This window comes from Panthera uncia, chromosome D2 (genome assembly GCF_023721935.1).
Source record: "Panthera uncia isolate 11264 chromosome D2, Puncia_PCG_1.0, whole genome shotgun sequence".
In the NCBI taxonomy this organism is placed as follows: domain Eukaryota; kingdom Metazoa; phylum Chordata; class Mammalia; order Carnivora; family Felidae; genus Panthera; species Panthera uncia.
The window spans coordinates 21,862,871-21,934,959 of record NC_064818.1 but is presented as its reverse complement, the minus strand read 5'-3'; positions in this window follow the sequence as shown (position 1 = coordinate 21,934,959).

Here is a 72,089-nt window from a genome sequence, read left to right as displayed (position 1 = left end):
TCTGTGATATATAAGTCTTATATGTTCCATGTAATGATTTCAAACATACAGAAAACTAAAAGGAAGAGGGTAAAAATCACAGAGAACCCCAATCCCCTAACTACAATGTTCATAATTAATAATTTGGAAGCCATTCATTTGTGAATATTTTATTTTGGGTAGAAATATGACAGAGAGATGATATCTGGATAGATAAACATAAATAAGACATCATATTAATTAAATCTTTAAAGATTCAAAACATCAGAAGAGTTCCAAAATTGTCACTTAATTTATTTTTTTAATTTTTAATGCTAATTTATTTTTGAGAGAGAGAGAGAGAGTGAGCAAGGATGGGGCTGAGAGAGAGGGAGACACAGAATCCCAAGCAGGCTCCAGGCTCTGAGATGTCAGCACAGAGCCTGACGCTGGGCTCCACCCACAAACAGAGATCATGACCTGAGCCAAAGTTGATACTTAACTAGCTGAGCCACCCAGGCACCCCATATTGTGGCTTAATTTAAATTTGTATGATGAACAACTTCAGGTCTAAATCTTGTCAGTATTACCTCTATGAAGGCATATATAACCTCATGTGCAAAATTGAAAAATGTTTGTATTTTAGGCCTTTTGTGAATTTGAAGTCTGGACCAAATGGTGCCCCTGTGGCAGACTCTGGAATTGGGACCTTATTTTATTCATCTTTTTGTGCCCCATGGAGACTCTCATGGTACATGTGGACTAATTTTTTGCTCTGTGAATGATCAATGGCATCAACAAATATCTTTTAATATCTCCTATACACAAGCCACTGCTAACCATGTGAGATATACACAAATGAATAAGACATTCCCCTTGCTTTTGAGGAAATATATAGCCATAGTCTTTCCAAAAAAAATGCCCTATGGCCTCCTTAAACTTTGCTACCTCCCACCTATCTCCATGCCTGTGAAGAGTTCCTTTTGGTTCTCTATGGGTTTTGTGTAGAACCTGAAGTCCCCGGGCCTTGCTCCCAACACACACTTTGAAATATGAGAGGGGATGCAAAAAAGAAAAGAGATCTGAGAAAACTGATTTAAAAGGAATGAACGTTGTTTGTTTTTTGAAAACATGTTTTGTAGGTTGATGGCTCTTGATCACTGTAGGATGGCCACTGTGGGATCCCTCAAACATTGCAAGAGCTCATCTTGGTCATATAATGACTTTGGCTATAATCTGCTGCCTTCTTTCAAAGGATGCCGCTATTCTGCAGAGGCTTGTGTCTGAACTCAGCCATATTTCTAGGCTCAAAGTGGTGGGACACCATTCATGTGAAAGCACCATGGGAGACTTACAAGCATCATGTGGACCTTCAGGATAATCTAAAGTATTCCGAGCAGATGTCCAAGGCAGAAGATGCTCATTTGGTACATGGGAGGGAGCAGCGAGATTTATTTTTAAACATTCATTGGCCTGAAAGGAAGAACACTTGGGGCCATCACATTCAGCAATCTCAATTACAGCAACACATCTTAGAAGGAAAACACGCTTGCTCTGTACTTGAAGATCAGATCACAATGTCTCCCTAACTCTGCAAATACTGTTCAAGAAGTTTAAAATTTCACGCAAGCGATATATGGCGTGAAAGCTTTAGAGAAAATGCTAGCTTGGAGAGCACGTCAGTCATTTTTAAGAGCAGATGTCCACCACTTCTCTCTTTGGAGGAAGCAGCCCAGTAAGCCGCATGCTGCTGAATCAGATGTGACAAAAAAGTTCAGTCAGCCCAGTTTATTTTGGCTTGAGAGTCAGCAGCCATGAGTGGGCAATGGCTAGTATTTCTGGGTCTGCTGCTGCTTCTACTTCAGAGACTGTTGAGTCAGACCTGACTGAACTCACAGCCGTCTCTGGTTCTACGGCACACATGTGCCTCTTCACAGCCTGAGTGCTGGTGATCTATAGCATCCAGGTAATTTGTGTTTTAAAATGGCACACCTACCTGCACAGATGTAAAATCGGCACCAAGCAAAATAAGCTTACCCTAGAATGTTGGTCTTCTGTGTTCCTCCATAGAAGACCAAACACCCAGGCGCTGATCTGTTTGTTATGCGGTACATGTCGTCTCTGGGGGTGACAGCAACATTCATCAAAGCTCCAGTCTTTCGAAAGGGATAGTGTTCAGGAAATATTTGAGCGGCTATCAGAGAATGCATCCTTGCCTTATGGCTTTTCTAAAATGGAATAAAAATCCTGTTTTCAATCAGAATCTTCCAAAGAATACAGACCTCATTTCTCCAACTTCTTGGAGAAGCCCAAGCAAACATCAACTATTAAAATTTCTACTTTTTAGCTTCAAGTGCCTCACTTAGTGTCATACTGTTGACTTCCTTTCAGATGTTGTCCACATGAGGATTTTACTCAAGGTAGATTAGATCTATAGATTCTGCTCTCTATTTGTACTTTGAGCTTGAAGGGATATTATATCACCTTACCTCTTTGAAAGTGAAGAAATAAAAGCAGGGTCATCTTAGACATACTCTATTGAACGGGAAGCTTGAGACCAAAATGACCTGCATAAAAAAGCAAAATGCAAGCAAAAACATGCAACAAAACCAAAAAATTAAACCTGTTTACTTCTCTGCCAATAACACATAATATCTCTAATACCCTTAAAATAATCTCACTTGCCCAACATTTTAGAGTTTACACAATGCTTTCACATCAGTTGTTTTAATCCCTCACAACTGCTCTAGAAACATTTTTTTTTGTATCTTGAGCAATGAGGAAATGAACAGAGTGGCCAAAACACTTGCAAAGGTCAGGTCTTTGGGTCTGAACAAGTTTTTGGGTCTGAACAGAGGTTCCGATTCCTGGGCAGGAATGCTTTGTGAAATGATTCTATTCCACAAGTAAGCAGCACTGAGCACAAACCAACTTAAAAATCTAAATAGATTTGCTTTTCCCATTGGTTTGAAATTTTCCAAACTTAGCTTTGACCAGCAAAATTGTCCTGTTGTCCCTGGAAGTAGGTCCAAAGCCACATCCATAAAATGACAACATCTGTTAGCATAATGAGAAAGGGATTAAATTACCACTCTACTTCCTTGGGCCCTGAACTGGTTTGTTCCCAGCAGCTTCCAACCTCAGTAGTATTAAAGTAATTTGACTGCCTCTTCCCCATGAGAGATTGGTATTGCGCACACTTGTTCAAAGAAAACTGTTGCTGTTGTTTCTGTGGTACTGGGATTAATTATGTCAGAGTGATTTCTTTTGTCTCCTTTTCCATATTTAATGGAGCTGGGAAATCTAAAACTCATTTATCCTCTTTCCCACACTGAAACCTTTCCACGTTTTCTAAAACAATTAAGATAATAAAAGAAAAACACAGTGACAGGGAAGATGTGGGGTTCTTTTACAGAAAGAAGACCTTTTGAGTTTCCATGACCCACTTCTCCCTCCCACCCCTCCTTCCCTTGCTCCCCTCCCCTCCCCTTCTTCCCCTACCCCTCACTTCCCTTCCAGGTTCTTCCTTTTCATAGAGGCACTTTAGGTCAGGAGAATGTGACTCTGCAGCAGGTAAAAGTGAAACTAAAACAGTAAGTCTTCCTTTCTCTTCCTCCTCTGACTTCTTCATCTGCATAAATTAAAACCCATTCTAAACTGTCTTCTTTCCTTTGGCATGAAAATAAGTTCTCCAAGCCTTCATTAAACGCCCAGTCACCTCATCCTGTTTTCAGCTTCCTTAACTTTTTGTCCCTCAACTTCTCCTGGATATCTATTGTCAGACTGGTATGATTTTTTTTTTCTGTGAAACCTGAATTGGTAACCTTGGAAAGTCTGAATTGCATCCAAAAGGAATTCATTACTGAGCGGGGGTGACTTTGACTTTCATGAAAATGAAGGCTCCGAAATCATCAGCTTTAGAAAATAATTCATTATACTTTTTTTTTTGGTGGTGGGGTGGATAAAGTACCTTTCATAAAAACACCTCTTGTATGAGTATCCTGTGTGACCTATCTCTTATGAAAGAAAATGTTAGGACAGTCAGCTATTTGGAAACATTGTATGTGCAAGCTTTTATGCTGACTTTCAGTGAGAACAAGATGAATCATGAATACTTAAAATTCCTTCCCCATAGTTCTGCTTGAATCCTAGTTGAATTGTTTCAGAGTATGCACCTGGGAGACACTGTATACAATATGGGGTTGGAAGTCAGAACTTCCAAAAATGGCCCAGCTTAGTGGTCAGTGGTAATGTAGCTCCCTGGAAATTTCATCTCAGAGCTCTCCTGTCTCATTATTTGGGCACATGCTTGCATGTCTCCCTTTCGTGCAAGGCAAAAGAATACTGACCACTAGCCTCGGAATGTTGAAGGTTAACAAAAGTGGTGATTTTCCCTTAATTTAGAAAAATTACATAAAAGAACTGAGGATGACATTTATGCATCTACCACCCAGATCAAAACAATTTTAATATTTTGCCACATTTGCTTTAGATTTTTTTCATATTACATACATAAATAAAGTGGGGATTAAGTAAAAATCCTTTTTTGTACTCCTACTCAATTATATTCTTCTTTCTCCCTCTCTAGAGGCAAACACTTCCATAAATTTGGGATATAATTTCCCAGTCCGTGTTTTTACATCTTTATTATTTAGCTTTAAACATTATGTAATATTTGAGGCAGACTATTCTAATTTCCTACTTAATCATTGTCACATTGCCTTCTAACATTCTATCAGAACCCTGGTCCTGTCCCAGGAAGGTGTTTTCACACCCCCTCCCAGCCTCTAGTGCAGCTAAAGACTGGAGGGATGAGTAGGGACAGATTTGACATAGTTTTGGTCAAGAAGCTTAATGCAGAAGTTTAGAAAGTGAGGCCTGTAAGAAAACCACTGTTTTCTTGGTGAAAGTGGGTATATTCAGATACAGATCTAAAGCATGGGTGCAATGTGTGACACGGAAGTTAACATCTTGTCATCTTGTCCATGGAAGAGCGGAAGATAGAATGGGCCATGAGCCGGGACCAAACAACCCTGGATATAGGCTTCAGCATCTCTGAAAATAATTTGTTGAGTCCTCTAGTAAAGGTGGACTAATTAAACTTATTTAGACATGTATATACCCTGTTCCCCTTCTGGACCAAGGCTGGTTAACTGTACAACTGTCCCATCCTTCACTTTGTGGGACTTGACTGGTGGCACCTTGGAGCCACTGGTATCTGGATCACCTTCAGATGAATTCTTACAGGACAAAATTATAAGCTGCTATTTTTGTTAAGCCACTGTCATTACATTTCTTTAAATACAGCCAAACACCACCTTAACTGGTAATGTATTATTTTGTTTTTAAAAATTTTATAGAAATGATATTAGCTTAACAACCTGTTTTTTTTTCACTCAAATTATGCTTGACTTCCAGCCACTTGATACATATTTGGTTCATTTACTTTTATGATTATTTTTTCCATCATCCATTTTTTTCAATGGGTATTTAGATTTTCTAACTTTTCACCATTACCAATGACATTGTTCTGCAAAGCCCTGTAGACTCACTCACGCAACAGTTTCTCTAGGATGTATGTTAGATGTAGACTCTGAGCATCTTATTGAGATTCTTAATTTGGGTCTAAGTGGCCTTTCGAAAATAGACCAGTTCATGAATTTAGCGGTAATTCAGGTGGGTAATGGCAGTCTCTGGGACTCTTTAAACTATATGATGTCACATTTCCTTATTTTTTTTACCATATTTTTTAAGCTTCTGACAAAAGTAGAAACCAAAATTTAAAAAAACATACAGAAACAGCAGTAACTGAGTAAAAAAGATTCTGATATCCATCAGCTCTATGCCAATTCCTTCTGTTATTCCCCTTTTGGACACAAAATTCTACCCTAGTATTTTTCAACCATGGCACTATTGACATTTGGGGCTAGATCATTCTTTTATTTTATTTTTTATTTTTTTAAAATTTACACCCAAATTAGTTAGCATATAGTGCAACAATGATTTCAGAAGTAGATTCCTTAGTGCCCCTTATCCATTTAGCCCATCCCTCCTCCCACAACCCCTCCAGCAACCGTCTGTTTGTTCTTCATATTTAAGAGTCTCTTATGTTTTGTCCCCTTCCCTGTTTTTATATTATTTTTGTTTCCCTTCCCTTATGTTCATCTGTTTTGTCTCTTAAAGTCCTCATATGAGTGAAGTCATATGATATTTGTCTTTCTCTGACTAGTTTCACTTAGCATAATACCCTCCAGTGCCATCCACGTAGTTGCACATGGCAAGATTTCATTCTTTTTGATTGCCGAGTAATACTCCATTGTGTGTGTGTGTGTGTGTGTGTGTGTGTGTGTGTATACCACATCTTTATGCATTCATCCGTCAATGGACATTTGGGCTCTTTCCATACTTTGGCTATTGTTGATAGTGCTGCTATAAACATGGGGGTGCATGTGTCCCTTCGAAATAGCACACCTTTATCCCGTGGATAAATGCCTAGTAGTGCAATTGCTGAGTCGTAGGGTAGTTCTATTTTTAGTTTTTTGAGGAACCTCCATTCTGTTTTCCAGAGTGGCTGCACCAGCTTGCATTCCCAGCAGCAATGCAAAAGAGATCCTCTTTCTCTGCACCCTTGTCAACATCTGTTGTTGCCTGAGTTGTTAATGTTAGCCATTCTGACAGGTGTAAGGTGGTATCTCATGGTGGTTTAGATTTGTATTTCCTTGATGATGAGTGATGTCGAGCATTTTTTCATGTGTCAGTTGGCCATCTGGATGTCTTCCTTGGAGAAGTGTCTATTCATGTCTTTCGCCTGTTTCTTCATTGGATTATTTGGTTTTTGGGTTTTGAGTTTGATAAGTTCTTTATAGATTTTGGATACTAACCTTTTATCTGATATGTCATTTGCAAATATCTTCTCCCATTCCATTGGTTGCCTTTTAGTTTTTGTGATTGTTTCCTTCACTGTGCAGAATCTTTTTATTTTGATGAGGTCCCAGTAGTTCATTTTTCCTTTTGTTTCCCTTGTTTCTGGAGACATGTTAAGAAGTTGCTGCGGCCAAGATCAAAGAGGTTTTGCCTGCTTTCTCCTCAAGGATTTTGGTGGCTTCCTGTCTTGCATTGAGGTCTTTCATCCATTTTGAGTTTATTTTTGTGTATGGTGTAAGAAAGTGGTCCAGGTTCATTCTTCTGCATGTCGCTGTCCAGTTTTCTCAGCACCACTTGCTGAAGAGACAGTCTTTATTCAATTGGATATTCTTTTCTGCTTTGTCAAAGATTAGTTGGCCATACATTTGTGGGTCCATTTCTGGGTTCTTGGGCTAGATCATTCTTCATTGCAGGGCCTGTTCTGTGCATTGTAAGATGTTTAGTAGCCTCCTTGGCCTCTCCTTATTAGATGCCATTAGCACACTCCTCCCCAGTTGTGACAACCAGAAATGACTCTAGATTGCCAAATGTCCTGGAGAAGCTGGGGAGGGGGTGGGGGGGGAAGGTGCAGAATCACCTAGTGGAGAACTACAGCTCTGCAGCAGCTAATTCCTGTGGTATTTAGGCTGAATATGAGCAAAGAATCCCACAGAGACAATGGCAGACCACGCATTTAAAAAAAAATTTAACATTTATTTATTTTTAAGAGATAGAGAGCAACAGAGAATAAGAGGTGAGGGTAGAAAGAGAGGGAGACACAAAACCCAAAGAATCCAAAGCAGGCTCCAGGCTCTGAGCTGTGAGCACAGAGCCAATGTGGGGCTCAAACCCATGAACTGTGAGATCATAATCTGAGCCGAAGTCAGATGCTCAACTGACTGAGCCACCCAGGCACCCCATCCATGCATTTTTTTTAATAGTCATTTTAAGCCCAATTAAGAGTCTACTATAACACCAGTTTCGGTAAACCTATATTTCCATCCCCTAAGTTGGGGAAATTAATGTTGGATAATTATAAAACCTTTTTAAAATAAATGTATAAGGAATAATAATAATATAATTACATTTTACTGTGCAGAGAATTTTCCTAAATTTGTTATATATGCCTGCTTATTTAATCTTCACAATACACTTGTGATATAGGTACTATTTTATACCCATTTGACAGATAAGAAAACTGAGGTGCACGAAGGTTAAAATTTGTTCAAGGTACATGTAATTACCACCATGTTATAGATGAATAAATTGAACAGGGATTAAGAAAGTTAACAAGGATCTCACAGTATTAAACTTGGAGGTGATGTTCAATTGTGGCTTAAGATTGTTATACCCATGAACATCATACAAATTAAAGCTATTTATTGTCAAAGCTACTTAACATTAAGGATATTGATCCCTTAAGAGGAATTTAGTTACCACTTTTGCAAATTTAGAAAAATTAGATTTTGTAATTTGTCATTAGAAGATTGTATTTATGTCTAAGTTTTAACAATTCAATTTTTCCCCTTTCTTTTTCTTCCCTTACCTCCCACATTTTTCCAGTAAGGATGTGGGTAAGGCAGCTAACCTGATGTAGAAAGCTAACATAATAAAACATCCTGGGAGCTTCAAGTGGATTCAGAAATGATAACACAACATGTCCTAGAAGGACCCATCCATGCTAGGCCTGAACATGAGAAATTGACTCCTTCTCAAAAGAAACCTGGTCAGTTACACAGTTGCAAGAGCCCATTAGAGAAAAATAAACCCATTATTCAGAAGTACACTGCTCTGGGTGCTAAGATCAGACAGCACCTTCAACACCATTCAAACAATCTCATCCAGTGATGAGTTTCCTAAGTCTGGGTAAGCCCAGTTCAGGAAAAAAATGGTTGTCAATTATGACCTGTCTTTTTTATTTTATTTTATTTTATTTTATTTTATTTTATTTTAATTTTATTTTTTAATTATTTTTTAATTTACATCAAGTTAGCATACAGTGCAAGAATGATTTCAGGGATAGATTCCTTGATGCCTCTTACCCATTTAGCCCATCCCCCTTCCCACAACTCCTCCAGTAACCATCTGTTTGTTCTCCATATTTAAGAGTCTCATGTTTTGTCCCCTTCCCTATTTTAATATTATTTTTTCTTCTCTTCCCTTGTGTTCATCTTATGAACTGTCCTTCTTATGCTGACTGTAATTTGAGTCTCTCATGAACACTTCTAAAGTCATTACAATATCAAATTTTATAAGAATTTTATACATTATCCTGACCTTCTTGTATTTTTTCCCTGATTCTCTGGAATCTTCATTAATCTCCATATGACACTCCTGTTTTAAGTGTTTAGACAAATATACTAATTTTTAAAAGTACTTTCTTTTTTCAGTTTTGAAAATTCCTGATTGTGCCTGTTCTCCTGAAACTACTATATTGAGCCATCGTAGGGTCACTGTGGTTTGTGCTACTAACTTAATAGCGATTTATGTAACTTTATTTCCCAAGCCTGCTCAGTTGCTTCTATTCTGTAAGGCTCAGGGCACTTTATAAATTAATAATTTTTAAAAAGCCTACAATAATAGTTGCAAAACCAGCAAAACCCACAGTGGGCAGATTTCACTTTCTGTTCCAAATTGCTACCTTAGGTCTATTAACAACCAGAACAATGGTGAGGGTTATTATGGTTTTTCTTGCGTTATATCTTTAAAAGAAGATTCGGCAGAATAGGTCGAGGTGAAAATGGCTGAAACTTCTAGTTCCTGGCGTAATTTGGAGAGTACTAATATTTATTAGTAGTCATATTAATAATAATATTATTATTATAATTACAAATAGTGAAAGTAGGGATGCATAAATAAAGTCTGCCCCAGGGGCAGCCCGGAGCTATATTCCAGCAAGTTCCTGTGCTTCAGTATTATGAGAATTTTTATCCATCATCAATAAAAAATGAGCATAGCAGTTATTATGGCAGCTTCCACAGTCAAGACTGTTTCTCCTATTACACCTCTTAGTAAAAGGGTGATACACTCTCCATTATACGATGTCAATTCATCCACCTTTCCGACATTAAAGTGTAACGTACAATCTTTACATGGATTCTTCCCTACTAAAGTCACATTTCAATGAACTTGGGGCAAGGACACAATGGGGCTAAATTAACTGTGGGCAGAAAGTAAAGTAAATTACATTTTTTTTATAAACCAGTAACAGTGCTGAGCTACCTCCATTCCTTTTTCAGGAAGGAATGAAGTTGATACAAATTTGACAAAATAAATATTTTACAGAGCAGGCCTATGCTCACCAGTGGTGGAATTCTGCCAGATCAATGCCCCTGATGTCCTACTGGGCACAATCTCTGGAACTACATATGAAACAAATACTTCTCTAACCCCAAACTCTCCAGTACCGTGGATATGAATAAACCATCTGGGCAGACTCACTGGCTGCTGCAGCCATCTTTCTAGCAACATGGTAACTGGGGTTGGGTTCTCAGAATATCAAAGTCCCCATCTCTATATGCTGATTTTTTTCCTTCCCCTAAGCCCCGTTAATTTTATTTTATCTTTTTATTTAACCTAACTACTCTTGCTTACAGTTATCAAAGGGCTACAAAAGCTTCACAGGTAACTCACTAGAGCATATGTGTGGGGAAATTTGGGAAGCCCAAGATATGGAGCAGAAGACCCCAGTCAAGTCCAGCCTCTGCCCCTCCTTACATGTCTTACTTTGGGAAGATGTCTTTCGTGTTTTTTAGTAGATTGTTTTAAGGTTATCTGACCAGCTCCAAATGATTCCCACGTCTCTGGGAAGCCACGCTTGTCTGCATACTCCTTGGATTTTATCCATCAGTCTCCTCACCACCCCTCCCCCCGACCTCCAAGCAGAGTTGATGAAAGGTAAGCTGTGAAAAACATCTTTCTGCCATGTGAACAAAGGAGCAAGAAAGCTAACCTGCAGGAATAAAATAATGTGGTGGAAAGGATGAAAGAGCATATAAGGAAAGGAAGACTGAATTTTGATACTTCTTAACCCAACCTAGGGAAGGAGAAAAAGTAATCTTGACAACATTCTTGTCCCACAGCCTCCATTTAGACAGACGTGGCTGCACACCTACCCTCTGGTTCTGTGAGACACCATGGGTCTTAGTGCTGGAGTTCCTTGTATCGTTTGTCTAGACTTTGTGGGTCTTTGTTACCTGCGACTGCGAGAGTCCTAAAACACTCTTTGAAGTCTTAGTTTTTCTTTTTCTACCACAAAACTAAAAATTCCTGACCCACTATCATCAAGGGTTTGTGGAAACATAAAGTGAGCTCACAACAATATTTTGTTATTAACCATTCACAAGCTAATTCATTTGGCCAACAAATGTTTACAGGCCTCCACTATGTGCCTGACACTGCCCTAGACATAAGGGTAGAGCACTGAGCCATAAAATAAAATAAAATAAAATAAAATAAAATAAAATAAAACATTGCCAAATGGAATTCATGTTCTGGCAGAGGGAAATAGAATGTAAAAATTTAAAAAGCAAGTAAATACATTGTATGACAGATAATAAAAGGAAGTTTAAAAAAAGTACTGTAAAGCTGGCAGGGAATGATAGACGTGAAGGTTGTTATTTTAGGTAGATTGGTTAGAGAAAGCTTCAATAAGGCAATAACATCTGAGGCATGAAGCAAATAAGGGTGTGAGATAGGGAGCCATCTGGAGAACAGCACTGCAGGAGAGGGAAGAGAAATGCAAAAGCCCAGAGCGAGGTATAGACCTGCTTGAGGGAAAGAAAGAAGACCAGAGTGACACAGTAGAAGTTGTTGGGATCCTGGAGTAGCTGCCATGGTATGGTAAAGTCTTCTAATTTTACTCCTACTGAGGTGGAAAGCTATTAGAGGCTTTTGAAGGGAGACTTGACATGGTTTGACTTCCATTTTTTAAAGTGTATTTATTTTGAGAGAAAGAGGGTGCGAGCATGCACACACATGAGCAGGGGAAGAGCAAGGAGAGAGAGGGAGAGAGAGAAAGCCAAACTGTCAGCACAGAGCCCCACACGGGCCTCAAACTCAGGAACTGTGAGATCATCACCAGAGCCAAAATCAAGAGTCGAGAGCTTAACTCCCTGAGCCAACCAGGAGCCCCTTGACTTCTGTTTTTTTTTTGTTTTTTTTTTTTTTAATGTTTATTCACTTTTGAGATACAGAGCGACAACAAGAGCAGAGAAGGGACATAGAGAGAGGGAGACACAGAATCTAAAGCAGGCTCCAGGCTCTGAGCTGTCAGCACAGAGCCTGACACAGGGCTGGAACCCACGAACCGTGAGATCACAATCTGAGCTGAAGTTGGATGCTTAACTGACTGAGCCACCCAGGTGCCCCAGCCCCTTGCCTTCCACTTTGAAAGGATTCTTGAGATACTGCACTAAAAGCAGACAGTCAAGGGGAAGGTAAAGCAAGGAAATCTACCTGGAAGTCACCACAGTGGCCCAGGGGAGTGATTTGGGTGGCTTGGAAAAGAATGGTGGCTACAGAGGAATAATGAAGCCCCACATTTTCATTTAATTTGAAGGCAGAAGCTACAGGGCTTGCTGATCATTTCAAAATTTGAGAAAAGATGGGGTTAAAGAAAGGGCAAAGATTTTGGCCAAATAGACAGATGGAACCATTGTTGATGAGATGGGGAGATTACAGTATCAGAAGCTATTGAAGTGAGGAAAAAAGAGTTTCATTTTGGATATGGTAAAATTTAAACAATGATTAGATAAGCAAGTAAAAAAGTGAAGTAAGAAGTAAGGACTTGGATATGAGAGTTTGGAGAGACTTCTAGACTGGAGAACTGGTTTCTAGTCCTGCCTCCTCTGTCTCCCAACTCCTGTTCACCTCCGGAGGAGCCTCCCCCTTGGGCCTGCTAAAATATTGATGCTTTCAGTTGGAGGATTAAGAATTAAGATTACAGATGGCATGATACTTTAAGATCAAAGTGTTTGGAAGGGTAGTGAGAGAATTTCTAAAAGCCCCAATTGACTTTCTTGGCTTTGTATAATTAATTTGGGTCAACATATCTTTTATCTTGGAACAAAATACTATCAGCAGCAAAACATTTTATATCTATAACTATGTTTATTGGAAACACTTGGATCTTCTGAGTCAGAAAACAAATATAGAGATCATTGAGGTAATAATTAACAAATTATTCTTTGATGCATGAATTGTTGGACGAGCATATCAGTCATTGAACATTTATGCTGAGAACAGCCTAACAGGGCTAAGAGTATAAAACTCAGTCCCTGCTGTAAAGGGGCTTGGAGCAGAGAGCCTGAAATCTGGCATATCCAAGGGGTTGGTGAAGGCTTGCTTAGGGAGTCTGAGAGGACAAGTGGGAGTTCACCAGGCCAAGAGACAAGAAGGCCAATTCTGAGATTTCTAGCAGGAAGATCTAACAGGAATGATCTTCTTGTTAGATGGAAAAAGAAGAAACAACAATGGCCAGCAACATGAGATTAAGTGTTGTTAGAATATAAATTTCAAGACAGGGAGTCATGAGAGTTTCAGTGGGAAGGATAGGCTAGAGCCCAGTTATGGGGTCTCGACATGTGACTAATTCTTTTCTTGCAAAGAAGCCATTCTTCCCCAGGCCAACTCAAATTCTTCATTTTTGGAAGGAGGCAGGGGTGGCTAGATCATGTCAAACAACTAAAAACTAAATAATGGACTTTATACAACTTTAAAATTTTCTTCTTTTACATTTTCCTGATGCCTGGAGAGAAATGATGCAAAAGGCAGGAAAATAAATATTATGGAAATTAATTAATTAGGATATTGCTTGTTATATTTAAAAATTATGAGAAATAATGATCCATGCTACAAGCATCTTTGCAATGATTATTAGAGATTACAATCAAGAAGCATAAATATTAAGTCAATGACCTCTGGGGTCCCTTATAACAGTTGCAAAATTCCAATATTATGACCTTGCTTTTTTTCTCGTGTCTGAGGAATTGCCAGAGGGGAAGTATCTCTAAAGGAGGAATTAAGACCTCAGTCTCAGCTTGTGTTGCAACATCTCTTTGTTCTTAGAGCTTGCTTTGGAGCAAACAGTGGGTTTCTCAGAAATGATTTCAAATTTCATGAAAGTACATTATAGGAACTCAGGAGATTAGTCAGACAAAGTCTTATAAGACATGCAAATTACATAAAAATATTAATTTAAGTAATACAACAAATTAAGCTTACTTGCTATCAGTGTATAAGGATAGACATATATGCAAATATATAAACTATACCTCTTTAGTGCTTTGTATGATGTGTCTGATTCTATGACTAAATATATATCCACTAGTACACATATTTTTGATCTGGTACATTTCTATTTTAAAAATCGTTCCCCAAATCCTATAATTACCGAGATTGCTGACTAGTGCTATTTGAAAACTCTTTGTAGTCCAGGTTACTTATCATCATGTTGGATAAAAATAGGCAAATGACATCTGTTCCCTTTTAAGAAATAGAGTTCCTGGTTTCATGGAACCTAATTAACTGGTTAGAGTAGCCATCCATAAAAACGGGAGCTAGCACTTCAGGGCCCATTAGCATCGCCCCATGAAGCTGTTCTCCTTAGCTGGCTGATTTTTCTCTTTCCAAGCTTAAGGATCCTGACCCTGAATATGTGGTAGGTCCTATTCAAGTTTCCTTTCACTTTTAATCCTGCAAGTGGTTAGAGTAGGTTGCTAATGAGGTTAAATAATGGACTGAAGTCCTAGGCAGATTTGTCGTTGTTGTTGTTCCATGAGTTCATACCTTGACTTGGTTAGTTCCATCAAAATTAAGATAAGGGTCAGATGTAGTTTATATCTCTAAGTTCTTTTCTAAAGAACACATTCTAATTTAAAAACAGATATTCAGACACTGAATTTTAAACTTGTTTCATAGAATACCAATTTTCAAAAAAGTATTCCTTGAAAAACAAAGGAAGGGAAGCTTCTAGATTAACACTGCATGTTGCATGTTGACTTTACATGTCAAGGTCAACACTTGAAAGATTGCATGGATGGCTCACTCAAGAAAACTTCTCAGCATTAGCACATTAAAGGTTCTGAGATTTCTAGCAAACAAACCTGCTTCCCCTTGTTTAACCAGAATAGTCAAGCTTATCTGATAAAGGAAGGTTTGTTTTATTCTGATAAATATATATTGCTATTCCATGGAATTCCACATTTTTAGAAATAAGAAATATTAAATCAGGTTTTGGGGGCCACAGTGTTCAAACTGTATTCATTTTATATATCTACAACAAATCCCATTTGGCAGATAACTTGAGGGTCACAGATGTTATTCCAAGACTGGCTTACTGAACTTGCAGAACTGTAAGTGGCAATAAGGTTTCCTTATTTCCATTCTAAATCATCTCATTGTTACCAATAATTCTTGGTTATTTGCTCGAAGATATTCTTCACTACTTTTTCTGGAGGCACAACATACTTTCCACCAAATTTGGAATAGGTGATTTATGATTCTTGATCTAATAACAAAATTTCAAACACAACCAAAATGGAGCAAAGTTTACATTTTTACCACATGTAGATTTCTAAAATCTTAATAACAAGAGGTAAAATATAACAGTAGGCATTACAAATGTCATAATGAGCGCCTTGCCAAGATAAATCCTCATAGAGACAACAACAACAAAAAAGAATAAAGAAACAAATTGGTAAGCAAAACTGAATCCATGAGTCCAGATTCAGGTTGTACATAGAAGTTACTGAAAGCTAAACTTTGAGTTCTAAATATTCATACCCAAATTGAAAATGGGGACCTTGCTCATCAAAAAATAAAGCTGGCGGGGGCTAGGAGGACAACTAATTGTGACTTATACCTGGAAATACCGTGTATAGGAATGAGGGGGAAGGTGATGACACAATCTCAAATGAAAGAATAATTCCTATTTTCCCAGAGCAAGAATCTATAAAACATAAATATACATAAATGAAATAAGCCCAAGGGGAGATGAAACAGACTGAAGCACAGACTGGAAATAAAAAATATTGTCATTAAAATCAAAGGCTAAAACAACACCCATGAGGTGAACCAATTCTAAAGATGAAGCAACACTGTAGAGAAGGAGAGAATTAATGAATTTGACAATTATACTGAGAATTCACTGAGAATATATCACAAAGAGCAAAACAAACTTCTAAAGGATAAGGGAAAGCAGGTAAGAGATGTGGATAGCTGATTTGAGAGACTCCAGACTATGAGAACAGAAGGAATGGGGGGAAAACAATATCTGAACAGATATAACTGTGAATTTTCCAAAAGGGAAGAAAGAAAAGTATGTTTGTGGCAAACTGCTGAGTTCTGAGAAGTGTGCAAGAGAAACATAAAGCTAGTACTAAAATATTCAGGATATTAAAACTAATCCTAAAAGCTGGAGGCAAAACATCTGCAGAAAAAATGGCACTTAAATGTTCAGATTTCTGTTTAGCAATAAGAAACCCCAGAAGACAGTGGAGTTATATACTGAAGTCACTGAGACCTAGAATTTTATACCTAGTTAAACTATGAGTGAAAACAAAATGAAAACATTTTCAAGCATAAAAACCCTAAGATTGTTAACTGCTACAGATAATCTGCTGAAAAAAATTAAAGACTGTCATCAAGCAGAGACGCAAACTCAACAATTGATAAAATGTTGCTAAATTTGTTTATTGACTCCAAAAACACAGCTTTATTCAGTTTTGAAAATTTTAAATGTAAATCTACTGAAAATAATGAAACAGTAGGTTGAAATGATTAATGCACAGTTGTAGTATGATAAGTCCTGTGTTGTGTATGAGAAAAGGGAAGAAATGTCACAGAGTTGAAGCGTATGTTAAAAATAAAATTCACTGTATATATTTTTAAAAATTCCAGACACCTAGTAAAATAATAATTAATTAGAGCATCCAAGACTGTGCAGGAAAATAAAAAAAAAACTATTAAAAAATGTTAATTCAAAAGAAAACAGTAGAAAAAAGAAACAAAACAGGAATGTAAACAGAAAATGCAAAATAAAATAATAGAAATAAGACTAAGTAAAGCATGATAAATTTAACATTTAACAAGCTAACAATTACCAAAAGTCTGTGATTTACTAAATTAAATTTAGAAAACAAAATCCATCTAAGACAAAACTACCTTGAGAAATTGAAGAAGCTAGTATATAATATAGTATATAATATAAAAGCCTTATGCTTTTGGCACTTATTAATCTTGACATGTATAGCCCTAGATCATTCATTTAAACTTCCGTGCTTACTGTTTGCAGACTGTTGCCTGATATTAATAATAACTGTAATAACTAACAATTTACTGACCCATTTTCTTTTTGAAAGCTTTTAAGATTATTTCCAATGTTATTGCTCTTAGAAACAATGGTACTATTTATACATTTCATCTGACCATTTTGTGCATGTTTGCAAGTTTTTGTTTCTAGATAATATGTATAAAGGAAGAATGTGGCATCATTAGCTGGGAGGAATGTGGCATCATTAGCTGTATGCTTCTTTACTGTTTTGGATGTAACCCAACGGCTAAACAAAGTGTTTTCGAGTTGTAGCAATTTATACTCCCACTCAGGACCGAAATTCTAAACTTTGTAAGCTTCTTTCTGCTTTTGTCAATGCTAATGTTGTCAGATTTCTTAAATTTATCCACTCTGGATGTAAAAGTGTTCTTCATTTTTGTTTGGTATTGTGAGGTTTAATATCTATTACTGCGTTTATAGGTTTTCTCTTAAGTGCATTGCCTGCTCATGTTATTTTCCCATTTTTCTATGGAACTATTTCAAAGTTGAATGGTTCCTTATTTATTAGACCGATATTAATTGACTATAATGTGGATAAATAATTTAATTTATTTCCTAGTATTTTATTTAGGAACTTTGTATCTGTGTTCCTAAGTTCACTGTCTTTTTCTGCCCTTGCCTGGTTTTGATTTCAAGGTTATAACTTGTCTAATAAAATGAGTTGGTGACTGACTTTCCCTCTTTTTCTATTTTGTCAAATAATTTGTATTTGTTAGTTTTTTGAAGGTTGGAAAATTCGCCTTGAGAATAGTCAGGTTCTGGAGTTTTTTTGTGTGTTTTGTTGGATGAAAAGAAAACAGAAACAAAGACAATAATTTTGACTATAAGTTAAATTTATTTAAAAGCCACTGGTTTATTACACTTTTCTATTGTTTTTTAAAAAACTGTAAAATATTTTTCTAGAAATATTTATATTTAAGCAAAGTTTTCAAAATTTTATATTTTTATATATTATATATTTATAGTATTCTCTTATGGTTTTAAAAATTGGTACAATATCTGTGGTTGTGTCCCTTACTTCGTAATATTTTACTTTTTTTGGTTTTTTTGATGACTTTTGTTGGAAGTGTGACTCTTTTATTAGCTCGTTAAAAATACTATTTTTAGTTTTGTTAATCCTCTCTTTTGTTTATTTGACGCATTTTACATTCATTTTTTATCTTATTTTTGAAATTATCTTCTCTCTACTTAAGAGTCTGTTCTTTGTTACTTTCTTAGCTCCCTGTGTTGAAAAAGACACTCATTTCCAAATATTCTTGTTTTCTTAATAAAAGCATCTAATGCTATAAATTTATTCTAATTGCAATCTTAGTTAGATACTATATACATTTTTATTATTTAATACTCTTTATTTTTCAACTCTAAATATTTTCAAATTTCTATTAGAAATTTAAAGTGCCTTCATGACTTTTTTTAAAGTTATTTATTTATTTTGAAAGAGTGAGAGAGACAGCATGCATGCACCCGTGCATGAGGGGGGGCGGGCAGAGAAAGAGAGAGATAAAGAATCCTAAGCAGTCTCTGTGTTGTCAGTACAGAGCCCAATGTGGGGCTCAATCTCACGAACTGCGAGATCATGACCTGAGCTGAAACCAAGAGTCTGGCACTCAACTGACTGAGCCACCCAGGCACCCCAAGAAGTGTCTTCATGAATTTTTAACACTTGTAATTTTAATCAACTTGTCATTGAACTATTAATTTAATTTAATTTTCATCAGAGAGTGTGAAATGCATGAGATGAATTTTAATAGATGTTTCTTATATACTTGAAATGAAAGTATATTTTCTGTTTTTTTGATATAAAGTTTTCCCTCTCTGTGTGTCTCTGTCTCTCTTCTTCCCTCCCTCCCTGCCTGCCTGCCTTCCTCACCCCCTCCACTTTGTATTTGTGAGTGTTTCATTCAAAATGTCTATATCCTAACTACTCTACTTTGTGCTGATTGGTCTATGGAATTTCTTACAGACTTGAGTTAAAACATCCCATATGATTGCTAGTTTGTGAAATTTAGCTTTAAATTCTGTCAGTTTTTGCTTTATGTTGGTAAACATTACATTTTTAGTTTCACACACACTCGTGATTCTTATGTATTTTTTGTGAATTCTTCTCCTTTTATTATTTTCTGTTCCCATTCAGTTCTTCTTGCCTTATTCTGTTTTATCTGATATTACTAATTCCCTGACAGTTTTCTTTTGGGTTAGCATTTATATGGCATCTTTATAAATATGAACTTATATAGAATAATATAAATTTGACACAAACAGAAAAATAGCATACATTGTTTACAGATCCATACATATGTAGAAATAGGCAAAAATAGTCATAGAGAATGCCCCTGATGATAATGGCAAACTAGCAATTTGGATAAATACACCTGTATGTGTGTATGTATATATGTATATATGTACTTCGGAAGAGGCGGGTGGGAATTTGCGGGTCAAAGAAAAAATAAAAAGGAAAAGTAGAATATATTAATATATTTTGAATTAATGGCAATAAAGACTACATATCAAAACTTGTTTGCTGCAACTAAAGTCAGGTCAGAGGGACATTTTTAGCATTAAATTTGTATGTCAGAAAAGAAGAAAAGCTGGACATCTGTGAACGAAACACTCATCTCAAGAAGTTGCAAAAAGTAAATTCAACTCAGAGAAGTGCAAGAAAGGGAATAATAATGGTAAAAGCAGAAACTTTTATGAGACTGGAAGAAAGAAATGCATTTTTCAATTAATTATTTGATGCCAAAATAACTGATAAAAAAAACAACTAAGATATCAAAAGAGAAAACCTACTTGCCAGTTTTACTTATGATAGATGCAAACGAAATCTAGCAACACCTAAACAAAGTAGTACATCATAAAGAAGCTGACATAGCCCATGAATGCAAAGTTGTTTAATATGAGAGCATTAGAAGTGAAGTCACCACACACACAGCATAAATAAGAACATATTATGAGCATCTTGATGCAAAGAATTTATTTGATAGCATTTATTATCTGTGGTAGGCTGAAAAATGCCCCTCCAAAGATGTACATGCCTTATTCCCAGAACCTATGAATATGATACCTTGCGTGATAAAAGGGACTTTGCACATGTGATTAATCTAAGGATCCTGATATGGGCATATTATCTTGGATTACCCTGGTTGGGCCAATGTAATCACAAAAGCCCTTATAAGAAGTAGGTAGGAAGGTCAGTGTCAGAGGAGATATTGCAACAAAAAGTAGTTTTGGAATGAGGCAAGGCCATGAAGCAAGGAATGAAGATGGCCTGTTGAAACCAGAAAAGGTGAGGAAACATAATCTCCCAGAGCCTTGAAAAGGAGAACAGCTCTGCTGACCCATTTGGGGCTTCTAACTTCTGGGTCTGTGAGAAATAAATCTGTACTAGACTAAGCCACTAATTTTGTGGCAATTCGTTACAACAGTAATAGGAAAGTAATATATTATCATTTATGATTTTTTTATAAACTTAGTAATTAGGAAAAGAAAGGAATTAGCTTAATCTTAAAAGCATATCTACAAAACAATATAGTACATACCTCATCTTTAAAAGTGGCTTGTTGAAAGCGTTCTCCCTGAAATCAGACAAGAGACAAGGATGCCATATATCACTTTTTTTAATTTGAACTTGGGAAGCCCTACCTAATGCTATAAGGGAAAAAATGATAAAAAGAGTTCTAAATAAATATGTGAAACCACCATTATTTGCAGATTTAATGATTTTGTATATTAAAATCCAAAAGAATCCATAATAAATGCTAGAATAAAATAAAGTGAATTCAGCAAATTAGGAGAAAACAGTTCTCCTTAAAGATTTGGCTAACTCCAAAGTCATTACAGAAAAGTAAAAAATTAGTCTGGAACATCTTGTTACGTCGAAAAATAAAGAAGACTTCCAAAAGTGAAAGAGACATGTCAAAATGATACAGAGCCAACTTGATGAGGCTTCCTACTGGCCATTCCAGGGGCAAGTTTAGCCTCAAAATGAATAATGACAGTAATTATTACTGGATAAAATAATAATCCATGAGTTCATGCTGAAAGTAAGTAAACAATCACATAAAGGAGAATTGAAAGCTCTTTTTTTATAGTAAAGTGATTATACACTAATTCACACAAGAATCATTATTGAGTATTGAAGCCTCTGGATGAATGTTTAAAGAGGAATAGGATATTTATTTAATTTCAAAGCCTTTCTCTTTGGTTGACTTAATTAAAAATGGGAATAAATGGTAAAGAGAAATAAATGGTAGCTATAAATTGGAACAAATCATGGGGCACTACCTTAATCAAATGATCAAATTAAACATCACTAAAATGGGAAAAAGTTAAATATGTGTCTTCTGATGTATTGAGAAGGAGAGGTTAGATAGGTGATAGGTAGCTAGGTAGGTAGGTAGACAGACAGACAGACAGATAGATAGATAGATGATAGGTTGATAGAACACACATGAATACATATGTCTGTGTGTGTGTGTGTGTGTGTGTGTGTGTCTGGAACGTACTAAAAATTGGTAAATCTGGCTGAGAAGTAAATGGAAATTATCTGTACTAACTTAATAAATATGTAAAATATCTGTACACAGAAAATTTAGAAAATTTTAGAAAAAGACCTAACTACATCAAAAAGTATATCATAATTATGAATTAGAATATTCAATGTCATAAAAATTTAAGTTATCCTCAGTATACCAATTTGTTCTAAGCAATTCCAAATGAAATTCCTAGCAGATTTGTGTGTGTGTGTATGGAAATTTATAGGGATGGTTTAAAATGTATATACAAATTCAAGTGCCAAAAATAAACAATCCTCTCATGAAGCCTAAGTTCCCTCATCTTTTTGTCTTGTACAAGAAGAAAAATGTGAGGGAAATTATGCCATCAGGTATCAAAGCTATAAGACTACAAAGTGTAAGCTACAGTAGCTAATTAAACAATGTAGTTTTAACACAAAGATGGGCAAATAGTTCAGAATGAAGAAAACAAATCTTCTCATCTATGATTTATGATAAACACACACTGAAGAGAACTGGGTAAATATTGCCCTTTTCAGTAAGTGTTCCTGAGTCAACTGGATAGCCATGTGGGGGAAAATGAAACTATCCCCCCACCTCACATCATACACAAAAATCACTTATAAGTAGGTTGAAGATCTTAATGGGAAAGGAAAAAAACAATGAAGAGTTTAGAAAAAAAACATGAGGGAATATCTTCATGACTTTGGGGTGGGGAAATATTTCTTTAGTAATATAAAGAAGCCATATCCATAAAGGAAAACATATAAATTGCACACACTAAAATTAAGAGCTTTTATTTATCAAATAGAAATGTATATGAGTGCAAAGGCAAGTTAGGGAATATATTTCTAATATATATCATTTGTCAGAGGGTTGATGTACATAATAAAGAATTTCTACAAACCAGTAAGAGAAAAAAGAGACAAACTAATCAAATATCTGACAATACACTTGAATAGACACTTCACCTGAATGAGGAAAATGTGTAAATGTAGAACCTCATTAGTCAACAGGAAAATGCAAATAAAATCACAGTAACACTTTATTTTCATCAAAATGGCTAAATGAAAAGACTCATAATGCCAAGTACTGCCAAGGATGTAGAACAATCGCAACTGCTAGATTTGTGATTGTTAGAATCACTTTGGAAACTGACATTATTTATTGAATTCACAGTATCTTATGTTGATGTATACTCAACAGAGATCTATGGAGAAGAATGCTTGTAGCAGAATTATTAATATTTGGAGACTAGGTACAATGCAAAATGGTATCAGCAATGGAGTGATCCAATCAATTCCAGTATCTTGATACACTGATACAATATATTGATACAAAAAATTCAAAGCAACAAAAATGATTAAAGCCACATGCAACAAGATGAATCTCACAAACATCATTTTGAGCAAAAGAAACCAAATACAAGATGTTATACGGTTTGATAATAAGTTCAAAAAGAGGCAGAACTGATCGATCGTGGCAGAAGACAAAATACTTTTTAAGGAGAAGAGAAGGGGACAGTGGTTATTAAGAGGCGCAAATGTCGGTAGGGGGGGTGGGTACTTTGGGAGCTAATGTTCTATTTTCTAAACTGGATAGTGTTCACATGAGCCTCTTCACTTTGTGAAAATTAATTGAGCTGTACACTTGACATTTATACACTTCTTTAACATATATTTAAAATTCAACTAACAAGGAAATTTGTTTAGTGCATGGGGATAACAAATATCAAAATCTTAGTAATGGTTACTTCTGGAGAAAGAGGGAGATAACAGATTTGGGAGGAGTTGGTAGGGGCAGGAGAGAGTTCAACTCTCTGTCCTGTTTCATTTTAAAAGAATATAATGCAAATATAGCAAAAGATATAATTAAGCTGAGGGCTTGTTACGTAGGTGTCCGTTATAGTACCATTAATCTGTATATATACACTTCTGTGAATTTAAAATCTTTCACACACACACACACACACACACACACACACACAAAACGATCAGTGAGGTTATCCTAAATAGTATGTTCATCAATGCAAGAATTACTTCCAGGATTATGCCATCATGATCCCCAAATTGTTCTCAGAGACTAGAATTGGGGCATCTAAAGATGTTGAAGACTGTATTTATTACATGTCACAGAACGCACTTCATTAAGCCTGGGAGAAACTTCTCCCTGACCTAAGTCCTGGGAAAATTTAGGCTTCCCTTGCCTTAAGGGAAATAATAGACATTTTGAATTCTCATATAATTGCTCTTATTTTTATTTTTGCATTATTAATTAGATTTCAGAGCCAAATTTGTGATTATTTCCTTATAGTATGAATTTTTAATACTAATCTAAATCTTAGTTACTTTTGTTTATTTTAGTGTTAATTACTGTTTGCCCCTATTTTTATTTTATTTAATCTTCAATATACTTCTTAAAATCTTCTAGAAATATGACTGGTTAAAAATTTTTAAACACATGATGATTTGCTTCTTTTCTTTAGATGTTTATTTATTTTTGAGAAAGAGAGAGAGAGAGAGAGAGAGAGAGTTTGTGTGAGCAGGGTAGGAGCAGGGATAGAGGGGGATAGAGGACAGAGGATCTGAAGCAGGCTGTGCTCTGACAGCAGTGAGCCTGATGTGGGGCTTGAACTCACAAACCATGAGATCATGATCTGAGCCAAAGCTGGCAGACTTTAGTCACTGACTGAACCACCCAGGCGCCCCTAAACACATGATGATTTGACCCAGTGATTTTTTTAAACGTCCTTTCAATTATTTATCTTCTATGTTTGTAAACATGAAGAAATTTGCATGACAGAACAGGTTAAAGAGTAAAAAGCAGGGGCGCCTGGGTGGCGCAGTCGGTTAAGCGTCCGACTTCAGCCAGGTCACGATCTCGCGGTCCGTGAGTTCGAGCCCCACGTCAGGCTCTGGGCTGATGGCTCGGAGCCTGGAGCCTGTTTCCGATTCTGTGTTTCCCTCTCTCTCTGCCCCTCCCCCGTTCATGCTCTGTCTCTCTCTGTCCCAAAAAAAATAAATTAAAAAAAAAAAAAAAAAGAGTAAAAAGCAATGAGCTATTCTGTTCTCTGTAGGGAAAAGTGAAATCTTGGTGACTTTTACTAGGATAAGCACCTTTATGAAGACTTTATAGGATCCTCAAACCCTTCTGCATGGAGAAAATTCACACATTTACATATAGTTGATAAGGAAGGCAAAACTAGCTTTCTGACTTTCTTAAATATCTGGTATTGATGTCATGTTTGCCATTTTGTTACATTTGTGTTATCTTTTATTTTGTTAATTATTTTATTTCATTATTATTGTATAACATGGATTTATTGCAACTAATTTATAAGTGATAGACATGCTGATTTCTCCAGTTTCCCTATATTTCTTTCACTGTACACACACACACACACACACACACACACACACACTTCTTTCACATAACCATGGATGATTTGTAAATTACTTCTCACCTCGTTTTCCATTTCAGTCTCATTAAAATTTCCAGGGTCTGCTCTAGAGTTCAAGCTTTCTCAAAGATCAATGCAAACTTCACTTACCATTGGGTTTTGTTGATCCATCCTTCAAGAAGCTAATTTAAATTTCTCCTCGCCAGGTAATATGGTAAGTCACTACTCTATGTCAATATTTGCTTTAAGTTCTTTTCCACTTGATGGAGTTCATGAGATGTGTAAAGCATTTACTTGGCTCTTCAAGAGTAGGTTATATATGTATGTAAAAACAGAAAGGAAATGAGTGTAAACTTTTCCAAAAGGCCTTTCTGAAATGAATGATCATTTTATTATTTTCTCAGATAAAATTAACTCAGTCACTTGAAAGAAATACAACACTCATATTTAATGCAAAGTATTGAGATGAGAGAATGAAATATATCTGTATTTATAATTCATCATAACATTTTACATTCAATTTTCACTTTGCCAAAATGCATCCATCACTGCATTTTAGAAAAATAGAGGGATTCTTAATACTTCATGAATAAAAGTCTTAAGGGAAAGAATTCCCTCTGGAAGCAGTTTTATTTCAATACAAGTTGTACCTTCAATACTTTGATGCAGACAAAAATCTCAAAGAAAAAGTTTAAACGTTGCAATGTCCTCTTACTATTTATAAGAAAAGTAATTCCCTATACTTAGAAACACAGCTCCAATAGTCACCTCCCACCTCTGAGCCCATCAACTTTAGGCCCTGGCTATAGGATGACAGGAGTTGACCAGTGAAAGGATAACATTTCTGAGGGTTCATTTTACTCTCGAGTCACTTTTGCATGAAATGATAGCATGCCTTTCAGGGATTGGCCTCAATGCATCTCTTTGTAAATTACTTACTATATATCAGTCTTGATTCAGTAGACTATAAAATATAGGGGTTTTTTTATTGGCAAGAACTTAGGGAATTTTTACAATGGAAAATAATGCTCCCCTGCAGGAAAACTTAAAAGAATTAAGAGTTATGAGGCTACAAGGAGAAAGTGACCAGGTCTTCCCTTGCAAAGCCTGCCCTATCTTCTATCCAGATCTCCCATGTACGACCTTCTAAAGCTCCTACCGAAAGAAAGAAGATTGAAGCGGTAAAAATAATTTTAACTCAAACTTCTTTGATTCAATTCACATAATTAACAATGGCTCAAGGTTTCTTTTTCCCTTAAAAGCACATTTTCCTAATTGCCTGATTTTCTAATAGGAATTGGAAACTTCCATTTGAATCCTCTCAACCTGATTTCATCTACGTCCTATGTTGGAGACTAGAAAACTGGATTGCATATTAAACTTACCCTGCTTTTTATTAAACTCGTCTCAAAGCACAGAGCTCAAGTAATTTACACCAGAAACACCAAGGGTGGAGATGCCCCAGCTGCTGGTGAAGATGCATGAACAGATTCCACCACCAACTGTACATTTTGGAAAATAAAACTTTATTAAATCAAAAAAAATAATAAAAAAATAAACTTACCCTGCTTTTAAGCTTCTTGAATTAATATCTATTGGATATTAGATTCCTTTAGCAGCTAAGAACCCATGGTGATGACAGTACATAATGCTCTGATATGATCAAACAAAATCAGTCTCCCTGCTTAACTATTCTAAAGCATTTATCTGTGAAATAATATTGTGTATCTGGAGCATAATTCTGGTTTTTAAAATGCTATTACTGTGTTTAATTTTGTGGTCATTTAAAGGGTCACAGTGAAAAAATGGACTCACCCTTTATGGAAACTGTGGCATAAGCTCAGATAGACACACACACACGCACGCACACAAATGCAGAGAGGTTCAACAAAGAGCCATTTAGGGCAAATGAGCTCTTAATAAGGTATAAATATGAATCCAGTCTGAAAATAAAAAAAAATGGTAATGTGGTTCATAGAGGAAAATCTTCACCTTTGGAAAAAGATCATCATGAAAGAATCACACTGCTAACCAAAGTATTTGGCCTCCTCTGTTTTCCTTTTTTGTTTTTTCTCTTACCATGAAGGGGAAGAAATTGAGCAGAAACCAGGAAAAGAAGTAAATAAGACCAGAGGGGACCTAAAAAGTTGAGAGCAAAATGAAGAAAATAAGAATCCTTAAAACCAGATAATGAGACAAAAAGTTAAAGGAAATATGATAGCTACTCAATATCTTCATTCTATCAAGATAAATTTCAGACAATAAATTGCCTGGAGCTGTGAATACAATGTGTGGCTTTAAAGAAGATAAAAAAACTTTTCATTTCATAAATGAAAAAAAAAGCTGAATTTAGTAAAAAGGCACCAATCATGGAAAGATGTTCAGCAAATCCAATCCTGTTATTAGAAGAGAGAATGAGGATCAAAGAAACTCAATGATGTACCCAAGTTTACACAGCTTATTAATGATGGGGCTGGGACTAGAACTCATACCTCCTAGAATTTCCATTGGCACCTCAATACCCCCCAATACTTAAAAAGTTGTGCACCTTTAACTTTGCTCTTAATCTGCATTCATTCTATAGTTAGGTATTTAGCATTTTCTCTGTGCCAGGAATTAGGTTCAGTGAGTGTTTGCACTCATGGAGCTTATAGTCTTTGAAGAAAACCGACATCAAACCACGTTTCTTTACAAAATGAGTTACATCTAGAATGAATGCTACAAAGAGTGGATGATAAAGAAACATTTTGGAAGTATCAGCTACTTACCTACTGCTCTGCTGCGATTTTCCTCATTAAGGCCACTAGGACACATTTCTTTCCTCATTTTACCTGAACTCTCTTCAACTTTTGATGTCACTGATGGTTTCTTCCTCTTGAAGCTCCCTCTTCTCTTGACACAATCATTTTTTTTCCTGGCATTTTATCTACCTTCCAAGCAAAGTAATACAAGGGTTTGGGGATCCAAGCCAAGCTAGAGAGTTACTGCAGGACAGGCTTATGGCTGCAAACCTTGGATAAGACAGGAACTCAAGCACAGCTTTGGGGCTGAGGCTTCAGTGGAGTCAAATGTATGGTAGTAAAAGTTACTGGGAGCACGCTGAAGGAGTCGTCAAGAATGAAGCCATGGGAAGAATAAATAACCTAGAGAACATGAGCGTGGGGCATGTGGACCCAGTGAACATGTCCCCAAACATCTTTATTTTTCAGAAATGTCTAAATATACATATAATTTTTTCTTATAGTACATGAATTCCTAAAACAAAAGTGAATTAAAAAACAATAAATTAAGGAATATGATTTTCATTACATAGAATGCTTGAGACATGAAGAGGATAAATTAATGTTTAAAATATTAAATTGATATGTTTTCATGTCCCCCTTAATCATTTTTGCCCTGGGTCTTCTGCCACTATGGCTCTAAGAAAGAGCAAGATGTGATGCATTCAAAGTCCCTGCCAGTCAAAATGCTTCCAGTTACAGGAGAAGAGAAGAAGATGGAAAAGAAAGGATAACAAGTCTGAGGGGAATGTCCTGTTCTCTTCAGAAATGAAACACGCTACCAGATGAGAAGAGCAGAAACACCCACGTAGGATGTGTGTGTGTGTGTGTGTAGGGCTGATGGAGGAGAGTAAAAGGACAAAAACAATACCTGTTAAAATTCTCAGAGAGATGGAGAAAGAAAATTCAAGTAGATGTTTCATTTTTCTAGCACTCCCAACAAGGCTCCAGAGTGCCAAAATCACATTATTACAGTACTGTCATTAACATGAGGGATGAGCCTCAGAGTGTCCTGCTGGTTTCCTCTCTCTACATGTTGTACAAGAGAAGTTCAGAAATCTGAGTACTTTTCCCAATCTAGAAGGCTGAGATGCAAGCTTGCAGGCCTGCCTGGGAGCTTCTGTAATAATAGGCAAAGTGTCTCCAGTGTGGAAACTAAAGGTGAGATCAAAGACAATGGTAGAAAGTGACCTGTAGGCCAGCAAGAGTGGAAGTAGTTAAATAGAGAATTACCACATGACTCTGCATTTCCATTCCCAAGTGTAGACCAAAAAGAATTAAAAACAAGTCTTCAAATAGGAACTTGTACATAATTATTTATTGCAGCTCTATTCACAATTTTCAAAAAGGTAAAAACAACCCACATTTCCAGTAAGAGAGAAGTGGATGAACAAAAAGTGTTATATCCATAAAATGGAATAGTATTCAGCCATAAGAAAGGAATAAAGTACTGGTACATGCAACTACAAAGATGAACTATAAAAACATTATGATAAGTGAAATAAGCCAGACATAAAAATCCATATCTTGTATGATTTTATTCATATGAAATATCCAGAACAGACAAATTCAGAGACACAGAAAATACATTAGTGACTGTCAGAGGGTGTGGGGGAGAAGGAATGGTTATTAAGTACATGGTTTCCTTTTGGGGTGGTGAAAAGCTTCCAGAACTAGAGAGTGGTGATGGTTGCACAGCATAATAAATGTATTTACTGTCACTTGATTGTATACTTTGGAAATTGGTACATTTTATGATATGTGCATTTTACCACAAGATAATAATAGTAATAGTAACTGTTATAGTAATGATAATGATGATAATAATAATAATAAGAATAGTAATAATAATAGAAGTAGAAGTAGGGCCTTGGCAGCAGGGAGAGATGGCTTATTCCCCTGTGGAACGCTCAACAGGCTTTATCCATGCCAAAGGAGCAGAATATGAATTTCACTGAGTAAGATCTTCAGTATTGGGTACCAGAGCTAGATATCCACAATTGGTCAATGGAGATCCAGAGTATTAGGACCCTGGACCCAAACTATTCCACTGTCAGGATAGAAAAGTAACCCTTGAAGCCAGGAGCAGCCTTGGGGAATGGGATGAAAGAGGCAAATTAGATTGGAATTGAACTTTGAGTTGCCTTAACAATTTCTGAAATGGGACCGTTGAAACCAAAAAGAATGATTTGAAACTGGAAAGGTGTGAGATACTGTAGTTGGCAAGTTTAGAAGTGTTTTTTCCCCTTCCATCAGCAGGAATGGGTATCTCAGAGTGAGATGGAAATAGTTATAGAAAATAAAAGGACCACTTTTTTGGCGCATAGTATAGGATGTATATTTTAGGTTTTAATGAGATGGAAATCAATGTACAATACAGGTGTGCTTATAACCCATTTCTCTGTTTGAGTGATGTTATGCTGTGTTCATCTTAACAGTGATGAGGAACGTGACAGAAATGTTAGAAGTGCTGTATCAGTGGCAGTGTTTACGGCGACAGAAGATTCTACTCTTGAGCAAAAATGTGTATGAAGCTAACACTCCATGATGTTTAGGTGTAATAGCTTTACACATATATAATGAAAAAAGCCACGGTTACTGTGAAATTCCTACAGGATAAAGACGTGTTGTAGAGAGTCTGAAACTTGTGCACATTTAATCTCCGCATTCCCGCTGAAACAACTGTTTTTATAATGAACTTTTTGGTGACGTGAGATTTCCAATGGCACAATTACAATGTCATAGCACAGAGGTGGCGCTAGGATTTCTCAAAACAGTTTGATTACTATTTTTAATATTTTTCCATTCGATTATTTGAGAGAGAGAGAGACAGAGAGAGAGAGAGAGAGAGAGAGAGAGAGAGAGTGAGTGGCGGATGAGGGCAGAGGGAGAGAGAGAGAATCCCAAGCAGGTTCCAAGCTCAGCTTGGAGCCTGAAGCAGGGCTCCATCCCATGATCCTGGGCCCATGAGATTAGTCAAAGCCAAGAGTTGGACGCCCAGCCAACTAAGTCACACAGGCACCCCTGATTACTAGTTTGAAGAATTGGGATCTTTTACATATATGTGTACAGATTTTGTGTTTTTCTTTAAAATTTCGCAGACCTTGGGTTGGTGCATGGAAACAATCAGAACTGAATCTCCAGCTCAATGGAATCTTTAGCCTTCCCTTTTGTCTCCACAACAGCAGTGCCACTTCACTCATTTTAGATATCTTGATCCATGGGCACTGGTGTTCACCCTGTGCTACAGCCAAGTGTGTGTTATTATGTCCCAGGACAGAGATCGCACTGGTGAATCATACTGTTTGGCTTAAGTGGCAAAATCCCAGAAATTGTCATCTCTGGATATGACAAACCACCAACTCCCTAGCTCAACAGGACTGAAGTCATAGTAAGGATGCCATCACCCTGAAAACAGAATTGTTTACTAACCAAGAGAGCATTATGTAAATTAGATTGTAAAGTGCAAAGTGGTATACATATATAAGGCATTATTACAGTGTTGTTATTAACAAGTATTCTGGAGTTTTGCCAAAGAATCTGGACTATTTGATGTTGATTACTTTGGTACAGCAAATATAGCCCCAGAGACCTTAGATTAGCTACAAGCCATACTGGGAAAACTGAAAAAGACTAAGACATGCATTTTAAAGATAGCATTTGAAGTCTCTACATTTGTGTTAGAGAGTATACAGCCTTCCTAGCACACAGGTCACTAAAAGCATTAATTTGGAAATATAGGTTTTTTTAATCTTAGTGTATGGATCTGTCTTCTTAATGGCCATAGGTACTTTTAGGAAAACAATGTTTTCAGTCCTTCTGGCCTCTCTGTTGATTTTGTGGCTTAAATGAACTCTCATTTTCATACATAAAGTAAAAGTGAAACAGAGGGATTAAGCAACTGGTTGAAGTTTACACAGTGACTCAATGAAGAGAAAAGAGGAACTGTGTCTCTTGATTCCCACACCAGTTTTACATTGTGACCTAATTCTTCCCAGGTACCAAGACCCAGCTAAATAAGTTTTCGTTTCTCATTTTATAGAAATTGATTAAATAATGGCTCAATATTGTCACTGAACTTTTATTATTTTAATTGCATCGCTATCAATAGTTATGTAGAGATTCATAAAAGATTGTTCTTGATGTGTGGAAGAATCGATTTTCTTTCAGACAAACGATCACTTAGAATTTTGAGTATGGAAATCTTTTAGAACTGTACTTTGATTTCTTTAATAGGATTTGGTTAATCTCTTGATGAATAGTAATACACAGTCCTTTATACATGGCTTTCTGTTGAATAGTTGACTTTGTTATCCTCTCTTACAACATGTTTTCTCTGGTGCTGTTAATACGTACAAGTGTGGAGCAGGCTGAAGATCTCTCTCACTGGCCTGCTGACTGAAAAGTATGAGGACAAATAAAATGAAAACAAAACCATTTGCTATTTGGTGTAAGATAAACTCACCCTAGGAGATCAAAAAAGACAATTTACAAGATTAACTTGAAAAATCTACTTTCGTGGACATTTTCGGCCAGGGATAGGCTAAGCAATCATTCATCATCCCTGTGTCCTGTAGGTTTTACTGATTTCTGGTAAAAAAAAAAACAAAAACAAAAATGTGACAGTGGGAAACAGTAATTGAGACAATGGTAAAAACTGAAATTTGGAACTGTGGCTTGTCTTTGTTTCAGCTGAGACACAGCTGAGGTTTTCTGCTAAGTGTAGTGGAAAATAAAGGAGAAGGAATTATTGCCAAAAAAGTAAATGCAGTGATGGCTGAATATATATATTAAATTATTTTCCAAGGAGCTTTTGTGTGAGAGCCTGTCTGAGAGTGCACTTCAATGCATTTACATCTTGGAATTTTAAAGGGTCTGTCTATCAGTGTGCTTTCTGAATGGGTTTTCAATTGCACAAATGGTCTCTATCACATGAAAAGCAATACTGTTTTTTGAAAGGCAATGTACTTATTGTGCTACACACATGGGACTATCAGTGCCTATTGGCTACCAACAATTACCTTTGAAATGAAAAATATTGTTTGTATCAAAGAACTGTTTGAGTCAAAAGAAAAAGCTTTGCAGCCTGCCAATCATCCCCATATCCTGAGGATTATATTGTTGGGAGTTTTATACAATTTACATGCAGAACCTGAAAATGACTCCAGTGAGTTATATAACCCCATGGGGTGTTTTCACTCTGGTTAGGTTGCATTTCCTGACACTGCTGACATCAGATTCTTTTTGTGCAACTAGGAACCAATGTCCTTCTATTTTTAGATATCTTTAGTCTGTCCATCAGTGATTACTTGGAATGCCTTTTTCCTCCAGAAATTTCAGAAAATCACCTTTATCAGGGGATTAAGGAAAACAGTTATTATAAATGTCTCCCCAGATTACTGGTTTGGAAAAGCAACAAATAGAATAGTTAGTGTCATCTGGGTTACCAGAATAAGTTACCAGAGCTACTAAATTCCAGTAACTAAAACAAGTTCAGGGATATTTGTAAATCAGTATTTTAGAATTATTTTTCTAACCACAGTTTTTGAAAAAGCTTTATCATTCATTTTTTAGATCATGGAGCAGAGCCAGGCTATCATTCCAAAATTCATTCCTTGCTCAAAAAAATGCATCTATAATTTCTTTATAGTGTGTGGATGCCATGGCAGGAAACTGCTCTGGAGACAGAAGACATGCCAATGTGATTAAACAACCCATATGTCTGCCTAATGCATGAGAGTGAGTTATTGTAAAGCTTGATATAAACAGATATGTTATATGATAAATATATAATAGGATATTTAGTGAAGGTTTAAGTATTACCAGACACTCATGGGGTCTCCTAGGCATATTTCCAAAGGAACTCTAGTCTTAGCTTTGTCTGAAATTAATTCTGATTATTAGCAGAAAGAAAATTTTTATTTTAATCAAAAACATACAGCCTTTATATTTCAAAAACTGAGAAGCAAAAAGAGTTAAAGGGAAAAGAATTAGGCAGATGCAGAGAATATCCTTGCTCTCATTTATAAAGTAAAACATATTGGAGCTACAAATGTTCACTAGCACACCATTAGTAATATTGGGTGTGTGTGAGTGTGTGCATGTGTGTGGGTGTGTACAGTCCATGTGTGTGTATAGTGCATGTATGTGTGCACATGCATGTCTGTGTGTGTGTGTGCACATGCATGTGTGTGGATGTACTTATTTATCTTTTGTATATATATGCATGACTACAAGTACATATATCATACAAGTACAAGTAATCATACATTTTATATATATATATATATATATATATATACACATATATATACATATATATAATAGTAGGTTTGTAGTAGAGAGATAGTAGATACCTATTTGACATGTCATGTTATTATTTCATCATATTCCCAAATTATCGAGAGACCACAGTTCAACAATAAAAATCCCCAAAACTGTTTAGTCCTTGGGAACCTGCTTTTACTTTCACATAAATCCCAAGCCACAGACATTGGTCAAGTCAAATCAATGAACACTCACTGGCCTATTGAGTGTTTAGGCTTTTGCTGTGCACTATGACTAACAGAAACACAAAAAGACATTAAAATGAGAAAATTCAACCCATTCATTTAATTTTTCAGTATAACAGAGAAAGATTCCCATTATTTGTAGTTTGCAGTGGAACGCATAGGCACCAGTGAGAGAGAAGCGTAATTTGAGAGCCATTGTGGTAAGCAATGAATTTTGTGGATTCTTAAGTGATAAAATTATAAAGCAAATCTTTTTTGACAGCAAGTGCATATGGATGCTGCAGACCATGGATGGTAGCTAGATAAAAGACCAGGTGGCTTGGAGGTAAGTGTGGGTCAAGGTCCGAATCAGAATTGGTCAGGAGAGTAGGAGTTAGGAAGAAGTAGGTTAACTCTGAATCAGCATGAACATAACAGGAGCAGAGTCTGTACTACCCTCTCTTCTTACTGGATTTTGTTTACCCATTTATCTACTTATGACCTTCCTGATTTCTGAAAAAAAAAATAAGGTGTTACAAAAGTAATGAGGTGAAGACAATTTCTGAGAAAGAGAAAGACTGGGAACATTTAAACTCTGTTCAAGGTAATGAACGGCAGGGAAATTTGGCATCTGGTCAGGATATTGGTAACCAAGTAGATGACAAGAGTGGGGGGAACAGAGATGGAACGGAAAAGTCAGGGAGATTAAACCTGGCTCTTAGAAACCCATGTAAGGAGGTGGACCCAGTGTGAACAGAAAGAAGACTGGACTATAAGAATGTTACAACTCTCACTTCCATCTCTTCTTAGAAAGAAGTCTGAAGCTGAAGCAATGCGATGGTTCATTCCAGAACATTTGATATGATTCTTGCTATGTCATGGACAAACCCTCCAGCCTGTTGGCATCACAGGCAAGACACATAGCTGTACGTGGATGAAGTGGGGAAGAAGAAGGATACAGGGGATTTCCTAGGAAGAAGATAGGTGGGAACAGGAAGAGATTGATGGCAAGGATACAGGAACAAACTGATGACAGTGTAAACCAAAGGGTGAGGAGTGAGAATGGGGTGGAAAGGAAAAGGAAATCTAAATGAGAACATGATATAGATGCTGAAATAGAGTTCAATTAATCTAGAAAAGGTCAAGAAGCAAACGCATGCTCCATTTGATCTTTTGCTTACTTTAACACCCTTGACTTTTATTGTTATACAGGTTGCCCTAGAACTAATTGTTCTGTTCCTTTCTCTTCTATTATTTTGTCCCCTGTCCTATTGTTGCTTAGGATCTTTTGTGACAGTCTTGGAGCCATTTGGGAATCTTAACATCTCAATACCCAAGTTGAAGTGTCTGTATATCACAACTATTAGGATTATATTACAAAATGATAGTTTTCAAGATCCTAAACATGAATCAATGTCTTGTAATTCTTTACATGAGATGACATTAATACATATATATGTGCATGTGTGTGTATGTGTGTGTATATATATATACAATATATATGTCATCTCATGTAAAGGATTTTATATATATATATATATATATATATATATATACATATATATATAATTTCTCCATTCTCCATCTGTGTTTCTTCTTCATGGTAGTGCATAGGCTCAAGAAATAGAATTTCTTTTGCTATATGTACAGCATTATTTGAATGAAACCAGAAAATCTTGAGGCTAATTAAAGGAAATACAAGCTTTTTTATGTTTTCAGTCACCTCAAAAATTTAAATTGAAGATATTCTGTCACCCTCTCCCACCACTGCTCTCTCTTTTTTCCAGCATTTATTAATTTCTTATAGTGTTCCAGGTCCTCTGTGGGGTATAGGGTGAGTTTTACTAAAAATACCTAGTATCTTCAACCGTAAGTGATATCAAAAGACAAGTACTGCTGTGGTGGGGAGTTGGGGAGGAGAAAGCATCAAGATAGACTGTCTCCAAAAAAATGTTGTTTAAGCTAAAAGTAGCAGACAATAATTTAACAAAGTTGGTGTGTTGGGAGGGAGAGAAGTCCAGAAGACCATGCCAGGGAAAAGAAACATGCAGATGTGTGAAAGCAAATTTTTAAAGAATGGAAAGAGGTTCAAATAGAACCAGCCTGTTGACTGTGATTGTTAAGGGAACTGGCAAGAAATGAGACTGGAGAGGTAAGTGAGGGCCAGCATTATACGGGAAATGTGAAGACGGTTTGATCTCCAAAAGTATGTTAATATAATACATAATATTTAACAATAAAAGAGAAAGTTCAGTATGTTCCTATCAATAGATGCAGAAAAAGGTATTTGATACAAGTTAAAACTCATTCAGGAAAATTTCTCAGCGAACTAGGTTCAGAACAACACTTCCTTAATTTCACATTGGGTTTCTCTCAATAAACCTAAAGCAACATCTTATGTGGTGCTAAAACATAAGAAGCATCTTCTTTAAAGTCAGAAACAGGGGTGCCTGGATGGCTCAGGCAGTTAAGTGTCTGACTTCGGTGCAGGTCATGATCTCATGGTTCGTGGGTTTAAGTCTTATATTGGGCTGTGTGCTGACAGCTCAGAGGCTGGAGCCTGCTTTAGATTCTGTGTCTCCTTTTCTCTCTGCCCCTCCCCTTCTCATGCTCTCTCTCTCTCCCCCCCACTCTCAAAAATAAATTAAAAACATTAAGAAAATAAAATAAAGTCAGAAACAATGTGCTATCTACTTCCCCCATTCTTTTACGTGATAATGGCAGTCAAAGCCAAGCAATTCAAATTACAAAATAAGAAAGAAATAGGGTATGAGAATTGGAAAAATAGTATAGGTGATGCTTTGCCTGCAAAATTTTCTTTGCAGCTACTAAACAATTGATTGGATTGTGAAGGGCTAATCCAACTTTTCTTTCTATTGAGATGCTAATCAAAGCAAATATGTCAACCCAGAAAACACCCCAGTTGATAATACAGCTTAAATGTGGTAATAGCCTTGTGTATGTGAATTACTAACCAAAGTAAATGGTCTGTTTGTCTTTCTTCAGTATTTTTTAGTATCTAATCTGTCTTCAATTTTTTTCTTGCCAGTTGCATTTCAGCTGTTACTTGATGTGTGCATGCAAACTGTAAATGATTGTGGGAGCATAACTTATCAGGGTCATTTTTTTCTTATAGTGTGCCCAGTATCTGGTTAAAAATTATGATGACGAGATTTGATTTCGACAGAGCCTTTCAAGAATGGCACAAGAAATTTTATAACAATTGCCCTCCCTTAGATGCAAACAACAACAACAACACCCATCCTAAACAATGGTTTTGAATATTAACAATTATATTGAATATGTAAATACCACAAAGGCTATTTCTCCAGGCATCACCGGCTCTTTGGCCTCTAATTAGTTTTCCTTACCTTATTAGCTCTGTTTGTTGGCATTTGTCACAGTGAGCCCAAACTTCACAGGAAACACTGTAAATCTTAATGTCACAGGTACTTTACATTTTATATAAATAATGGTAGGTTTATAAAATTACACTATGAGACCAAATGTAGTATTATATGCAATCCATGGGGTTATATATTTCAACTCCTTGCTATACTACTTATAAAATCTGTAATCTAAGTAAGATTTACTCCACTTCCTTAAGGCTCAGTTTATCTGGACAACGTGCTTGACAACACCTACTTTATGTGAATCTTGCAAAGACCCAGCGGGATAAGCACAGCCAAGTCCACAGTGGCTGATACTTGGCGCTGAGTAAATGGGAGTCTCTTGCCTTTATTCTTTCTGTCTATAATATCAAATAGTAACTCATGTCATGGCATCAAACCCTTAGTGTGCTTTCCAGCCTCTCAAACTATCCACGGACACAAAGAGAACAAAGCATAATACCTGAAACTGGGGTCATCGTTAGGAAGGAAACCTCTAAAGACACAATTTTTGTGAGGTTAGGGACCATGCCTTTTTGTTCATTATTGTGTCCTCAGAATAGACACATTATGTTTTGTGTAGTGGAGGCTTCACAGAAATTTATTGAATAAATGAATGAATGAACAAACTGTAAGCGTTCTTGAAGATCGTCTAATACAACAAACATATTTTTTATTGAGATAAAAAGTTCATAACATAAAATTCACTACTTTATTTTAAAGTGTAGAATTCAATAGCTTTTAGGGGGTTCACATTGTTCTGCAACCAATGTCACTGTCTGATCACTTTCACCACCTCCTCCTAAAAGGGACCCTGTACCCATTGAACAGTTCCACTCCTCCCCCTCTCAGCTCCTGGCAATCACTACTCTGCTTTCTGCTTCTACCAACCACCTTCTACTTAACTGAAGGGAAGCTGAGGTTTGGAGACATCACGTGACCTCCCAGGTTGCAGAGTCTGTAAACCTCAGAGCTGGGGTGTCAATTCAGGTTCAATTCAAGCTAAGGTTCCTCTCTAGAGCATCACTGTGCTTCACATACAGATCTTTTGAGCAGCATCTTCATTAGGAAGTGTCGCTCACTTTCCCTCCCTTAAATAATATTCATCCTGACCCTCTCTGCTTAAGTGGATGATTGAAAGAAGGCTCTCCATTTTCCAAAATGAGTTCTAAGAGTAACCATCACTTTCTTCCAGGCACTGTTCTTAAGTGTATTACAAACATTAGCTCCTTTCATCCTCACCACACCCATGAGATAGAGACTAATGTCCCATTTTTCAGGTGAGGAAATTGCAGTACAAAGAATTTAAGTGACTCACCCATGATCACAAGCTAATAAACTGATAATCCAATGATGATAACAGGAATTAATTTTTAAGATGGGAGGGATTGGAAATAACATAGTTTCAGGGAATGTGGAAATCAACAGTTAATTAATCAGTGCTCTACACCATAGGATTTCTTCTCAGAGCTTCTAATGATTCAATTGCCTCTAATGGATTAAGAGTCTTTAATTGATTAATTATGAATTTCTGAGAGGAGAAGATAGGATGTAATATTTCTCAAACATATTTGAACAAAGGAATATTTATTTATTTATTGAGATGTAATCGACATATAGCATCATATTACTTTCAGGAGTACAGCATTATGATTCAGTATTTGTATATACTACAAGATGATCACCACAATAAGTCTAGTTATCATCCATCACCATACAAAGTTAAATTTTTTTTCTTGTGATGAGAATTTTAGGATTTACTCTCTCGGCAGTTTTCAAGCATGCACTCCAATATCATTGCCTATTGTTAGTGTGCTGTAAGTTACATCCCTAGGACTTATTTATTTTGTAATTGGAAGTTTCATCCATTTTGGGTGTCCCCAGTCCCCCTCATTGTTCAGCACTGCCCTAGATCTTGGTTGTCTTGACCCTTTGTGATGGAGCCCCTGATTTGTTCTTGATAGGTCTCAGTTGTTGAGGATGTGCCAAGACTTGTCAGTGTTCAGAGGGAGGGACCTCAGGCAGCCCCTAGTTTCAAGGTGATTGGGAGTCAAACCCTCAGGCAGCAGCTTTTAAAGTTTGCAAATATATATAATCATGTGGGACTATAGTCATAGACCCTGAGGCCATCCAGACCAGGTGATCTGGAGGTGTCCCCTGGGCAACAGTTGCAAAAACTGAAGCAACAGATGAATGTATAAGCTCCTTTCTGGAAGGTACTCTCAAACTGTAGCAAGACCGGGGGAGAATGCAAGGATCCTGTCTCCGGGCCTACATCCCTTGAGAGCAGTACCATAGAGTCTGGATGTGTGGCCGACCTGAAGCCTGTCCCTCAGGCTAAAGCTCCAAGACAAGTAAATAGGTCTTTTTCACAGGAAGACTGTGGAACATTGCCTTCTGCTGTCTGTACAATGCCCTGGGGGTGGCAGTATGCCAAGAATTGCATCTCTGATTGTTACAGTCCTGTGGGAGTCAGGAACAGGAGTCCCCATGGCCACCAGAGCCAGGTGCTCCAGGAGAGCCCCCCCCCCGTGTGGTCTGTGTGCACCCCACAGCCTCAGCAAGACAGCTGAATACAAGAATTGTGCATGTGCATTGGCTTTAGTGAGGCAGCTGGAAAACACAAGGGCAAGGTGTGCCTGCTGGCTTTAGCAGGACAGCTGGAGAGTGCAGGAACTGTCTCTGCCTGCCTATGCTAGCAAGGTAAAGGCACAGTACAAAAATGGCACCCACCAGGGCCTCCCTCTGGGAGAGAGTCCCAGCAGGGCCTTTCCCATCAAGTAGGCTCTTTAAAATTAGTAATTGGATCTCCTTCACAAACATTCTAGGCACTTTCCAAACTGCTGCTTTTCTGTTGCGACTTAGAGAGTCTGCATGTGAGCCTTTTAAGAACAGTATCTCGATTCCCTACAGCCCCTTGGGTCTCTGGACATAAGCCCCACTGTTTTTCAAAACCAGATATTTTGGGGGCTTGTTTCTCTAGTACAGGTCCCAAGATTGGGGTGCCTGCTGTAGGCCCACTCCTCAGGGAGAAGGTCTAGATTTGTGAGATTTGCTCAATTGTGGGTTGCTGCACTGGGGCTGGGGCTTTTGGCAAGACCTTATCTCTTCCTCTCCTACCCATCTCTATGTGGTCCTTCTTTCATTTGTTTTAGAGGAGTTGTTCAATTAGTCTTCAGAGGGAATTTTCCCATCTGAACTATGGATTCAGAGTGTCTGTGGGAAGAGGAGAGTTCAGCATCTTCCTATGCAGCCATCTTGGATTGCCCCTCCAATGTTTTTAAAACCAACTTACTGAGTTACAGTTTACATGCAGTAAGCAAACTTATTTTAAATGAACACTTCAGTGAGTTTTAACAAATGGATCTACCACCATAATCAAGGTAGAGAAGCATTCCATCACCCTCTTCCCAGAGAAGTTCCCCAGCTCTGGCCTCAGACAACTACCAGTCTGTTTTTAATATGTTTTCACAATAGATTAGACTTGTCGTTTCTAGAATTTCATATATAGAATCATACTGTATGTACTCTTTCACCTGTCTTCCTTCACTTGGCATGAATTTTAAGATTCTTTGGCATTTCTGCATATTATATCAGTAGTCTGTTCCTTTTATTGCATTGTATGGAAACACTGTAATGTTGTTTATCCACTCATCTATTAATGAATATTTTTGTTTTCTCTTACTTTGATGGAACATCTTCTACTTTGGAAATCACTGACATGAATTCTGGCTAATGTCAAACTCTCAGATACTTATGGACTCTTTCAGAGAAGTAGTAACCAGAGATGTCCTATAAGAAACACTTCTCTTGGTTGTGTGGCAGCTGTGACATCAAAAGGGGGGAAATACATCTGGGAAACACCTTCTTTGTGTCTGACATTTTATTGGGAATTTAACATACCTTACTCAATTTAATCCTAAAATGTTTGGAAGTCATTCTGAGGTCCACAGTCAGACTATTTTGGGGAAAGTGTGTGTGTGTGTGTGTGTGTGTGTGTGTGTGTGTACACAGGCATGCTATATTAAATACAACAGAGAAGTAAAAGAAATCCTCACCTCTCTCTGGACAAATTGAGCAGGTTTCTGTGACAGAATATTAATCGAGCTTCAGTCTGTAGATTGATGGCAAGTGCTTTGTTGAATGTAATTAATAAATATGAAGGATTAGATGTTGAGCCTGATATCTGTTGACCTTGTAATTCTGCAGAACTTACAGGCAATAAAATGTCCCTGTATGTTGTACTGAATCTGTGTCTTGTTTTCCCAATTATCTTTGTAACCAGTCTTACTCAGTTACCATTCCAGAGAGCCCCTCTTCCTTATTACAGCACTAATAAATTAGGGGTTCCATAAGTGCCTTTGTTCAGATTCATTTTCTTCTTTCAGTTAATGAACAGCCATCTGCAGCTGCTCCTCAATCTTAATCCATCTGCATGGAGATGCCATTGTTATATACAGCATTCTATAAATATTGCTATGTTGAAAAGCTGACTGCAGATGGGGGGGGGATATTTTTATTATTATTATCCCTGATTAAGAGAGAGGCCAGATTGACAACACAAGGGCTCTGAGGTCCCTTCTCTTCTGTAAATTGTCTGTTCACATAATTATATTTCTAGTAACAATATTACGGTGTGCATTACAATCATCATTGTAGCTGTTATTTGTTATTCGCTGAGTACCACTTCTGCATTCTACATTGTATAAGGCACAGCATGTAGGAAGCCAGAGTTCAGACTTGAAAGGATTAAATATTCTTGCTGTAAAAAGGAATTTTACCAGCTTAACAGAACTGAGGCTTTAAAGTAGATATGGTGTCTTGTGCCACATTTACAGGCCAAGGACTATATAGTGAAGAAGTTGAGTTGCACCATCTATATGTCAACCCGTCTCTTAAACAATGAGATTAGTCTGAGGATCCTAAAGTAAAGCAGTGCACTAGAAGAGAAATATCTTCATTTAAATTCAGAATATGAATGCTTTTTTAATGAGACAGCTTGGGAGATGACAAGTTCACAATTAGTGGGAAGAACTTTCATTACCAATGACTTAGGCTATTTCTCCCCAGCAAAGTGGGAGAGAAAGCAATGATCCAGTTGGTTTGAGAGGGAAAAACTCCTACTTTTTGTATGCTTAATATATGTTGGGTGCTTGGAACACAGCCGTGGACAAGACAGACAGGTTTCCTACCTGTGGGGAGGTTGTGCTCCAGTGGACCAATATAGAACTTGAACAGGTAATCACAACTGTGATTATGTTAAAGTGAAAGATTCTATGGAGCATGTAATGGGAGGACCCATGGGGATAAAGGCAGTTGACCTGTAGCAGGTTGGATGATGGGCCCCAAAAGATAGGTCTTGCTAATCCCCAGAACCTGTGAATGTTGCCTCATTTAGCAAAAGGATCTTTCCATATGAATCTTGAGATAAGGAGATCATTCAGGATTATCAGGTGAACCCGACATCCAGTGAGAAATGTCCCTATGAGAAAAAGGCAGAAGAAGATTTGAGACAGACAAAAGAGAAGACACAGAAAAGAGGAAGAGGCAATGTGTGACCGTGGAGGCAGAGATTGGAGTGATGTGGCATAAGTCAAGGAGTGCTGACATCCACCAGACTCTTAGATCAGCAAAGAACAGACTCTGTCAGGAAGTGGACTGTGCCTCTGTGATTCTTCTTTGTTCTGCAAGAGAGAGTGCAGTTCATCTGACACCTGGACTACAGGCTGGTAAGACCCTGAGGAGAGGATCTAACTGAACCATGCTTAGAGTCTTGACCCACCAGAACTGCGACATAATAAATGTGTGTTATTTTAGGCTAACTTTGTGGTAATTTAAAAAAATTTTTTTAAATGTTTTATTTATTTTTGAGAGAGACAGAGACACAGAGTGTGAGTGGAGAAGGGGCAAAGAGAGAAAGGGAGACACAGAATCTGAAGCAGCCTCCAGGCTTTGAGCTGTCAGCACAGAGCCTGAAGCTGGGCTTGAACTCATGAGCTGTGAGATAGTGAGATATCTCTATCTCACTGAGGTGAAGTTGGATAATTAGCTGACTGAGCCACCCAGGTGTCCCTGTGGTAATTTTTTACACAGCAATAAAAAACTAATATACCCATTGAAAGAGTGTTGGGGTTGGGTAGAGTATCCAGGCAAAAGGAGTTGTGAATATAAGAACCTACAGCCAAAAGAGGCATGCCATGGTACAAGAATGGCCCGGCATGACTGGCGTCTGCCGGCTGAGGAGAGTGTCTGCTATGAAGGTGAAGAGGGGGCACAGACAAATCGTGAGGGCTCTGGAACTCAGGTGAGGGATTTTAGACTCCGTTGGTAGAAGAACAAGTATTTGAGGGTTTTAAAGCAGTAGAGCAATGAGATCAAACTTGAGACTTTGTGAGATTTGTACTAGTGTGCTATTGCTGCTTAACAGATAACCACAAATAATAACACAAAACAACACAAATTTATTTTCTTACAGTCCTGTAGGTTAGACGTCTGACATGGTCCACAGTGGGCTAAAATCAGGGCCATAGCAGGGCCAAGTTCTTTTCTCGAGGTTCTAGTGAGCAATCTGTTTCCTTGCCTTTAGAACTTCAGAGGCCACCTGCATTCCTTGGCTAACGACCCCTTTCCTCAATCTGCAAACCTAGTAACCTACATGTCTCTGACCATTCTTCTGTAGTTATATTTCTCTCTGACTACAGCCAAGGAAGTTTATCTTGTTTTAAGGACTTGGGATTAGATTGGACCCACCCAGATAATACAGCATAATCTGCCATCTCAAGGCCCTTTATTTAATTACATCTGCAAAGTGCCTTTTGCTGTATAAATTTACATAGTCACCATTTCCAGAGATTAGAACAAAGACTTTTTGGAGGCCATTTTTCTGCCTACCACAATCACACAGACTGCCTGCGGAGAATGGAACAGAGGTAGGCAACATCGAGTTTATCCCAGTAGTGTGAGAGAGACCTCATCTAGAGTTCAAACCAGAGTGGTAGGGTAAGGCCAGAAAGACCTCATCATATCTGTAAGATATTTGGGCTGTATTTGTACTTGAGGTGGATGAAGGAGCAGAAAGGAAGAAGCAATGAGAATGACTCAGGATTTTGGTTTCAGGATTTGTGTGGATGGTGGTGACATTTGTTGAGTTAGAGATGGAGGCGAAGCTGGCTTGTGCTTCACACTTTCTGTATTGTGCAGTGTCCTATTACTCTTTCAGATTTAATTTCCTCCTTTCACAAGTCTGTTTTCTACCCCAGGAGGTGACCTTCATGTCCTACATCGGTAGGTGACTTTGCCTTCTCCTTCCAAATCAGTTCAGTGAATGGGGCAGAGGAAAGAGATCAAAGGGAGAGAAGAGAGTAAGGATTGAATATTTATTCCACTGTGTCTCTTCCTGCAGGATTTTCTTGGGGTGGCTCTGTCCCACTGTCTCTCAGACACCTCTCTTCATGCAGTTCTTGTGTTTTTTCTCTCCCTGTATGTGTGTGTGTGTGTGTGTGTGTGTGTGTGTATCTGTATCTCATTCTGGCTACTTGTAACTACCTCCTTCCTTTGTCCTGCAGATCTAGGAGTGCTAATAGCTTCCTGCTGTTACCAGGCCTAAGGTAATGCATCAACTTTTGTTGCTCTTTCTAAACACTGTCCATAATTTTGCAAATAAATCCTTTATTAAAACTTCTGTTTCCTGTCAGAAGAGTTCAGTTGTAGACATACTGATGACTGTAAGACATCCCAGTGGAGATTTAAACATATCAGTCTGGAGCTCAGAAGCAAAGTGTGAATTGGAAATATGAATGTGGACATTACCAGCATAAAGATAATAACTGGAACTTTGGCACCTGATCAGGTCATTTAAGAAGGAAGCACAGAGTTAAAAGAAAAAAAAATCTTAGGAGAGAGCACAGAGGAGTTCTAATATTTAAAGGCTGGTGAAGAAGCAAAGGAGACTGAGTAGAATTAGCCAGTGAGATCAAAGAGAAATCAAAGAGAAAACAATGTCATAAGAAAGGACAAAAGGAATCTGTATTAGTCTGTCTGACGGCCGTTACAAAAACCATAGACTAGGTGGCTTAAATGACAGAAATTTACTTTTCACAGTTCTGGACACTGAGAAGTCCACGATCAAGATGCCAGCATGTTCAGTTTCTTGTGTGGAGAGCTCTCTTCCCAGCTTGCAGTTGGCTGCCTCCTTTCAGTATCCTCACATGGTGCAGAGAGATGAAGAGAGCTCTCTGGCATCTCTTTTTATAAAGGCATTAAGCCCATCTGGGGACCCAACCCTCAAGACCCCATGTAAACCTAATTCCCTCACAAGGCCCCATTCCCAAATACCATCACATTGGAGGTAGGACTTCAACATATGAATTTCGGGGAGGAACATAATTCAGTTCACAGCAGGATTTAAAATGGGGAAGTGGTCAGCTGTGTCAAATGCTGCTGAGAATTAAGTTACAAGAAACACCAAAAAGTGCCCATTTGATTGTACAATGCAGATTACACTTTTGATCAGTATGTATTAATAGCTTAACTTTACACAGTAATTTATTAGGCAGTAATGGCATCTAAAGTATAACTCAGTCCTTTGAGCTCAAGAAGTTTCCCATAGAGCTGCAGAGTCAAGTCATAAATATATATCAATTTAAATACAGCAGTAAAATAAAAAATTAGTACAGAGCTCTATGAAGGTCTGAAAGAAAAAAAATAATTTCAACTCTCATTTATTGGGGTATATTTAGATGTCAGACACTATGCTAAGAACAACACATATATTATCTCCTTCTAATCTTTGCAAAAATGCTACAAGGTACCTATCATTATTATTCCCATGATTACATTTTAACAGGAAAGGAAATTGAGCATTTGAGACAATACGTAATTTTCTATGACCTATGGCTAGCAAATGAAAAGGCTGAAATTCAAGCCTATTTGACATCAAAACCCAGGCTCTTAACATGGATTTCGGGGTGTAAACTCATTAAAACAATGTTTTTCACCTTAAGAATAATTAATAGGGGCGCCAGGGTGGCTCAGTTGGTTAAGTGTCCGACTCTTGATTTCGGCTCAGGTTATGATCTCACAGTTTTGTGGGTTTGGACCCCATGTCAGGCTCGTGCTGATGTTGTGGAGCCTGCTTGGGATTCTCTGTCTCCCTCTCTCTCTGTCCCTCCCCTACTTGTGCCGACTCTGTCTCTCTCGAAATAAATAAATAAACTTAAAATAAAAAAAAGAATCATATATAGTCTATGGATTTCACATAATACTTGAAGGCTTTTAAAAATAATTTTATATCAAAATAATTATAGATTTATAAGAAGTTGCAAATGTAGGGAAAGATCTCCAGTACCCTTCATCCTCCAATGGGCATATTTGATAGTACTATGTGCAATATCAATGGATAACCAGGGTGTTGACACGATACAAATGTGTGTGTATTCTATTTTATCTTATCACACCTGCACATTCATGTAACCATCATGACGGTTAGGACACAGAGCTACTCCATCACCTTGCAGACCTCCCACATGCTATCTCTTTACAGTCATATCCACCACCCATTCTGCTATCATCCCTAACCGCTAGCAGCCATTAATCTGTTATCTGTCTCCATAATTTTGTCATTTTGAAAGTATTGTGTAAACAGAATCATACAGTATGGGACACTTTTGGACTGGCTTTTTTCATGAGGCACAGTGCCCTGAGATCCATCCTGCTCTTACATGTTTATCAACCATCTGTTCTTTCTTATTGCTGAGTAATATTCCATGTTATGGATACACCACAGTTTGTTTAACCATCCACCTATTTTTTTTTTAATTTTAGAGAGAGTGAGAGAGAGAAAATGGGGGTGGAGCAGAGGGAGGGAGAGAGAGAGAGAGAGAGAGAGAGAGAGAGTGAGAGAGAATCTCAAGCAGGCTCCATGCTCAGCACAGAGCCTGACAAGGGGCTTGATCCAACAACCCCGGGATCATTACCTGAGCCAAAATCAAGAGTTGGATGCTCAACTGATTGAGCCACCAGACACCCCAACCATCCACCTATTGAAGGACATTTTAGTTGTTTCCAGATCTGAACTATTACAAACAAAGCTTTGGTGTAGATGTAAGTTTTATTTCTCTGACAGAAGTTCCCAGAAGAACAATGGCTTGCTTGTATGGTAAGCATATGTTTAGTTTTTTTAAGGAAATGCCCCAGTATTTCCCAGGGTGGTTGTACAATCTTACATTCCCATCAACAATGTATGAGAAATCTAGTTTCTCAGCCTCTTCAGCAGCATTTGGTATTCTCACAATTCTTTATTTTAGCTGTTATAATAGGTATACCATAGATAAATAGATCACTATGGATTCATTTGCATGTCTCTAATAGCTAGTGGTGCTGAACATCTTTTCATGTGCTCAGTTGTTTTGCTATTTGTGTATCTTGTTTGGTAAAATATCTTTTCATATATTTTGCCCATTTTCTAATTGGATCACTTGGGTTTGTTTTTTGTTTTTGTTTTTGTTTTTGTTTTTTTTTGTTTACTATTGTGTTTGAGAGTTCTTTACATATTCTAGACACAGTTTCTTTATCAGATATATGATTTACAAGTATTTTTTTTTTACCAGACTATATCTTTGTATCTTGTCTTTTTATTCTCTTAGCAAGGTCTCTCATGGAGTGAATGTTTTTTTAATGTTTGTTTATTTTTGAGAGAGAGAGAGAGAGAGAGAGAGAGAGAGACAGAGCCCAAACAGGGGAAAGGCAGAGACAGATGGAGACACAGAATCCGAAGCAGGATCCAGGCTCTGAGATGTCAGCACAGAGCCCAACATGGGTCTCAAACCCACAAACCACGAGATCATGACCTGAACTGAAGTTGGACACTTAACCGACTGAACCACCCAGGGCCCCTGGAGTGAAAGTTTTTAATTAACTGCGTATTATATGTACATATATATGTATTATATATATATATATATATATATATATATATATATATATAAATTATAATCCATAAGACTGTAGAGACATCAACTTGGAAGTCTTTCTCAATGATATTGTCATTTGGATCAGAGATTCTGCTAGAGTTTACAAGTCGTGTCTTGGCAATAGCACACAAAATAGCAAATGTCATGGCTTATTCTGTATCAGGCACTTTAGAAGAATATGCATCCAAAAAAGCAGAGAAGCATGTGGGCAAGTTTCTACTAATCCATGTAAACTGTACATTAAAATGGCCTACACATTACAAGATTTTCAAAACACTTTCATTCAAGATAGTAACTGTTTCATCAGCAGCATGAGGGATTTTCAGAGTCTGAGATTAACAAAATTGGAAGATGGCATTGAGGGAGTTAGATGTTATGCAATACAATTTAATACAATTTCTGTAGGTATCAAAGTTTGTAGGAAGTAGCTTGTTACATTTAGTAGTTGATTGATTTAAAATATATACACTAGAAAGAAAAACTTAAACGTTTAAGGACTGTATTCTATAATGTGCTTTTGAGAAATATCCTTAGAAAAGGTACACTCTATGGATTACTAGGTTTATTGTAGCAGTAAAATGAAATAAAGACAACTGTCTGGCTTTTTAAGTGTCTAGATTTTATTTATTTTTCTTGATTGATTTAAATTTCTTCATGAGTGTTAAACAAGAAGATGAGTATTTTCCCTTTTAAGTATTAGATTCTGTGTTATCAATACTAGGCTTCAACAAGTAGGTAAACTGTATATTGTAACTATATATGGTATTGCTTTAATTACTGACTGGCTAGAGAAGTAAGTAATTTAAGCCTATGAAGGTCTAATCTCTTAATCTCTATTAGTTGAGGGGAAAGTTTTCCTTAGCATTTTTTTTTTAATAATCACAAAGACTAGCTGCAGGAATAACAAAATACTCTAATTCTAAAATCAGCTTGTCTCTATGATATAACTTCAATATTTTATTCAAAATGTGTTCTTAATATGCATCTAGAAAAAATACCTAAATTTTTAATTTAATAAAAATAATTCAAGTATTCAGAGTGCTATTGCTAGGAAAAAAATTTTATAAGACGTTTGTTTGAACTGTGAAAGAGAGGCAATTTTAAAATTAATGGATTTGCAGCATATACAATATTCCACAAAGCCACTCTTCTTTTTCTCCCTCTCTCTGAGCTGCCAGCTTTGGACAAAGAAACTTTTATGGCAGTGACTGACTTGCAGAATCACTCAAGACCACCCTCTCCATGAGGAAGAGGTCAGCAATTAGATAAGGTGATGGTAGATTGACCTTAACACCAGGGGCTGTCCAGCTGGAGCTCAGTGTTCATTCCATCCTTTCAATTAAGTTCCTAACAGATTCTTGAGGAAATAAGGGGGAAAGGGCAACCTGGCTTAAAAATCAGAACATACAACAGAGGGCCAAAAAAGCACAGGAACAAAAATATATTCCAGATAAATCTTTCTAAAATCAGCAAGCCAACATGTCATGGAAAGGGCAGACTTATCAATGGCAAAACAATATCCTCTCAGCCCAATGATATAATTATTTACTTTGGTTAGTGGCACTGAACTCCAGGAGTATATTTTATAAATTAAATACTTATAATAAAACTACAGCACAATTTATCCCAAGAATGTCTTTGGAATCTCCCTTCTCTCTCTCTTTCATGGCGAGGAGAATGAGGCTGATGGCAGTTTGCCATGGTTATGTGATATCCTGGCAAGAAAATGCTTCATTTTATATCACAAACATATGGTCTGGTAATGGTTTTATATTATATTCCTTTAGTGTTTTATTCCCATTTTTAGGAGACCTCTTCTAGACAAGAGCAATATGTTTTCTTGTCGACCTATCACATCAACTGTTAACACATGTCTCTACTTTTAGAGCTCACAATGGTTAAAAACTTAAAACTTAACCTTATGTTGCATATAACCTAAATTTTGATTATGCAGTAAAGTTGATCTCTGATGCTCTTCTGTGTTGAAGTTACTGTTTCTATGTTTTCCTTTCAATTAAGGAACTCTTTCCCTTTTTTCAATGGTTAACCTTACTCAAGTTACAATGGACTAAATAAAAATGTGTACAAAATGTAGCAACCAGGATAGTAAAATGACTCTAAACTTAAGGTTTTAAACTAGCATTTCACAAACCAAATCTGGCTCACAGATGTGGGTTTTTGTTTTTGTTTTTTTGGTTTATGGAGTGTTTAAATATTTTTTAAAAATTAGTTGCCAACATTTAAAAATTGGGAGATTTCAAATAGAAATCTTGAGACTTGGGCTCTTTTAAAATCTCCCCAACAGCCCTGACCCAGACTTTCACCCAACAAGTGGTGGATGCCAGGTAGTATCTGCCTCTTCCTTTGGGTTTTCCCTCTCTTGTTCACTTCGGTCCCACCCAACATGCTCTCAACTTGTTTACATTCAATCTCCCGCCCCTGTCAACATCTGAGTTTGAGACTCCTCAACTAGGCTAGATGGGGAGTTTGGAAAAAAATTGGTGACATGTGGTCTTGGGAAATAAATAGTCATGAAAGACAAGTAGCTGTCCTCAAATATATGAAGGATTACCCCTGGGCGAAAGTGATTACTGTCAAAAGGACTGTTGTCTCAGTAGGCAGAAAAAATCTAGAGTAAGGTAAATGTTGCCTAAATGTAGCAATAACATCTTGAATAAAACAAGCCAACAAGGAAAAAAAAAAAGCACTACTCTGGGTAGTAGTAGTGCTTTACTACTGGAAGTGTAAGCACTTTACTGGAAGTGTGCAAGCAGGTGTAGGCATGGTGGGATGTTCAAGGGAAGAAATGTCAACTGAGTTGACCAGTGATCTGTCTCCAAGGCCCCCTCCAGCTCCATGAGACTGTGAAATCAGCTATTTAAAATCATTTTTTGGGGCTATAAAGTAAGGACTATGCTAACTGGAAAACAAGTTTGAATTTTAAATATTATACGAACATATAGGTCTTTGACATATTTTTGGATTCTCTGGGATAAGATTTAGTGAATGCCAACTTATCCTTCTGAATCACAGGCGGTGCCCTGATTAGGTTTGTTTCAGAGTGCTGGTTTCTAGTTATGGGGCATTTTATTTCCTTTTTAATAACACATGGCAATCAGATGTACAGTTTTTCTTCTGGGGAAAAACAGTAACATCAGCACAACTGTCAGGGAAAAAAAAGCACAATGGTTTTGAAAATAACTCTGAAGTTTTTTATTTGCTGAAGAGATTAAAGAAAATATATACTGCCCCTAAAGTATATATAAACCACTGGGAAAAAATTACAATAATTGCTTTGCAAAGAAATAGTTACTGGGAAAGCATAAGATTGGTGTGGGCATCAATAGATTTCAGCCTTTTCTCTGCTAAAGTTTTTCCTTTCACAGATTAGGGATTGGCAAACTAACAGCCTGGGAGCCAAATCCAGCCCACCTTCTGTCTTTGCAAATAAAGCGTTATTAGAACAAACCATACTCATTCATGTACACATTGTCTAAGGTTGCTTTTGTGCTACAGTGACAGTTGGGTAGTTTCAACGTAGACAGTCTGACCTCCAAAGCCTAAAATACTCTACTATTTGGCCCTTAAACAGAAAAAAGTTTGTTGGCCCTCTGACACACACTAGCTAACTTATACTATTGATATCCATAGTTCTTGTCAGTGTAGCAAAAAGCTGAGCTAAACCTTAATGTTGCTATAGAAGAAAATACCACATTCTCCTGCTTTGGTGGTAAGCAAAAGAGCTTTTCTTTCAACTTCTGACTGCTGTCTCAGTTTTCACCTTGCACCTACTGAGACACAAAATTCAACATCTTTTTCAGTTTCTCACAAGGAATTCACTCATGTAGAAGTATCAGTGAACAATGTAGCCTTCATTAAAGTGCTTGGGGGAAGGGTGATGGAACAGAGGTGCTACATTCCCCATAGTAAACACTTTTAAAGTCCCCTTGAAAACTTTCTCCAGTGTTCTTTCTGCCTGAAATTTGTTGAAAACTTAGTGAATGCAAGTGTGTGTGTGTGTGTGTGTGTGTGTGTGTGTTGCCAATTTTGATTATCCCTATGATAAATAAAGGAATCAAAATAGGAAGTCATTTTCTTAGAATTGTCTTTGTTTTAGCTTTCCACTTCTTCTGAATAAAACTGCACTGCAGTTTAGAATCTTTTTGAAATCTCTGGTCAAAACGTGGAGATCACTGCTGTAGAAGACTAACCTAGTTCACCACTGTGGTATCTCCTAGTCCCTTTAAGAATATATTTTGCACATATTCTAGAAAAGAAACAATATTACTTATGCTGCTAAGATTTACAACTATAACACTTATCTTAGAAATTCCATTTTGGATGATGGAAGGAGAATATATTGTTGCTAAATATAATTTGTATGTACAGTATAGTGAGTGGCTGTTGTTCACAATTTAAATATAGGAAGGACTTCTGTTGCTGGCATTATGAAAATATAGATAAAATTGTGGGGAAAAAACTAGCTCCAACACTTTGAAATAATGGATAAGACACAAACATCTCCTTTATTTTTTATTTTTAAATTTTTAATTTTTTTAATGTTTATTTATTTTGAGAGAAAGAGCGGGGGAGTGGGGCAGAGAGAGAGAGAGAGAGAGGGAAACACAGAATCCAAAGCAGGCTCCAGGTTCTGAGCTGTCAGCACAGAGCGTGACGTGGGGCTTGAACCCACGAGCTGTGAGATCATGTCCTGTGCTGAAGTTGGACGCTTAACCGACTGAGCCACACAGGTATCCCTCAAACATCTTTAAATAAAAAGTTGAGCTCAGGAGCAAAGGAAACCCACTAGAGCCAAAACCTAAGAGAGAAGACTCAAGAGTTTTCCTCTCGTATCTATCTTCTATGTGGCACACAGCTTCCTGGATTTCTCCCAGGGGATGTAAACTCTCTATTATGAAGGGCACTTTAGCTTACCCAGTCCTTACCATCATAATTCCATATAAAATTTCCTCAGGAAGAAAAGTTAGCTCTCTAGTAAGACCTCACCCTCTTCAGAAGGTATTTTTGTGACTCGTGCCAGATTGTCATCTTGCCATCTACCCAACACCATCCCAAACCGGTTTCAAAGTATTTCTTCAAACAAATGCAGTGTTCAGCCCAAGAAGAACTCTGTTATGTGGAATTTTATCATTCAATTGCCAAAATTGGAAAAAGAATCTTGTGAATAGGCAGAGGATAGTTTCCTATGAGGCAAAACAGATATGCCATGATCCGTCTCTCCCATGAAAATAGGGAGGACATTCAGAGAGGCAGCAAGCTAGGAGCAGAGCTGGTCAACACACATCTAATTGCTCAGAAGCCTTCCTTTGCATGTATTACAAAAGCTTTTTTCTACGCCTTCCACACACTCATTGAAAGGTGCCACTGATGATGACTTTGTAGACTGAAGTCTACCAATGAGCAGTGCGAAGCAGGAATCTGTCAATCTGAATGCAGAATGAAGGATCATGAAAAGGAGTTTTAAGAACATATTAATAACACAGAATGCTATTAGTGTCAAGAGGGACTTTTCTGGAGTCCAAGTGAAGCGTGAAATACCTTAAGGTACCAATGGGGGATTTAGGAAAATCAAAGGCTTTGTTAAAATATTTAAAGTCTCTGATACTGAGCTTACTTCATTCTGACTCATCTTTTAGATCTGAGCTCAAATATCACTTCTTTACAGAAGGGTTCTCTGTCAGATCCCTCTGGTACGCAGTCTGGCAACCCCTGAATTTTTTCCTAGTGTCACTGTGACCATTATAATTTCACAATTAATTAGTTGTACAATTCCTTGAAGGGGTATACCTTAGTTACTGCCCTATCTTCAGTGCCTAGAATTTTCCAGGCATGGAATTTGTTTTGCTAAATAAAGAAGTTATAAAATTACTGCAATGGTATGGTTATTGTCATTATAATATTATATCTGCTTACAATGCACCTTTGAGATGTTTTTTCAAACTTTTAAAAACTGCCATCCCCTGAGAAACATGTTATACATCCTGACATACATACATGCATACACAAAAAATTAAACAAACAAAAATGTTGCTATAAACAATACTGACAATCATCATGTGCAATTCACTCTGAAAGTTTCTAATCTCTTCTGTTTTAGTCTTTGAGAGTGCTATTCATGACCTCCTAAATTGATTTTATAACCTACTTATGAATTGTAACCTACAGTTTGGAAAAACCCTGCCCCAGGGCACTTCATAATCGTAAGACGCAATTGAATATTAAATGTGTTTAAACTTTGCCTTCATTCATCTGTCTCTATATGTGTCATAGGATTTCGATAAAATATTCTTTGCAGCTGCAGCAACATATTTTTCAAGGGCTCCAAAACCCCTTAAATTAACATTCAGTTGGCAATGCCCCACTGTGGGTACTTACAGTCAAAGGGCATTATGGGAAGATGGCCAAACATGCCAAAGTCCACTGTGTCCTAAGGTAATAACTTACTTGCAGAAAGAGTAATTTACCTAACATCCTGATTGCACATTTATAATTAGATTTGTATTTCTTGCCCGGTTTTACTACATCAGACTAACATATGCTGTGCTACAGATGGAAGTCCTGGGTTATTCAGCATCAGGGACCCTGGGGTCTTGTGATTCCAAATTAAACTTGGGTGTGTGCATAAACCATGCAAATTAGGCTTTGGCCACACACTCAGCACTGCTGAAAAGAAATAAGGCAACAAGTCTAGAAACAAAATGCACTGGAGGCTGCCTCCTCTTGTTGGAAAAGTTTTTATTAGGCTTGGTGATCAAGGAAGTTTGAAAGTAAGCACTTAACTCAAATTGCCATGACTAGATGCACATGTGTCCTTAACCACCAAACAGGCTGGCAGGCAAGGCATGTTTTACGATGCTCATCCATGTCTACTGCATGCAAGTAAACTTAGTGAACTGACCAGAATTTCTGTGGGTTCAGTATCTGGAAAATGTTTTCACATGTGGACAACTGGAGTTGTATTCTTCCGTGGGTGATGCTGTATCAGTTGGAGGAAGACTGTGTTCTTCTCCCTCTTGTCTGGGTGACACATCCATTGCCTAAGACCTCTCTACCCTGAAGTTATCCCATGCCTGAGCTCATTTGAAAGAGTTCATTCTTTCATAGTTTGAAACTGGTTGCAGGAAAATCAGGATAGCCCTAGCACAAAGGGTGATGGGATGTCCCTCTCTATGGCCGACTGGCTTTACTTTCCTCTTCCCTAGGATGTCATGCCTTCAACTTGTGAGAGTAAACTTTGTATTGAAAAGTAAATTTTGTAAGTAAACTTTGTAGAGAAAAATGCAGAAATCACAAGCATAGCTTAATAAATTTTACAAAGTGATCATACCCATATAACGAACACTCATATCAAGAAACAAAACATTTCCAATCATTATCTGTTCCCCGTGGGTAACTGTTATCCTTCCATCTAATAGGATATATGACTTTTTCTTGTCTTTGAATTTTATATAAATGGACTCCTGTAGAATGTACTTCTTTAAATCTGGATTCTGACATTTCACTTTATGTTTAGAGATTAATCTATGTGGTTGTAGTTGTTTGTTCATTCTTACAGCTGTGTGGCACTTCAGTGGATGAATGTAAAATAATTTTTATACGCATTCTACCATGATGGACATTTTGGTTATTTCCAGTTTGTGGCAATTGTAAATAATGCTACTGGGAACATCCTTGCACATGTAATTTGGTAAATCTACGTACAGATTTCCACTGCTATATCTCACAGGAGTAGAACTGTGGGAACATAAGACATGAGGATATTCAGCTTTAATTGAAATCTGTACAGTTCTCCAAAGTGACTGTGCATTCCCACCAACAGGGTGTGCAACGCCCAATTGTTCCATATTTTCATATTGTCCATCTTTTTAGTTTTAGACTTCTGGTGCGTATTTTTAATTGGAAGAGCATGGACTTGGAATTAGAGAGATATGACTTTTATTCCTGCCATGTCACATTCTAGCAGCTTATGTGGTCTCAAGCAAGTCATGTTTCCTCTCTGAATCTTATGTTTCTCATCTGCAACATGGCACTAAAAATATTTATCACATAGGATAGCTGCAAATTATAAATGAAATATGTGCAAATAATAACTATTCTTTAAGCATCTACCATATGCCACTGTGTTAGGTACTTACCTACACCAATGAGCTTAAGATATAGTCTTTATGAACAACACCAGTAATAATAGCTCTATTCCCCACCATCATCTGGCCTTCTACAGAGACTCTGAGTTAGTCGTACCATTGTGCCCAGAAGATTGGACTGCTCTATCTCCCAAAACAAAGGACGTGGAATCTAGTACTTTATAGTCATCCAAAAAGTGCATCAGGATGTCGCTGGGGCAGATGTGATTTGATTATTTCTGTCTGTGGTTGCAGGGCTCAAAGTCCCAACATCATACCACAGTGTCATGATGGAAATAGCTTACTCTAGGGTAGACAAAGAAACTAGCAGGTAATGACATAAACTTTTATTTTTCACCAAATTAAGAACAAGAAATGACTGGGGATATCATATGTGTTTTCCAAATGCTTTTACTGGAGAGTCTATGTATGAGTGTATTCATTTTTCAAAACTTTGCCATATCATTTTTTTTTGTAAAGAGGTGTCATGTTGCCTTAAGAATTGAAAAGTAAAGGTGTTTATTGTCTGTCTTCCTACTCAACTTATGGAAACTAAAAAAGGCTTCAGTTTTAGAAGAATGTGCCCATGATTTTCAGAAGACATGAAGAAACTTTTAGGTTGGCAGATCTCTTTCAACAATTGGTATCAATCCAACAGCTCTTCAATTGCCAGGGCTCTGTCTACATAATAGGAAATTAAACATTTAAGCAGAAAATAAAACATCACAGAGAACTGTTAGTTGCAAATTGAAAGTGTTCCACATGTTCTCCCTCTGTTACTGCTGTATTACTTGGGGGAGGAGGGACATGGTGATTTCTCACTATCTGTTAGGGACCCACTCCCATCTGGGTTCATGAACATAAGCCTCTTGGTTCTTACTGAACTGTGTTCTGTGTTCTCACTTGTCTTTAGGTTTAACAAATAATCATAGTGTTCCTCCAGTACGAGGCTGCTTAGAAACCATGGAAGAATGATTCCCAAGTTAATAAACCTAAAACACATTTGCCTGACATAGTTCCTTTAATTTTTAAAGGCTTGTATAATTTAAGGGAATTTAAATCCATGTGTTTTTTATTCACTTGAACTGACATCATCAAAATAGCCCTTTAAACAGCTGGTTGAGCCCTTTTTAATAAAGTTCTCTTATGACTTGTTTCTTTTTGAAAACAAGATTTTTTTTGCCAAAGGCAAATGAACTTAAATGCCAAAAGACCTGGATTTCAGTCAAAACTCCAAACCTGTATATTTTGAGGTTGAAAATTTTGCAAATGGGGTCCTGAGTCTCCACTGAAATTAGGTGCAAAGAAGGAAAAAGTGCCATCTGAATGAAGTTCATGGTCAAATCTAGTGTCAGAAGACTAAAGAAACATCTATATTTGCTGCTTAATTTGTGCCAAATCTGAAATGAATCAATGTACAATGTGTATTGGATTATTACAGAAATGTGATCCACTGCCAAGCAGTTAACTTTTCCACCATCTCTGGTTATCACGAGTAAACCACAATGCTGGACTCTCCAGAGGTTAGAAACCCAACACACGGCGGCTGTCTGAGATTTGTGAGATGTGATTGTTTTAACAGAGTCATTTTGGAGAAAAATCTTTCGCTAAACATTGTAGATGTTCATGATAGATGTGTGTACACACATGTGTGTGTATAGGAAAAAATATATATGCATGTATAGGAAATATATACATATTCCTCTCTCTGTGTCTGTCTCTGTCTCTGTCTCTGTCTCTCTCTCTCTCTCTCTATATATATATATATATATATATATGAATTTTTCTTTTTTTAAATAAGAATACTCTCCTCTAAAGACATGCTTAATGATTTAGCAAGTGAAATAATGATCTGAGCATGAATCATGTAAAGGAGTTCAACCTTTATAAATATATCCACATGCTGCAGTCAAAACAAAACTCTCAAAGCTTCTTGATATTAGCAATCCTAGACTGTTTTTCTCTTTGTCAAAATGTATATAGCTACGCAGTAATCAGAGAGATGTATGACTGGGAGTAGCTGAATTTTACAGGAATCTGTGAAGCAAATGGGCATTCTGCCCCCCTCCAGCCCTCCAGCACAACTGCAGGAGCCAATGCTCCATTTGAGAAACAAATTTGTCTGCCATCATGAAACTCCTTAAAGGCTAATTCCCCTAGAATAGGAGAATTTAACGTGAGAAAGAAAGAACAAGAAAGGGACAAGTTCTCAGATTCTAGTTTACAATTGAGATTTTTAAAAGAGGCACTTTACATATACACATTCACATTGAAGGTGCATAAATATTAATAGAGCCAGGTTTCTGATAAAAATAGAAACCAGAATCTTTATCACTGTATTGCTGTTAACAGATTTGATTGTATCATCCCTTTTTAAGGATAGCTCTACAGTTTCCTACAGGGTGGAATTTGTTTGCTGTCAAAAACTCTGGAATCTTCAAACCCAGTTTTCAAAGTCTGTATGATATTAAGAGAATATTCATGAGTTTATAAAATTGTCTTCTTTAAGAAACTTTAATTAGCAAAAATTCATTTTTACAAATGAGATGATGATTCCTATGTACTTACTCTTGTCTAAGATTTGTCACAGATACCTCATTAAAATTTCAAAACCTTGACAAGGAGAAGACCATTGTCCCCAACTGATAAATATAGAAACTTTGACATATAGAGCTATAGCAGAATGAATGAATTTCATTATGAATATATAGTCAGAGAATTTTTAGTGGATTCACTGCAGGGTCCATTTAAATATGAACTTCGATTGTGCTTTGAATAACTGGATGAAGGTTGGAGACAAAGTACAGAAATAAAGCAGGAGAGAAATCTAAAGGAGATACCACCCTTTGAAGATCAAACTGAAATTAAAGGGTTGCCAGTGACAAGTAGGATTTGATTTAAAGACATTTGATTTGTATCTTTCAAATAACTCTTTGACTGCATAACATGAAGTACATCACTATTTGCATTATTAAGCAATAGAAGTTTTCAGAAGTGTTTTATATATTGACTTTTCAGCCCTATCCAGAGAATGCTGTTTCATATTGGCAGTAAAATTGCTATATTCCATGACTTAGCTATGTGACCTTGGCAAGCTACAAACTTTCTATATTGCAATTTCCTCATTTACAAAATGACAGTGATGATATATAGACGTATTGTACAAGAATGAATGTACAGAAATATCTGAAAGTCTTTTGACTTCATTATAAGCTACAAAGATATCACTGTGTTCAATTATAGTTACACACCAAAGTCTCATCTCATGCTCTCTGTCTCTCTTTTTTCTTTCCCTTCCATCTCTCCCTCTTCCCTTACCCCCTCCCAAGTATATTCTCTCCTAGAATCATAGGGTGTCAGAACTGAAAAAAAGCCTTAGAGATCATGCAGTTCTACCAAAAGAGAAAATAAAGTTCCAAAAAAAATTAAATAATTTATCCAAAGTCACAAAGCTACAAAAATAACTAATGGCATAAGTAGGTTTAGGTCCCAGGTCACTTATAATCCTCACCGCCTAGGAAGGCACTCTAGCTGAGTAATTAAAAGCATAAGATTGGGTAACAAACGGTTCAACCTCTGTAGTTCTCCACTGACCAATTCTCTGCATCTGTAAAATGGGATTGAAAACAATATAACAAACACCAGGCATGGCTGCATTTGCAGGATGCCTGGAATTTACTAGCACTGGATGAGCATTATGGATTGTTATCATTTTCTCACGACATTTCATTGTTTCTCTTGAGATACTTAGGTTGCATTCATTCACCTCCGTTTTTCTGAGATGGACTCAAGAGTCAGGAATCGCCTTCTCAATGGCCCGGAAGATTCCACGATAGAGTATTAACATCTAACTTGAGTTCTTGCTACACAATATTTTGAGATAGTAGCATGGAAACTTTATTATAGATGAGAAAACTGAGACACAGAGAAGGAACTTCTTCAAGAGCACACGGCTACTAAGTGGCTCCAGAGCCCACATTTTGCATCAGTGTGATAAGCTGAAGCTAAAGCAGTGGAGGTCATTCGGCATCAATCACCGAGTCCAGGTGATGAGGGATGGGAAGTCCAGAAATGTGCTTCCTTCTCCATTTGCAGTGAACTTCTATAGAGAACTGCCTTCTGGAGAATTATGTGCACACAACTCTCAGACTGAAATGGAGTTGGGCTCCACAATTATGACATGGTGAATCACCATTGACCTGGAGACCTAAAACTTCCAAGAAGTGAAAACAAATGGGCTGCCACAACCAAGTCCCCAAGGGTGCTTGTCCAAGCCCAACACACTTGGGACACTCTCTCTGCTGGGGGTAATCCTGCCAATCATACATCAGAGATGCTGCAGCTCAAGGTTAAAGTGGTCAGTTGCTAGGGGAAACATGCCCACTGATGTCATCATTCTTAGAAGTTGTATTCTTCCCTCATTTCTGGGAGCATTAGATTCATGTGCACGTTGGTGTTAAAAAGCTAATTTAAAAACGGAGTCGGATGTTTAATTATTGTTTGATTTGGGGTTACAGCCTTTCATTTTTCAAACATCTTAAGAGCAGAGAATGAAAATTGTTACCTAAGAAACTATTGAAATTCTCTTAACTCTTCTGGGTATGTATTATGTATTCCATGAGTTCTCTGTCAGGGATATAAGTCAGAAACTCTCCTGCTGGTTTTGATTACAGCTGCAAAGTCACAGATTTGAACAGCTCTAGACAATCATTCTTCTGAACGTGCACATAAATATAAAACATTTTCTTTATCCTTATCACATAAACCTTCAACGAGGTTTGCTTCAAAGTAAATTCCAGTTTTCTTTCATTTTTTCCTCATTTATCATTTTAATAATTAACAAACTGCATTTTTTTTCAAAAAGCTACTCTATTTGCATATTCAAAGGTCATTGTGCTGGTTCAAGCTATTTAATATCAAAGGGATGACAATTTAACAATCTCTTCTTCTGGATTCAGATAAAATACAAAATTACCTCTGGCTTTTTAATTTGGTACATTTAGAGACACATGATAAAAATATGAGATTAAGATAATGGCATGAGTATTATAGTGAACCATCAGTTAAGCTATGGTAAACTTTCTTCACATCTAGCTTCGGGTCTTTACATTGTCACTTTATTATTTAAAATGGAGCCATCACATTTCAGTAAGTGATATCAAGAACATAATTTGCTAAGACACCTCTTTATTTGAGGCGCTGTCAGGACTGGCAATGAGAAATGACACAATCCCTCAGTTGTAAGCGACAGGCGCCACTATATTAGTCCGCACTTGTGTATTTCTCTGCAGTTTTTGAAAAATTGCATTTCCTTTGTGTAAGCAGAACAAAAAGAAATAGAAATCGGTTCCATGTGAATTCTGTGGTCCTCTATATTAAACTGTAATTGTTTCCTGGTAAAAAAAAACCAAGCCTGCAGGACTTCCTGAAAAATAATTTACAAGGATGGGCACTGGGTCCAGCTTGCTTTTTTCCCTGTGCTTCTTGTGATTGATGACACTGCAAGGAACTGATAGATTTGCTGCTGCTGCATCTCCAGAAAGTTCTTCAGCTTTAAACAAGCAGCAATCTCCCCCCACCCCCACCCCCAAAAAATCTTTACATGGCATTCACTTTCCTGGCTTGTTGGTTCCTAGTTGCTTTTCAACTCTGGCACTGCTCTGAGCTGCCCAGTTAATGGAGCCAGTTGCATCAATAGAACCATGAAGACAGTTTAGATGAATTATTTAAGGTAATGGCTGGGCAGAAATTTGTAATTCAACCTAGTTAGCTCAATATGAGCTATAATCTTTAGAGACGTAATATGGAAAGAATGCTGGCTTAGGGGTCCTACACACCTGAGTTCAGATCCTTCCTTTCCTACTGCATAACGTGTACATATCAAACTACATGAGCTATGATTTCCTCTTATGCAAAACTGGAGAATGACGAAGCTTATTTTCAGAAAAGGAAGCAACGAGCTTCTTGTGAGGCCACAGTGACTTAAAGGTTAGAAAATACTCTGTAAATCAAAGATGGTTTTACAAATAATAAAGCCCTAAAAATGGTAAATCAGAACCTCAGGCCCCATTCTTTAAGAATCCTCATATTATTTTAATAATAAATACTAAGGAAAAAAAACTAACTATCTTTAGGCCTTACAGTATGCCGGGCACTATGCCAGGCCCATAATACACATTCTCGTTTATACCTCACAAAATTCTTGAAAGGAATATGCCATTCTTCTTTTTTATAATAATAATTACATGTAATCATTATTGCTTGCACGATATATACCATACACTGTGCTAAGTAATTTACACACAAAATTTCATATAATCCTTAAAATATCCTCAGAAGAAGGTACCGTGTCATCCCTACTGAGGAAGTGCAGGCTCAGGGAAATTAACTTGCCCAAAGCCATATAGCTGGTTGGTGGGACTCATTAAACCACCTCCCATCAAACATTTCAGCCCCGTTTCTTCTTACTCTCTGTTTTTTGACCTTTTGATCTCTCTGAACCTTGCATGTACTTGAATCTGACTTTATTTGTAAAAGCGTGCAGTGGGACTGTTGGTTGGGCATAGGATGATGTCGTGTGACTTGCTCTGGGGTCCTCAGATCTTCTTTCACACCTCCATGTCACTGTGGCCCTGCGTACTCTGCAGGATCAGGCCAAAAGCCCTCAGGCCTACAGGTTTCCTCTCTTATGTGCCTTGGTGTGCTTCTAGGCAAGGGTTGGCAGTACAAAAGGAATAAAGATCCAAATACACTATGTCATATGAAATGAGGTTAGAATAATGACATAAGCTTTCTAATAAACTCCACTTGCGATAGCCTCGCTGTATATGCAGCATGGATAGTCCTATGGTCATTTGTTATTGAAAATAATATGCTTTAGAAGGCAATACCAATTAAGTTCCATAAAGACCCCTTCTATTTATTCCTAATATTTGAGACCCTGGCACAAATAATGGAGCTTTGAAGGTGCTACATCACAAGAAGAATCATAATCCTTCAAACCTGCTCATGCTGAGGCAGATGGATTGGTGAAATGTTTGACTGACAAATTCTCTACCATCTTAAAAGAGGCTGAGAAGCATAGCAGAGCACCAAATGGGAACCTGAGGGCCTCAGAGGCCTGCCAAAAATCAGACCAAGTAAACATTCACACCTAGAAATTAAATCAACAGAAGTATCTTGTAGCCAACAACTTTTGCTACTATTACATATGGGGAACCTTTTTCACCCCCACCTCCCTAGATGGCTTCTTCATGAATTTTAAGCTTTGCTACCTGCCATGTGTATGGTGTGGTAAACAAAGAAGGAAACAGGATGAGGCACATCCTGTTGGTACCCCACTGGTACCTCCAATGAGGTGATTACTTGTATTCGTACTTTCATCCTTGTCCTGAGAATTAAAATGACATAATATGTGCCAAGCACACAAAGCAGGACTGTGCCTGGCACACAGTAGGCAGTCAAGACATGCTGGTTCTTGGTGTTGTCATTGTTTTCATCCTACTTTCCTCTTTTCTTTCTAGACATTCTTCACCAACTCAAGCCATGTCTTACCCATTTGTCTACCATTTTGGAGACAAAGAGAGAAGACATAAATAAGAGGAAGAAATGAAGGAGTAACTTAGGAACAGGAGAGCAGATATGGTTGCTTCAAGATCTGATGAATCTCTCTGATTCTCTCACCTTAAATAGTTACAAGGGAGTTTATGAGCTCAAGCAGAATACTCTACCTCAGTGTGCTTATCTACAAAATGGGAGTGTGGGTAATATGAATGTATTGTCCCCTCCAGGGTAGACATGCTGTTTGACAAGCTCTAAGATAATTTAACATCAATATACAGCCAAGGGGCAAAGAACCCAGATTTCTGCTGAGTTCCTAAATGCCAGTGGGAGGCATCGTGCACATGCATGGATCTCATTCACTACACTTCCTTCTTTGCCATAAATAGAAGCAAAACTTGCCTTAAACATAGTTGTTTTTACTGGGTATTGTCTGCTGTGAATAAGGAAGTTTTTAAGAGTCTTGTGAGGACAAAGCAACATGTGATATGTTCATCTTAACTTCCCAATATGAGGAGACTCAGAGCATAATATAAGCATTTCTCTCTCTCTCCATATCTCTCTCTCTCTCTCTCTCTCTCTCTCTCTCTCTTTACACACACACACACACACACACACACACACACATACACCTATGTACACATACTTAGATACACACACGGACTATTATGCTTAAAATATTTTTGTTCGTGACACACTCTTACTGATTTGCACAAGACCTTCTTTTCTTTGTTTAAGTATTATATTAAACTAAAAAAAAAAAAAAACCTTCCCCCTCATGGAAACTAGAACACTGGCAGTTGCTTACATATACTTCATTGGTATTATCTCAAGCCTTTTCTGTCCCCCCTGAAAATAACCATATCCTAGATTATGTGTCCATCATAAGCTTGCTTTCCATTTATATCATTTCATCGTGTCTAAAAATTATATTCTCATTTTAGGCATTTTTAACTTTAAAAATGCTGTATATAATATCCTGGGACTTACTGTTTTTATCTAAAATCATTGCTACAACCAATCCATTTGGTTTTATGTAGCTGTATTTCAATTTTTTTATGCTTACATTGTATTCCATTGCATAAATACACCACACTTTATTTATCCATTCTTCTGTCAATGGGTATTTGAATTATTTCCACATCTTGTAATCTGTCTGGCCTGAAATGTATATTAACCAGTAATAATTCAATGAACACCCAGTGCTGCTCTTTAAACACTTTACCATTCAGACACAGTCATGAAACCAATGAAAGGGAAGGAATAAAGTTTCAGTGCATTTTAAAGTAAGGATTGTTTTTTGGGGGTGGGGGAGTTCCCTTTAGTAAGGGCTGATGCTTGCCTGTTAGCTCCAATGGATGCATTTTTATGAGGATTTAATTTACCATCCCCTGAGCTAACCATTTCCAATTAATAATAGCTTTGCTACTTTAAGCAGGTTGCTGGGCTTCAGTTTCATTCTCTAGGAAAATAGCCAGAACTGATTTTAAAACTCTGTAAGATTCCTCTCATCCACTAAGATCCTAGGGCCTAAAGGAGAGAGAGAGACCCATCTACAGTACAAAAACCTAATATTTGTTGTGGAATTAGGAAGCACATGATGCTCTGTATTTTACATACAGTATTTTCTGTAATGATCACAACCTTATTAAGTAGTTACACTTATTATTTTCAATTTGGAGATGAAGAACTGAGGCAAAGATTAAAAAAAAACAAAAAGTACACACACCTAAGGTTTTACAAAGCTAGCTAGTGAGAGTCATGGAATGAAGATGGAAAGAAATCCATACAGCCTAAAGCAAAATCCCACCATTTTGGATGAGCACTCTGGATCTCAACCAGCTGAGCCATCTTCCGAATTCCCTGAAGTTCTAAGAGTAATAAATGTTAAATTCAATCACACAACTTTCATCTCTAGCTGGAATGCCTTCCTCCCACAAACTAAGGAGTGAAATTGATACCTCTGTACTTAGCACTGCACAAGTGTTTTCATCAGTACCTGATTAAAAAAAAATCACGTATGCGTTTTTTTGGTTTGTTATCAAGACTATTCACTCATAAGTGAACAGAACAAAATTAAAGTTGATAAGATTGACGATGTGACAATGAATTCTGATGAAGAATTTTTGTGTCACCAGAGTTGCAAACTGTGCTATGATAGCGTGGTCTTATGATGTTGTATATACTTACTTCTTAGACATTTTTCCATAATGACTGCAGCACCATGGAAAATTGAATTCAGGATGTAGAAATTAGTGCAATATTTGAATATTTTTGTCAACATGCAAAGTTGCAGTATTTTCAGTTTATTAAATATTATCAGTGTATGAAAGCTTCAGTTCATTAGGAAGCTGAAAGAATATAGTGTTGCCAACTAATAATCATCAGCCAGTGAACATTCATCTTGTGTTGTGTGCAGAATACTGAATGAGGCAGTTGGGGCGTGATAAAAGAAGTAGAAGACTCTGCATCAAATGATTTTATAATTTAATTGAGAAAATTATTTAAAGTTAGAAGTTTATTAAATATCAAATACAAATTTAAATGGTATGAGTTAAATTGGTATATACTTAGGGAACACAGGGTAAAAGAGGATTTACAGATTCATCAGAGACAAGCTTTAAGGAAATTACGTGTGCACTAAAAGTCCTAACTCCTGTTGAATTACTCCTGTGTGCAAGCCTCCGTGCTTAGCACTGCACAAGCTGTATCTCATTTCCACTGAGCTGCCATTTCTCCTTAGTGTCCTATTGTACATCACAGTTCTCCAGTCTGTCCTGGTCTTTCATGGTTTTGACTTTGACTTTTGAAAACTACTGATCTCTTATTTTGTAGATTATCTCCAGATTTGCATTTGTTCAGTATTTTCCCATAACTGGAATGAGGTTATAAAGTTTTGACTAGCATAGCCCAACTATCACAACAACGATGTTTCTGTCCTCAGGGTATCATATCTTGGGGTTCACAATATCAGCATATCCTATTACTGGTGTCTGCTAGGTTTACCCGCTATAAAATTACTATTTTTTCCTTTGTAGTTGATAAGTATTTGGGGCGGGAAAGATTCCTTGAAACTATGCAAATCCTATTTTTCCTTAAATAATTGCCCCCATAATTTTAGTATCCATTAGTGGATCCTGTCTGAACATTATTAGTATAGTGTTTGCCTAGTGATGGTTCTCTATCTCTCTCTTTTCTTCTACATTTGTTGATTGGAATTCTATTGTGAGGAAGAGCCCTCTATTCTCCTTTAATTATATATATATATATATATATATATATATATATATATATGCATGGATTGTGGATATTGATTTATTCCATGGGTTAAATCCAATATTATTATTATTAATTTTGTTGCTTGTATTATTCCACGTTTGGCCACTGGGAGCTCCCTCAGGTTGGATCCTGTCGTTTTCTTGCTCTTTGGCATAACACGTTATTCCAGGTTCATCTAGTATATTTCTTGCCCTAGATCTGTAATCAAATACTTCTTCAAGAAGGTATCATTCCTTCCACTGAAGAACAGTGATTAGAGACCAAGATTTAGGAGCTATGTATGCTCAGATTAGTTTTTTATTACTGTCTTCAGACTTTCCATTAATGAGAACTAATCTTGGTGAGATGGGATGAAATGAACCACTGGCCTTCAAAGTATTTTACATGCCACACTAAAGAGTTGGGTTCTGATATCATTGATTTCAGAGAGAAATTTTGTAAAGCTAAGCAGGGGTATAGGTGATAGAATTGTGTTACAAGATAATTTTCATACTTGGGTGCAGGATATAACAGATGAATGGACAAAATCCTAGATGATTAAGAATAAATACCTAGGTAAGTTTACCCATGCACTGAGTGAGAGAGGCTCAGTCCTAGAATAAGAGTGTAGGAGGAAGAAAGAAAAGGAAGAAGTAGAAACATTAGAGAAAAATAATTGGCTGGAGATGATGACAGACACAACAGAGGGTTGGGAGAAGTGTAAAATTATCCTGTTTGGTATTTCGGAGAACTGAATATATGGAGGTGTCACTGGTAATATCAAGAATGATTGATTCTGTGTCAAGAAAGCACAGATTTCAGTTTTGACATATTTAACTTAAGAATTATTGAGACATGTTAATGGAAATATCTCCAATAGGAATGGAAGGTATTATACTAAAGACAGATACTGTATTTTTGAATTCCTAATACCTACCCTTGTACCTCCTTTCAGCGGGTATTTAGAATAATAATAGCTAACATTTTTAAGTGCTTACCTTCTGTCAGGCTTATGCCAAGCATTTTTATATACATCAAACATTTTTATCTGCATGGCCTTATTCAATCCTCATAATAATGATATTTATATAATTACCATATTTTTATGGAGAAACTGAGATTTAAGGAGGTTGAATAGCTTGACCAGAGAATCACAGCTAATAATTCATGAAAGCAAGATTTGACTCCAGTTCATATGATTCCAATGTCCCTACTCTTAATCAATAGACTGTTTTTGAGATAAAAGTAGGTAAATATGTAGAGTGATCAAACACAAAAATTCCTTACAGAAATAGATCTGAGACTTATTTGTGTGAATGAATTCACTAGAATAGTAAGACTAAAGGAACAAAAACACATACCTTAAGACATAGTCTCAACAAAATAGATTTGAAATAAAGAAGACAAAGTCAAAGATGATTAAAGGAAGAAAACAGAAGGAAATATAAAAATATTGTTGACATATCAGAGAAAACCAAAGTGCCATGGTCAGAGATCTCTACCAGTAATGGCAGGTAAGCTTAGTGCAGACCAATACTCCTGCCAAGCACAATTATAAAATACAGAGACTGTCTTAAGCCATTTGTTTTAAGGTATCAGAAAGCTTACCCAATTAGCAAAGACTTCAAGAGACAAGATTCCAGAGTAAAGTGAGGTTCCTAGGTAAACTGAACATTCATGCCTTTTCCCCTTGTGGCATTTCTAAGTTTTCAAGCAGCAGCTGAGAAGCTATCCTGGGGGTTTTAATATGACTCGGGGTGAAAAAAAATGGAGTTCAGCGTCTACTAAGAAGAAAAGGCCTTAGCAAACAACCTACACTTTCAGCTGGGACTACAAATTACTATACTCTAGAAATTTATCATCCCTCACATAGAATAAAGTCCACCTCCAACTGAATTGATCTAAGATTCAGTTAGGGCAATCTGTCCAACACTAACTGCCTTCCGGTAGTAAAAAGTGGAGGAAGATAACAGTGTATAAATTTTCATACACTGTGTTCAGGATTCAATAAAAAAATTAGCCAATATTGGGGGTGCTTGGGTAGCTCAGTCGGTTGAGCCCCTGACTTCAACTTAGGTCATGATCTCACGGTTCCTGGGTTTGAGCTCTGCATCAGGCTCTGTGCTGACAGCTCTGAGCCTGGAGCCTGCTTCAGATTCTGTGTCTCCCTCTTTTTCTCTGCCACTCCTTGTGCTGTCTCTTTCTGTCTCTCAAAAATTGAATAAAAATTAAAAATTTTCTTTTAAATTAGCCAGTATTGAAGAGACAAGAATCCAAGATAAAAAGCATAAAACAGAAATAGACTTATACAAGATCCAAATATTGTTTATCAGGCTAGATATTAAAATATATGTGATTACTGTAATTCAAAATAAAAAGGCAAGAAGAAAAGAAATGGAAAGGGAAATGGAAACTATAAAAACTATAAAACTATAAAAATGAATCAAATAGGAACTATAAAATTGAAAAATATAATTGAAATTACATCTTAATAGATAGATTTAAGAGCATATTAGATAAAACTCAAGAAAATGTTACTAAACTAAAATTTGTGTCAGAATAAAATATTCTAGCTGAATCAAAGAGAGAGAAATAGTAAAAACACAAATTTAAAGTGTAGTAGATACATACGATGTGGTGAAATGTGTAGTACATGTATAATTGGAATCCTAGGAGAAAAAAGAGAATAAGGCAAAATTAATACTCAAAGAGATAATGGCTGAGAACTTTTCAAACAGATGAAAATACAATAAGTCACAGGTTGAAGAAGCATTACAAATGCTACTAATGAAGAAACAGCCATACTGAGGCACTTCAGGAACTTTCCAAGAAAAAAAGGAATCAGAGTAAAATCTCAACAGAACTATATGAAGCCAGAAGATAATGGGATATTTTCAAATTGCAAGGGAAAAGAAACAATGGAAAAATGTCAACTTAGATTGGTTTATTTTATGAGAATCCTTCAAAAGAGAAAAAAAGAGAAGCTCTCCGACCAATATAGAGATTGCATCACCCACACTGAAGGAAATACCGGAAAGCCGTTCTTTGTCCAAAGTGAAATGATCCCAGATGGAAGCAGTGAAATGCTGGAAGAAATGGAGAACAAAGAAAAAGATAAATGTACAGGGAAAATCTAAGTGACTATTGACTATACACAAGAATACCAATGATATCTTGTAGATTAAAATATATTACACCAAAAGCACAAAAGGCAGAAGGAAACAAGGTATTATAAGTGTTCCAAGACCTTTACGTTACTTGGGTAATGACAGAAATCATTTAAATTGGAATTTAATACGTCAAAGATATTTATGGTGATGTCTAAGAGTAGCCACTGAAAGAAAAATAATAAACTGTAATAATTGCTGCTTTAAAAGAATCCAATAAAGGAAAGAAAAGGGAGGGACAAATAGATGACAAATTAGAGAACAGATTTAAATCCAAACATAAAAATGGCACAAAATGTAAATATACTGAACACTGTAAATACCAAACCCTTTAAATCACCAAAGAGTATTAAAGAGAAACAACCACAGGCTTCTTAAAGGGACATAATTTAAATATAAGGAAAATAAAATAATTGGAAAAATACACAGTGCAAAATAAATCAATAGTTTAGTAATAGCTTTATTACTTTTGGAAAAAACAGGAAGTCTGAAGGTATTGCTAGAGGTAAAACAGTTTTTTTTTCATAATTATAAAATGGTCTATTAAAAAGAAGTTGAATGAAAACAAAGTATATGTGCATAATAAAATATTTCCAAAATATATAGACAGAAAGTTGACAGAAATAAAATGAGAGAAAAATCAACAACTATAGATGAAAACTTTTAACACAACTTTTTCTGTAATTAATACAGTAAGTAGATTAAAACAAACAAACAAAAAACCACAATAGGAATATAACAGAGGGGCGCCTGGGTGGCTCAGTTGGGTAGGCATCCGACTCTAGATTTTGGCTCAGGTCATGATCTCGCAATCCGTGAGTTTGAGTCCCACATTGGTCTCCACACTGACAGCACAGAACCTGCTTGGGATTCTTTCTCTCCCCATCTTTCTTTCTCTCTCCCTCTCAAGCTCGCATGCTCTCTCTCAAAATGAATAAATAAACTTTAAAAAAGAGAATATAATAGATATGAACCACATGATCGATATACTTGATCTATAAAGAACTGTGTTCAAAGAATACATTTTTTCAAAACAATACAAAACATTTACCAAAATTAACAAGACACTGGGCCATAAAGCAAATCTTAACAAACTTCAAAAGATTGGTGTCACACAGAATACATTCCCTGAAAAGAGTAGAAGAAAGATTAAAATTAATATCCAAAAGGCAGTTGAAAAATCCACAAATATGAGAAATAAACAATTTACTTGTAAAAACAC